Consider the following 72,089-nt stretch of genomic DNA (forward strand, 5'->3'; position numbering starts at 1 on the left):
ACCAGTTTATTATGTTTTTTATTTTTTATATTTTTCCCGTAACTGATTTGTTTGATTTTCAATGGAATTGTATCAGTTATAGGTCACATTAAAGGTGGGAAAAGTTTTGAAATTTTTTATTGTGGTCTCATTATTTTATATCACAAAAACTTGGCATTTTAACAGGAGTGTGTACACTTTTATATCCACTGTATATATATCTATATATATATATATATATATCTAAATATATATATATATATATATATATATATATATATATATATATATATATGGTTCCCTATTAGAATCCTGAAACACTATAAGCCTGAAAGTCAAAATCCTGAAAACTAATGACTGAAAATGCAAAATCTCGAAAATGCAAAATCCTGAAAACACAAAATGGACATGCTGATGTCACTGTGGCTTTGCTATTGTTAGCCATGTGGTGTTAGGTCATGCGTTGGGTCCAGGTAAGTGTGCGGTTGGTTTTATGTTAGGGTTAGGGGCGGTATAAGTGAGTTATGGTTAGGGCGCAGCTTAGGCATGTATGCAATAGTGACAAATATTGGGGTTAGGGGCGGTTTAAGTGAGTTAAGGTTAGGGCGCGGGTCAGGTGAGTGTGCGATAGTGACGGACCTTAGGGTTAGGGTTAGGGTCAGGGTCAGTTGGTAGATATTAGTGTCTTTATAGTGACATATTAGCATTATTTGTGTTTTCAGGATTTTGACTTTCAGGATTTTGCATTTTCGAGATTTTGCATTTTTAGTCATTAGTTTTCGGGATTTTGACTTTCAGGCTTATAGTGTTTCAGGATTCTAATAGGGAACCATATATATATATATATATATATATATATATATATATATATATGGGTCTGTCTGAAAAGTCCACAACGCCGACAACGAGAACACCGACACCGGAAGATCGACAACGGAGAAGACCGAAAGTTGAGAATCCCGACACTGAGAACACCGACATGTTAAGGTAAGTGTGCAACAGAGACCTACATTAGGGTCAGGGTGTGGGTAAGGTAAGTGTGTGATAGTGATGGACGTTAGGGAAGGGTGTAGGTCAGGTAAGTGTGCGATAGTGACGGACTTTGGGTTTAGGGGCGGGTTAAGTGAGTTAGGGTTAGAGTGCGGATAAGATAAGTGATCGATAGTGACGGACCTTAGGGTTAGGGTTGGGTTAAGGTTAGTGCATAGATAGTTGTGTATGTAAGGATTAGTGAAGGTTTGTAAGGTTTTTGGTGTGCTTGTTTTGTTTTGTGTTTTTCGGGAAAGGTGTTTGTTTTGTTGATTGTCAGGATTGTGGTTTGTCGGGCATGTGAAGTTTTGTGTTTTTGAACTTTCGGTTTTGTCGTGTCGGTTATTTCATTGTCGGTGTTTTGGCATTTCGGTATTATCAGGTAGACCCATATATATATATATATATATATATATATATATATATATATATATATATATATATATATATGGGTTCCCTTCATAATTTCAAAGCTCAACACTTTGTATTTCATATGATTGAAGATCATATGTTCAAAGTTTTAAAACTTAGAAATCCTGAATTGAGATCGGCATACAGCACGGACCGGGTGATTTCCCTTCTCCTTGCTGTAGTGCAATCTCGGAGTTGGTATATTTAAGTTGTGGAGGGGGGGGTGCAGGGGGGGCTTGCCCCCCCTGAATACACATGTTTTAGTGTGTTTGAGATTCTGAACTCAATATTCCAAAACTTGAGATTTTGGGATTTTGAAATTTCGTAGTGAGCCCACATATATATATATATATATATATATATATATATATATATATATATAATATATATATATATATATATATATATATACACACACACACACACACACACACACACACACACACACACACACACACACACACACACACACACACACACACACATACTTTTTTATTAAGAGCATGACTGGGAATTCCATACCATATGTCACATCTCAAAAATACCTTGGCATATAATTAGAATAAAATGTCTCCTGCAATCAATCTCAGTTCTGCACGCCAGTCAAAAAAGTGTAACATCAACTAAATTTCTCCTGTAAAGCAGTATGCCTCCTCACCATTGAAGCAATAAAGGTTGCATTGAATGTCCTATTACCCAGACTAGAGCACATAATGCTTGTCATTATCTTTCCCTTTCCACATAAACTAATTCAGTGGTTAGAAAACACAGTGAAAGGTACTTTCCTACTCAGTAGATTAACTTTTTAATTATTGAATAAACAAGACTGTTTCCTCATAAAAATATCCTAATGGACTGTAGCACAAGATCTGAACTAAGAAGTCCTCATACCAGCCTACTGGTAAAACTTAACCTTTACCTCTGCCTGTCCTTCTGTTAGAAGGACTTCTAGAAAACCAACTTTTTCAAAATTCCTCACGTGTATATCTATTCAAAGTGCACATTGCTCATGTCAAACTAAATAAGCACTGAATCAAATTTTATCTCAAAATGACTATATATATATATATATATATATATATATATATATATATATATATATATATTTATATATATATATATATATATATATATATATATATATATATATATATATATATATATATATACATTGAATATTTTGACATACTAATTCAAGAGATAAAATTTAGCCTGATATGAGTAGTATACACTTGAATTGATAATACATCTCTGAAGAGCTTTACAAAAGTTGTTCTTTTAGAAGTCCTTCTGAGTAACACACTTTCAGTTGTAATTTCCCTAAGCTTTCCTGACTGCTTTTACCTACTGGATTAATGATCAACTATATTTACATACTTAAAATATCCAGGATTCTTTCAACATTGATTCATTTTTTTAAACAAATATATGTCTTTCTTTAGAGTTGCATGTATATTTTTGAGCATGAGCAAAAATTTACTGTTGTCAGTCTACTGAAAGTCCTATGGCAAATTCTGTCATTTTTCTTTCATATACTGTGTTTTGGCCATATAGATGACAACCTTTTTTAGTTCATGCTCCATGTTTGAGTCCAAAGGACAAGGCTGCGCCAATCCTCATTCAGAGTATGCTAATGGGGACTGCCAGAGCCCTATGGCTGATTTGAAAAGAGTCAGGTTTACTTAATCAGAATAATTTAGTATTGTTCATTGCTGTGACTCTGCAATATACAAGGCCAGATCAAAGAAAAATATTTTGAAATCAATGAGATTCTTGGCAAGGAGAAAGCTTTATCTCTGTCTGGGACTAAGTACTATAGGTAATACCTGATGCAAAGTCAGGCTGTGTTTAGTGCATACTGAAGCTGTACTGATGAGTATAGTTTGAACTATCCACCAAAACAACTTTGACAAATCACTTTGCTACATGTTCTAAAAGAATTAATTATCTAGTGGGTGCCTTCCTCCCACATTGAGTCAATGCAGGCATGACAACTATGCTGAACATTGTGCCTCCAATAAATGGTCTGCCTTACAGGTGGAGCACATGTGCTGGACAGACTAATGGACATGGTGCTTCACCTTTATGTCAGACCTGATATTACAAGCAGGCATACTCCATGTCTCCTATGCCAGAGTCCAACATACACAAGAAGCTGCTGTACTTCAGAACTTTGGCTGGACTAATCAGCTGTGCATGCTTAGAACAATAATGAGATTAAGTGATGTAGACTGCTATGAATCTCCTTATCTTCTCTGGATGTAATGAGGAACTGTTGATTGCAATACCTCAGCACAGATAGTCACTGAATTAGGTGAACCCTGCCTTCCTCCCCCCAGGATGATGACATCTTTCAGGTTGGATTTCACTGTTTGGTGTAGTGAGAGTGGGGTGACAAGGCTGTTTTGTCTCACTGCACCAGTGTTATAAAATCCATTCATTATACTAAGGCCTTACATCATCAAAATATAATAATTCCTGATGGATTTTATTTAAAGATCAAAACCACCAAGACTGTGTAGGAAGAAACTAATTATCCCCAAAACTAAAAAGGACTTAGGACTAACCAATGTATTGGACTAATCAAAGCCAGCAGATGAGTGACAGATAAGGAGAGCATGAATGCAAATATAGCCAATTTGGTTCTTGCCTAAATTACCTATTAATACTATTAACCAAGTAGAAATTTGCAAGGATACCAGCCAAATATAGTGGCTATGATATTTCAATCTTGCAGCTATGAAATTCATCAATAGCCACAGATTTTTATGCTATGAATGTATCTGCTGTAATAAGTATGTGATAGTAGCTGGAGAGTAGCTTTTTTATTTGGATTCTGTTTAGAAAATCACTTATTTTCTGGAGACGTGATACTTCACCTGCAGCTTTTTTGATATGGTACTCCAATGGCTAGAAAAGACAATAAATCTCTTCATAACTGCCTCTAACTGCAACTTAACAGAAAAAAAGGGGCACACATCTAATGATTTGTATCCATACTTTTCCCACATTTAATATGGGAAGCTACTTCTACCCTAACAGTCTAACTCATTTAATCTGTTAAATAAAGCAAATAACTTGCAAATCAGAGCTTTTATAGCTTGCTTCTCCAAATGTCAGTTTTCACTACTGTAAAGCCTCAGTATAATTTTTTGTACACTTCATCACAAATGTACTTCTTCCACATCTGTCTCTAATCACATTATTATATTGTATAAGTTATTAAATCCTTCTCCTTTTGTGTGTATCCCTAACAGCAGCACCTGGTACGACCCCATTATTAAATGACAACTAAGAATCCTTCTACCATTAATAGAACTTCCATAACGGTGCCCTCATTCATCTTTTAAGCCACATGACCTTGATTTCTGCATGTCTTTTATCTCCCATCACACACCACCAAATATACTCACAATTCCCATTCCTAAAAATGAATAATTACTGAGAAAAAAAACTGTTATAATAAGGAAAAAACAGTTATAGGAGAGCATCCCCTGACCCATGTTTTTCATTTTGCAATACCTATTTATTTTCTTTGTTTTTTAAGTGCCTTTAATACTCATTGTAAAACATTATCCCTGGAGTTTAGTGCTCCCTCCAACTCAACCTCCAGTTAGAAGCAGCATGAGACCACTCACTTCTGTAACAGACAAACACTATATCAAAGCAGATATAAATAAGATGTTCTATTTGAAGAAGGGATCATCGATTGGATCATCACAGCCCCTCTTCTCTGTCCTTGTATACCCCGATATATGTCTTAACCCCAATCTTCTAAAACCATCATAACATCAACAAAGGGCAGGGAAGGCAGACTCAGCAAGAATCTGATTCCCCAAATGACAGATATTATATAAACCAACTTCACCCGATCCCTTACATCCCTTCCTGCTTACACCATTCCTTCCTTTCAATTATTTAGCCTTTATCTTACCACCCAACTTAATTTCCTACCCTACTGCCTAATTTCATACAATCCTGCCACCCCCCCCCCTACCTACTGAGGTGTCCCTGGACAATTTAGCCTGTGCCCAAACTACATTTGTCCCCACCCTACCTCCTTGCACACAAAAAAACACACTGTTTAGGATAAGATGACCATTTATTAACAACTAAACATATGATTGATTTCAAAACAATGAATTGCAATAAATTCCAACATAAATTACCATGGGCAGCGTTACCTGCTCACCTTCATCCAAATATTGACATAAAGCACTGTTAAACAATCCACTCACTTAAATTCAACCTCCTGTTAGAAGCAGAATAATTCTACTCACTTTTTTACCTATCAACTCAAACAGAAACAAGTGCGAAAGGAGACCAGAAGAGGGGATCATCACAGTCCATCTTCTCTGCCCACCAGCCCGATAATAGATTGTGTTCCTTCTCCAAAGACTAGAATGACATAACTAAATTCTTCAAAAATAGAAAAAGATGCACATTAAACAGATCCAAGCACAGACCACTTAAATATACCCTATTCTCCCAAAACCACATCTGATCTCTACCATCAAAATCACTATGATCAATAAAATAAACACCTAGCTGACCCAAAACCCTCAAAATCCATTGATTAACAAAATGGTGAGCCTACTCAATACCCATAAACTTGGTACTGTCTCTCTGACCAAACTATAATCATAGAAGGATACCTCCAATTCAAACTGGCCAAATCATCCACAGTCATAACTACTAACTGTATCTTTGGAAATGTCCATAGTTCATTACCTGCCAGATGAACGGCCAAAATATGCGGTATTCCAATCCTAAACTGCACACTTTCAAACCTGTCCATGAGCTGATGCCAGCTTAGACCTCTAAAACCTTGCCAAATCACATTCCACTCATATTGTTGTAACCACAGCTCAGCTCCATCCAGTCTAGTTGCAGCACACTTCGCCACCTAGTAGACAAAGGAATGGCCTAATATGGCAACAACCCCACCTGAAAAAAAATAATTAAAAAACATAAACTCCCATTTACCTAATATAAGACAAAAATACCCCTGATGATCACTACCCCACCCTCTTTATAACCTTCACCAGCCTTCCTTCTCTTTCCAAGTCAGATGCCATCCCTATCCAAAAGAACTGTGTAGAAAATCTGTCACCTTGAAAGCCTAAACATTGAAAAGCCTTCTGTATCAAATATATAAATTGACTGGCTTCCATCACCTTCTCAATTCAAGTACAAAAAAACAACTTCTGAGGAATACCTCCATACAATAGTTGCAATTTCTTACTCCCAGCCACTGGACAAAGTAAATACTTGATGCATGCATGCAGTACAACCTGTGTACCCCTACCCACACCTGATCTCTTTAAGATTAGGGTAATCAAACCAACACTGTGGAAGAAAAAATAAAAACATCCTTATACAACAACAAATCCAAAAGCTTCTTCACTCTAAACTCTCATCTGTACATCCACACTGTTAGTGTAACCCAAAGCTGGTTATCTGCTGAATTCCCCGATATTAAACACAAACCAGAGAGCAACACCCTATGAGCATACTTTGTTACAGGTAGTCACACATGACCTCTCGCCACCACCATGAATGCGATCTCCCCCTTTCAGCATCTAAACTATCAGCCACTGCCACCACCCTATTAAACATGCTAAGGGCTGCTAAATGTACTCTAACTGATTTAACTGTCCCTCCCTTCAACCACATGCTAGACAAGTAATTTAAAAAATAAGTTCAAAGGCCACATTTTCCTCCAGCAACCATGACACAAATTCATTAAAGGCAGCCAGTGCCCTGTAATGCGCTTTCTGTGTTGATATTGTCCACAATTTCTGAATAAGTCAACCCGCTATATTTTACCAAGATGCCAAACCTCTGCCAGCAGCAACATTGGTTCAACTTGCACCTCCAGAGCCAGTTGTCAAATCCTGTGAAACTGAAAATGAGAAAGGCTGTTAGCTATCAAATTCCTTGTATCTGCCAAATGTGAGACTGAAAAGGAATAATTAATCAATAGACTTTGCAAAATAAGCTTCCTTAAAACTAACAAGAACAACTTAGATTTAGAAGTTTTCAACTGTTTTGAATTGAAAAATGCTTTCCCATTCTGCAAGCATTCTTGACAAAACACTGAAGCTACCCATGTAGGCATCAGCTCCAAAAACACCACATTTGTTCACTATTCTTCTTCCCAGTCATCTGGCTATTGAATTGCAAACCATTTCCCATTGAAATATGCACCTATTCCTTGTCGTCCTGCAGCATCTATGAAAAACTGCAATTCCTGCTGAGAACCCACTCTTTCTGCCAACAAAAATACAATAAAAACAATCAGGAAATGTTGCCCACATGCTCAAGTCTGCTTGTAGTAGCTTATTAACTTGCACTCAATGATGTTTGCGTTCCCCCTTTTTGCAGAAATGGTACTGACCTATAGAAAGTCCTGCTTGGTCTAATTGCACAACAGGCAGTGTTCAAAAGACCTCAAATCTCTATGACTTCCTTCATTTGCACCTTATGTTTAGTCCCAAACCACCCAATCTTTCCATTCAAATGCCCTAATTTTTCTTCAGGGGAGACAAAATAAACCTCAACCTGAATCTATCATCAGACATAAAAAACATAGGGCCTTGGATGGTCCTTCCAGCTTCTTTCCATTGAGAGGAGCACCTAACTCATTGCATGTATGAATTTCCTTTCCTCTGCTCCTTCATAGTCCAAACCTACCAAAAGGAATTCATCAAGATGATGAACTTCCCTTTGACTACCTACCTTTTGCTGCCATATCCAGTAAAGAGCAGAGCTAAATTTCTCAAAAGTGGCACATGCCAGCACATGACCAATGGCCATGGTCTTATCAAAATAAAACTTGTCAACCATCATACCCAATAACGGTCATTCATCCTCCCACTCCAGCAACAAAATAAATGCTGATTCACTAGGCAAGGAGCCACAAGCTCTTTTACTACCTCCACCACATCATCCAAAGACACATACCTGACCTTAAAGTCAAAGTTGAAGTGAACTTTATTGTCATTCAGAAATCCCACAAGTGCAAAAACTGAACTAAATTCCATGTCTCCAGACTCAATGTGCAGACAACATATAGACTATTTTCACAGATATTTGCACATATAACACCTAACTATTACATCACAGACATGCAGGTAGACAGACTAATACTGCACATAATTAGAACCGCATTTTAAGAGGGTAGAGCCTAGATGGCCAACTGGTAACAGCTTTTTTCTTGAGCTCCACATCAGTTACTAAGAAACAGGAAACTAACACCCTAATATTGGGTGATTTCAACTACCCAAACATTAACTGGGAGAACTACTCAAGTACTAACTCCCTTGACAAGTATTTCTTAGAATTTATAAACTCAAACACCCTGGAACAACTGGTCAACACTCCCACCAGAGGTGACAACATATTGGACCTGGTCATCACCAACATGGGTGACCGGTGTTCCACACTGGAGGTCAACCCCTTGCTGGTTAGATCTGACCATAAACAAATCACTTTAGATATCCACATTCTGCACCACCCACGGACAAGGAAACCACTGTGAAAAACTTTTCAAAAGCAAACTTCACGCTACTTAAGATGGAGGTGGAAAGTTTCAAAGCCCCCATGCGAAAGGATAATGCTGTCCAAGCTGCAAAATCCTTTACTAATGCATTCTACGGGCACCTAGAAGAATGCATGGATCATGCTATCCCAAGCAAAACCAAGACTCACTCCTCCAAGAAAAGGAAACCAGCCTGGTGGACCCTTCCCATAAACAAGCTATACATTAGAAGGAGGAAACTAGTACAGAAAAGAGTAAAATCCCAAGAAGGGAACACATCCCTGATCAGTATCAGCAAGAAACTATGATCCCTCATAAAATCATCCAAGGCAAGCTTTGAAAGAAAACTTGCTAAGGACTCCAAGGATAACCACAAGGCATTCTTTAGCTATGTCAAGAATCTAAGTGACAATGCTCAGATCTGCTCAGAGTTATTGCAGAATGGCACAAAATACACTGAACCAACCAATATTGTCAACATCCTGGCAGACAGGTTCAGTGCATACTTCACCCCCCTCTCACCCCAAAGAGGGCCCATAACCATACCAGAAGAATGTAGAGCCCTTGAAATCACAGACACTCAGGTTAAAACAGCCCTCTCTAAAGCCGAAAACACAGCATCAATGGGACTGGACGGTGTCCCAGGCTGCGTCCTACGTGAGCTCAAAGAAAAACTAACCCCTCACCTAAACACACTGTTCAAACTCAGCCTCACCACAGCCTACATACCCATAGAGTGGTGCACAGCAATGGTTATTCCACTCCAAAAAGGTGGAGCCACAACAGACCCCGGGAACTATCGCCCTATAAGCCTGACTAGCTTGGTCTGCAAGGCTATGGAGTGCATCATCATGGAACTCATTAACAGAGACATTGGGAACCTCCAAACACTGGACCCTACCCAGTTCGTCTTTGTTAAGGGCAGATCATGCCTCCTAAACCTGGTGGACTTCTTTGAGACAGTTACCAAGGCTATAGATGAGGGAAAGGTGGTACACACAGCCTGCCAACCTTCGACACCATTCCCCATTCTGGTATTATAGACAAGCTCACCAGCCTGAACATAAAACCCTATGTCACAAGATGGGTTGCCAATTGGCTCATGGACAAAACCCACATGGTGAGAGTTGCAGGAGCTAAGTCTGACTCTAAACTGGTTACAAGTGGCATTCCCCAGGGCTCAGTCCTAGGACCCCTCCTGTTCGGGTTATACTTCGCAGAGGTACAGACAAGCACAGGACTATGGCTGACCAAGTTCGCAGACGACTGCAAACTAGGGGCTATAATTGACTCACCGGCTGACACAGACATCCTCCAAAAGGGTCTCACTGAGACGGATACCTGGTGTCAAAATCATGGCCTCAAGCTAAACGCCAAAAAGTGCATAGTTATTCCCTTTGGAAATAACAAAGTACCCACAAACTACCACATAGGTGGTAGTCCCCTAAATATGGAAAACATAATAAGGGATCTGGGAACCCAAGTAGATAGTAATCTCTCCTTTGATAATCTCATTGCAAATGTGGTTAGAAAAACCTTCTATGTGGCCCACCTAATCACAAAAGGGTTTGCATCCAGATCAAAAGAGGTCATTGTGTCCCTCTACTCATCACTCATCAAACCCATCATAGAGTACAATGCCCCATTTTGGATGTACCTTACAAGACACCTGCAGCAGTTGAAAAGACCACAGAAGTACCTCACCAAGAGGATCACTGGCCTCAAACAGATGCCCTATGCAGCTCGACTGAAGAAACTCCAGCTGTACTCAGTTGCATACCGCCTGCTCAGAGGTGATCTCTGCCTGACATACAAGGCCATGTCCAACCCAGAATCGATGGACATGGTCCACCTAAAGAAAACCTCGAGCCACATGCTCTAGGGATCTAAACCTCATCACAACAATAAATAGGATGTGCTGTCGGGACAGTTTCCTGTCCCAGAGACTTCCCATGCTTGAACAAGATTCCAATCTACATTAGGCAGAACTCCTTGCTAGCACTCTTCAAGACAAACCATGATGAGTGGATGGGAAACAGAAAGTTTACCCCTGCGATCACTTCAGAGGCTCTGCTGGACAGAGGTACAAGGAACTAATCTAAGGGGGTGGCGAAAGCCAACACATTATGGCTAGGCTTATAAATGCCTTCGGGCAGATAGCCTAGTACCTACCTATGAACCTATGAACCTAAAAAAAAATATTATTTAAAATTCTATTAGTTGCTCATTAATGTTGTATAACTTGTTTTAGAACCTGTACTCTACTAGATCTTCAACTTTGGGGCGTTTTCTTAAAGAATTTCCTATCAAAATTGATGATTATTTATCTGAACAGAGATGATCAACTCAAAATCCTTACATTCTGACTCCTCACTAAAAAAAGAAATCCAGTCTATATCTACCACTCTCCAGGAATTATGCTTAAATATGGACAGATTTAATGACAACCCTGAATACTTAAAGATAAACTGTCAACAACAAACTGATGTTTTGAAGGAGATCCTTCTGCAACAGCAATCTAAAACTCTGGACATTGAAACTTCACTGAGTGATATACATGGAAGACTTAAGGAAGATGAATCCCACTGTGAATTCATTCTGCAACAGAATAACTGGCTGATAAACAAATAGATGCTGTTGAAAACAGAGAAATGAGAACAAATATTAGAATCTTTGGTCTCCCTGAAAAAACAGAAGAAGATATCACCTCTATTCTAAATTCCTGGCTACCTGATTTTATAGACTTAAAAGAAGGTTTGTCCTATGGGATTGAAAGAGTACATAGAGCCATCAAGAAACCTATTCCTTCTTCTCCTAATGCTTCCCCAAGATCCATAGTTGTGAAGTTCCTATCCTTCTTGGACAAAGAACTTATACTAAAAATAGCCTGGAGAAAAAGTCCCTTATCATTCAAAGGATACCAAATAAGGTTTAATAATGATTACTCCACGAGAGTCTTGGAAATGAGGAAAAACTCTTGACCACTGGTAACACTGTTAAAGCAAAATAAAATCAAAGCACAACTTGTCTACCCAGCTAAAATCAAAATCTTTCATCAGAATGAAATGAGATCTTTCAATAATTTTGAAGAAGCTGTCTCTTTCATCCAAAGCAACAACATCATTACAATTCCAGAAGGTATGGACTGGTCACCATCAACAACTCTTAAAAGATCATCTGAGAGAAATAATTGGATAGATGTAAAAAAGAAGAATTTAAAGACTGGTTTTAAGAGTGCTGGACTTTCTAGTTCTTTCAAAGACCAAACTAAATCATAAAATGTCTATGAACATCTAAAGAAGTATGTATCACTACTTTATTTGTCTGTGAATACTCCCTCATTTATTTTATTAGTGATATACATAACTTAAAATTAATATTATTTCTCTCTTAATCAGATAAAATAGCTAGGAATGTTTAATATATATAGTCAGTTAGGTTCTGCACACACGTTTATCTCCTCTTCTAGACTTTAATTTCTTTCAACAAAGTTAACAAGTTTTTTGTTTATTTATGAATCTGAAATGTTTACTTTCAGAACTTAGTTCTGTGTATATCTGACAAAATATATGTTTACTTGGGTCCGTTCAACAAATTTTATGATAATACGTGATTTAAACTTGGTACAGACTTCTCTCCTCTTGTAAACATTTTTTTTTTTTGTCAGCTTAGCATTTTAGCATTCTAAGCTGATAGTTTACTGTTACTCTTCAAGGAATAATAGTCTTGAGTGTTACTTTTGAAAAGAGAAGCAGTTTCTTTCCCCTTAAACATACCCACAATTGCTTAATCTGCTAGGCTTCACTCTGTACAGGTAAGGCATGCTTTGACTGCAGACCAAGTGGTGTAGTGTAGTGAGTTTCCTTTTTTTTTTTTTTTTGTTTGTTGCTTCGTGGGACTGGCATATAGTCTACATTGGTTTGCCTGCTTTGTTGATTCAACATAGAACATTGTTTGGATGATATATGACCTATTTGATATATGATTTATTTTTGAAATTGCAATGGGCTGGAGGTAATGCTAGATTGCATCTGAGTTAAATATTTGCATAGTGCTTGGTCTCCATAGAAACTTGGGGGATGCTATGCTAATTAATGATGACATCATCACATAATTATTGAAAACTCTTCAAACATCCGAAAGGTTAGATAATTCAAATAAACAGTTTTGGTTTCCCATATCACCACCACTTGTAATCACACACACTAATACCCTGTTTCCCTGCCCATAATTGTTGTATTGTTCAGTTATTGGGAACATCTGAGCGCATAGAATCTATAAAATAGAATCTACAATGAACAGTTTGATTTCTTACAATCACAACCACTTGTAAATATACACATTAATGTCCATAAGTGTAATGTTGTTCAGTTATTGGGGAACAGTAGAGTGAATTTGAAAGTTACTTTATAGGGAAGCATTATTTAAAACATAATAATATTCTAAACATCCGAGTAGATAGAAAACACTAATTGAACAGTTTTGATTTCCCTTAATCATCACCACTTGCAATCATACATACTAATACCCTGTTCCCTTGCCCATAATTGTAGTGTTCTAGTGTTGTCTAGTTATTAGAAACAGTAGAGGGATATGGTAAATTATTCTACAGGGAAGCACCATTTAAAAAGCACTTCATAATAAGGGAAATGATCTAATTAAGTTAATTCTGCAGCCCAGTTTGGACTTATTGACATAATTTGTAGCTAACTCTTTATTTAATAGTACACAATGACTTATATACTGATGTTAAGCTGAAGAGGCATATAGGAAAATAAATTGATTCATTTGACCTAAACTGTACTCTTTTCTGAGACAGGATCTCCCTGATAGTAATGAAGCAAGTGAGATTTAGAAAGTACAATGGAATGTTACCTTGATTTCAATGTGGACACTGTAGCTTGTGTAATAGGGTAATGAATGTGGAGAGTATCAATGGTATTTCTGTTAATCCCAAATTTTACTTCAACTGCAGGTCGGTGGGTGTAGTTTATGCTTTATGTTGTTCTTGTAAAGTTGTTTTGTACATTGGGCAAACAAAAAGAATGGTTAGAATTTGTGTTTTAGAACACTTAAGAGATATTAGAAATTGTAGTGAAGTAAGTCCTGTGGCACATCATTTCCTTGGAAAACATGGAGGCTCTCCTAGTAGTTTAAAGTTCTGTGTTTTGGGTAAACCTTTTTCCATGGGAGGGAGTGATTACTCTCAAAAATTATTGGAATTAGAAACAAAAATTATTTTGAAATTTAAAACGTTAAAGCCCTTTGGACTTAATTTGGAACTGGCTATTTATTCTAATGTAATTTGATATAAGTTAATGAAATTAATTTTTGTATCTAAATTAATGTATTATTTATATTTTAGTATTTTAAATAGTTGTGTGTATTTATAATTGTTAAAAGAAATGTATTGATAATTGAAACAAAATAGATATTACTATGTGGATTTAGATAGATATATTTAAAAGTTTGGATAAAAATGTTTAAATTTAATATGTAAAATGGGGATGAAATGTTTATTGAATAATTGAATGAATTGATTAAGTTGTTTGTATTAATTGCTTTGTAAAGTGTATGTAAATGTGCTTAAAGCATACACTTTTTGTGATCCCTTGAAGGCGAAAGGCCGAGGTACCAGATCGCATTGTTAATAAAGGAAAATACTGGTAAAGTGCTTGGACTTGTGTTTTGTTACTGAATTTGAAAGTTACTTTATAGGGAAGCATTATTTAAAATACACTTTGTAGAGAGAGAGATTAACTGTTTGAGTTAGCTTTGCAGACCGGCTGGTGCATACAGAATGCTTCTCTAAGTAAAAATCAGTTTCCTTCCCTTCAAATATGCCTGCAATTGTTTAATCCACTAAGCTTCATCTCATATGGGTGAAATTTGCTTGAATGTGGATGAGTAGTTTTTTTTTTTGATGTTTCGTGAGACCTGCATGTTGTCTGTGTTGGTTTGCCTACTCTGTTAATCTAGCAAAGACTAGTATATTAGATATTGCATAACTTATGTAATAAATGATTATTAAAACTGTAACAAACTGGAAGCGATGTTAGATGTCTTAAAATTGTACATCCGTACTTGGTTTATTTGGAAACTTAAACAGTGATTTGTTAATTAATGTTGACATCACTGCATGGTCATCGAAAGCTCTCTAAACATCCGAGTAGATAGAAAACACTAATTGAACAGTTTTAATTTCTTTTAATCATCACCACTTGCAATCATGCATACTAATACCCTGTTCCCTTGCCCATAATTGTAGTGTTGTAGTGTTGTCTAGTTATTAGAAACAGTAGAGTGATATGGTAAATTATTCTACAGGGAAGCACCATTTAAAAAGCACGTCATAATAAGGGAAATGATCTAATTAAGTTAATTCTGCAGCCCAGTTTGGACTTATTGACATAATTTGTAGCTAACTCTTTATTTTATAGTACACAATGACTTTTATACTGATGTTAAGCTGAAGAGGTATATAGGAAAATAAATTGATTCATTTGACCTAAACTGTACTCTTTTCTGAGAAAGGATCTCCCTGATAGTAATGAAGCAAGTGAGATTTAGAAAGTACAATGGAATGTTACCTTGATTTATAATATTTTTAAATCTTGAAAGTCTGAAAATCTGCAACTAGCTATGCATCTAATTGATTAGCATTAATGAAATGATGACTATTTAAAGTTTTTCATATTAGAGAGGTTTATGATTACTTACTCTCTCTAAATGATCCTTTATATACTGATACTACCTCTTCTCAGCTATTAACATATATTGACTAATAAGATGCTTATTAGACTATTAGTCAACTGGATTATACTAACATAATTTTACTTTTATAATAAAAATGGAGTGAACTACAAGGTTTTTTGGAAATAGTGACAGTTTTGATTTACAATATCTCTAGCATAAAGTTGCCTTGAAAAAAAATTCCCTATTCATTGTCAGTCATGTAACTAATATTTGCTTTGTGAAGTATGCAATATATTTAAGTGACTCTTAATTCATCAATATGTTCAAACTTATTATTGTTACTATAAATTGTCTTTAAGTGCTAATCTACTGCTTTACTGATTTATTCTAACTGATGCTAACATTGTTTATTTATTTATTAATTCTAATAGAAGTGCTTACATAATAAATTGTTTATTTGAATACCTCTCTTTTGACAAACCTTTTCATACAAATCCACTGTAAAGCTATTAATTATTTGACTCTGTAAAGATTCATACAGTAATGAGCATGTGTTCTTTTTTCAATCAAATCATGCTATTCATTTGTGAAGTCTAAACTGCACTGATTATAATCAAAAATATATGCTATATCAATATATTGTTGTTCTCTTGTACCAATTAACCTATAGAATTTCCATAGAATACATATTCTGGAGCCTCAAATTGGGCAATTTTGTTCAAATCTTTGGAATGATGGTTAATCTGACTGGATACCTTTGTTCTATCAGATTAGGAATGGTTTTAATTCCATGTCAGTTAAAGGATTTACCAAAGTTTAATAACTTTTTAATTGTTTTTCCTTTTTCAGGCCTCAATCTATTTTTAAATTATATTTTTTAATGGCAATTAGCAATCTGCCATCAAACTATAACCTTTTCAAGAAAGCTGCACAAGATTTAAATAATACAAATGCTTGCTACTATATCATTCTAACATTCTTAACCATTGAGTAAATAAGATAGACTTGCCTTTATTTCTCTAAATGTTAATGGCTGAAATAACCCAAGGAAAATATTTAATTTACTAATATACTTGAAATTAAATAAAGCATAAGTAGTTTTTTTTTACAAGAAACTCACTTCAAAATAAATGATAGCTTTATTTGGAATCCAAATTAATACTTGAAACTATCTAATTCTTCACACACTAAAAAACTAGAGGAGTCTTAACACTGTGGAAGAAAAATATTATATCTCCTCAAATTATTTACAATTATGAAGATAAGGAGGGTATTTTATCAAATATAATAATACAATTTAGTAACAAAATTTGGACATTAGTTAATTCTTATTTTTTCTTAGAATTGGAGTAAAAACAATACAAAAACATGTATAACATATCATTAAAATACTAAGGGTACTCTAATCCTCGGAGGAGACTTTAACTATTTACTTAATGATTCAGAAACCTCTAATAGAAGACCTGTTTGTATTACCTCTATAGGGAAAAATCTTAAAAAAATGGATAGATAACTTACAGCTATATAATTTATTTTATCTCAAAAATGATAACTCACTAGAATTATTTCACTATGATTTTAGATAAAAGACTCAGACTAGAATTGATAAAATGTTTATATCCCAAGATCTAAAAACAAAAATATCATACTTTACAATAACCCCGTGTCCTATATCTGATCATAATGCACTCATTTTTAATCTTCAAATGGATTTTAAGAAATTGTCTTTCACTAAAAGAATTCCAGCCTACATTACTAAATTAAAACAGTTTAAACCTTGGTTAGACTCAGAAATAAAACATTTCCTAGATACAAAACTAACCAGTAAGGTAAATGTAGTAATCCTCTGGGATTCCTTGAAAGCATATTTATATGGCAATACTATTTCATGGTTTAATAATAAAACAAAGGAATGGGATTCTGAATTTTCTAACATACAAAAACAAATCACATTAATTACCAATGATAATACAAGAATTTTCTCAAATAAGAAAAAGGAAATTGAATCTTTAAATAAAAAAATATAACGACATCCTAACTCACAAAACTAATTTGGCCCTAGAAAAGTTAAAACTAAATTCTATCTCTGTGTCTCCAAAATATATGCACAACCTAGCAATGAGAGTAAAAAAGGCACTCCACTGAAAATAATATTATGAGTGTGATTCATGAAGGGAGCAATAATAAAAAAGTTTCTGATATAAGTGATATTTTAGTTGCCTTTAAATATCACTTCTCAGAACAGTACAAAAATAAAGATTTTCAACATGAAATTTCATATCATGACCTGGATGTTTCCAAATTTAAAAAAACTAGCAGAAAATTTAATAAATAATATTCAGAAACAAATTTACCTAAAGGAAATTAATGAAAAAATGAAAGAAAGAAAAATAGCAAAGCACCAGGCATAGATGGTATTATTAATGAAATATATAAGCTTCTACCATCCTCTGCTATAGCAGTCTTACACAAGGCTCTGAATGAATCATACTTACAAGGTATAATTCCACCTTCATGGAGGTATTTACTAATTACCCCTATACTAAAAGAAAATAAAGATTCTTATCTGTGTAGTTTATATAGGCCAATTTCTCTGATTAATAATGATTATAAAATTGTAATGTCTATTTTAGTTAACAGATTTAAAAAATCACTAACACATCTCATCACTAAAGATCAAATGAGCTTTATTTATAATAGACATACTCAAGACAACATTCAAAGAATCCTAACCACCATAGATATCTTAAATAGAGATAATCAAGAAGCTCTTATAATCACTCTCAATATTGAAAAAGCCTTTAACTCATTAAATTGGAATTTTCTTTTTAAAATTTTCGAATCATATAAGTTCCCTATCCAATTCATTACTTTTATAAAAAAAATATTTATAATAATAATTTAGCCTATGTAAAATTAGGACCATTTATGTCTGAAACTATTGAAATTACTAAAGGTACCAAAGAAAACTGCCCAATGTCCCCAATTTTATTTGCATTAGCAATAGAACCTCTTTCTTTGGCAATCCGTTTTAATCCCAAAATTAAAGGCATTAATATATGTAATCAATTTGACTCTAAGATAATGCTATTTGCAGATGATATCTTACTTACTTAAATAAACTCAGAAGAAGCCTTACAAGAATTAGACTTACTAGTTAAAAAACTTTTACTGTATCTCAGGATTGAAAATTAGCAGTTCAAAATCTAACCACATACTATTAAATAAAAAAAACTCAATGATAACACTAAATCGACTATAAATGAAATAATTGGGAAACATGTCTCTTCTTTAAAATATTTAGGGATTGTTCTATGTGAACATATTAATTTAACTTTAAATATGAACTATAACAATATTGTGAATGTATTAAAAACTCTTACAGGGAAATGGAATAAATTACATTTAAATTTTGAAAATAGGCTACAATTAATTAAAATGATTCTGTTACCAAAAATAAATTACATTGATTTATCTATTCATATATAATCCAGTAAAAGTATCTTAAGAGAAATAAATAAAATTCTCTTAAAATTTTTATGGCATCCAAAAAGAAAAATAGAATAGTTTTATCAAATCATATTAGACCTTGGGAGCTTGCAGGAAAACATTTTCTAGATTTAGAATCCTATATTAAAGTTTCTAACCTTAAAACAATCTTAAATTGGATTGACCCAAACTTTTCTTCAGCTTGGAAATCCCTACATGCTACTATTATCCTAAATGAAAATAAATTAATAAAAAATTACAATTAAATGAACTGAGTAACAAACTCTGGTATGCACCTTGTGTCAATTTACAATATGATATTATTAAACTCACAAATCTAAATTATGTAAACTATATTTAAAATACTTTTAGAAGTTTTGTCAACAGCAATATTGCTATTAAACTATGGATACAGTTGCTAGTCCCTTTAAAATTACAAAAAACTTTTTTAATAATAGCAGCACAGATACTCATAGTAATTGAGAAATGAAAAAATGTACATGCTGGTATCATTGCACAATGAACTTAGTTACCCTGAATGCACAAAATTTAATTTAAACATTTAATTTATCAAAATCAGATTGGTTAGCTCTCAACAGCTTACTTCCATTTACTCAAGATCTATGCAGAACAACAGAAAAATCTTCCTTTAAATCATTGCCCAAACTTATATTTCTTATACATGAAATACTACATGGAGAATTTAATTGGAAGAATTTCATTTCCAAACTTTATAAAATCATTATTAACTATAAAAGTATTCCTAATCAGAAATTTTGGAATTTTATTACTAAAGATTATACATTGTCCCTAACATCTGAGAATAAAATAAATCTTTTACATTCTATTAAATTAACCTCTAATTTACAATTTGGAGGATTTTTCCTGGAAATTCTTGCATATAGCTTTCTATACCCCTAGTAAAATTGCTAAATTTCATCTTTCTAAGGAGGTAACATGTTGGAGATGCTCTCTAAAATGCAAGGCCGATCGGTCTCATATTTTTTATGAATACTCTCTCATTAAGAAATTTTGGAAAGATATTGGTAATTTCCTTCAAGCTATCTTTACTGATTCCTTTATATTATCAAAGTCTTTAATTTTTCTGAATGTAAATGAGTCTATTACAATGAATAACAAAAATAAATATCATCTCTGGATAATTTTAGCAGTAACCAAAAAATGCATTACAAGAAGACAGAAATCATCCTCCATTCCAACCTTCGAAGACTTCATGATTTTATTGGACAAAGTAGTATCAACGGAAATAAAAGCGGAAGAACTAAGAATTTTTCCCAGAAAATGGGATTATAATCCTTGGGAGAAAGTTCTCTCTCTTATTAAGACAATGAATCCAGATATACTTTTATCTACTTAATCAAATTGGAAGCAATAATTGTTGGATATTGTATAACCTTCTTTATATGTTTATATTACTTTGTTATTCCCTTCTCCTTTGCTCTTGGGGCCTTTGTAAATGTTGTACATAGATTATCATAATTTGTCATTTAAATTGTAAAATTATTTTTTTCTCTATTATTGTTGGAAAATTAAATAAAAACGTTTGAGCTAAAAAAAAAAAAGAAACACATTTTAACACTTTTCACAGTGAACACTTACTTGCATGAGACTTAGTATTGCACACGTACTTGGTTAAAACATTGCATTGACCTTTGCACAGAAAGAGACATTTGAGTATTGCACTGTAAACATTAGAGTATTGCACTATTGACTTTAGAGTATTGCATTATGGTTCATTTATGAATTCACAATGTGTATTGCACTGAAAGAAGAGATATTTTACTGCATTGCTACTGCCCTAGATGGTCTATAAGTTATAGTCATGGTGAATATTGCACTAAATATTAGATGAGACTAGTAACCAGGTTAATGCACATTTCAGACAAGCTTCTACAGTTTCTACTGACCCATATGGCCATAATGGAGCATAGTTGTTACTAGAGTCCAGCAGCCTGATGGCATTAGGGAAGAAGCTGTTTCTGAATCTCATAGTTCTGCAACATATGCTTCGGAAGTGCTTTGCTGGTGATAGATGCAGGAACAGCCTGTAAGCATGGTGAGTGCAGTGTTTAATTATTCCTCTGTCTCTGCTGAGACATCTGAAAAAGTACAAGTCATGGATAGGTGGTAATGTGGTATTAACGATCCTCTCAGCTGTCTTCACCATTCTCTGGAGGGATAGAGCAACTTCTATACCATACTATAGGGTTGTTTGTCAGGATGCTTTCTATAGTACCTCTGTAGATGGTAATGAGAACTGTCAATGGGAGATTCACTCTCCTCAGCTTTCTTAAAAAGTGCACTTTCTGGTGTGCTTTCTTGACTATGGAATTTGTATTGGTGTTCCAAGATAAGAACTCATCAATGTGCACTCTCAGAAACTTTGTGCTTCTCACTCTTTTCACTGGTTCCCCATTAATGGTGAGGGAAGAATGTTCCTTGAGATTTTCACTGCAGTCCACAATTATATCTTTTGTCTCATTCATGTTTTGTGCTAAGTTGTTATTTCCACACCAGGAAATCAGTTGTTCCACCTCATTTCTATAGGCTGTTTTATTGTCATTACTGATGAGGCTCAACACTGGTGTGTCTTCAGCAAACTTGGTGATGTGGTTTGTATTGTAGCTGGCTGTACAAACATGTGTTAACAGGGTGACCAACAAGAGACTTAGTACACATCCTTGAGGGACTCTCGTGTTAAGAGTGATGCTATCTGAGGAGTTATTTCCGGCACACACTTTTTGAGGTCACTCTGTGAGAAAGTCAAGAATCCAGTTACAATGTGGAATGTTGATGCCTAGTTAGAGTAGCTTTATTACCAGATGAAGAGGGATGACCATGTTAAAAGCAGAGCTGAAGTTGATGAACAGTATCCTCAAATAGGTGTTTTTATTCTCAAGGTGTTCTGTGAGTTTATTTGCAAATATAGAAATTAATGGACTCACCCTGTGGAAAGACAAATGGGAAATCTTATGAAACTTACCACATGACTTCTTAGGAACCAACCCCAAAGGGATTTCCTTAAAACTAACAAAAGGAGAGGAATCAAAAGGTCCCAACAACCATCCAGCCTGCAACATTTTCCTTAGTTAGAAAATCTTTTCCTTCCACAAACAGAACACAGATTTTTACAAACCATACCATTATCTACAACACCAGATTTGATGGAAATCCCATCAAGAACTTTGAAACCAAAACCAGAGCTCCCTCAACATTCAGAAAACCTGACAACAATCACCACAATACATGCACTTTAACAGGTGAATAGGAATGCCAAATGCCCCATGACCTCAAAAGGAAACAACACCTCTCTCCACAAAAATTACCATGCCCTCTAAGCCATTGCTAACATTGCAACAAGGGTGTCCCCCCATCACTCAATGGAAAAACCATTTGCACCTGCTCCCCTTCCCGACTCCAATAGTTTGAAGCCAAATGCAACCCAGCACAAACTGAACAAGTGCACAAAAATTTGCATGCAGGCAAAACATATCTACCAGAATTAAATGCCTTAAAAATGCTGCCCTTCTCCCCATCCCTATTTTTCTGTGCTGCCCACTCATCCCACCCACCACTGTATCCAGCCAAATATCCAGACACCTTACCTCCTACTTCAAAGTCTGATCAACAGCCTTCTGTTTGCAGAATTGCTGATTGTACCATAAACACACATTTCTGTAATCCAACCCCTGTGCCTTATGGATTGCTGAAAAGTAAGCTAACAATGGAAGACCCTGTGCACAGCCCTTCTCCAAAGAGACCACCATATAATAAACAAAAAAATAGCACCCAATTCTCCCAAGTCCTGGCTCTAAACCTGCATGTCCTCCTCTGACCCAATGCTGTTATTGCTGCTAACAAGTCATTATTCCCCACTGTGTCCCCCTCAAGCAGACACTGCATCCCATCAGCATCGATCAGTTTAAATATGTCAACATACTCACTTTTCCACATCTTATCTTTTATGGAAATAGGAAACTGTGGGGTAAGAACCCACCCTTTACATGTAGACAATGCCTGAGTAGCCAACCAATTTCTTGAGTGAACTCCAAAATCAGATCCCACCTCCTGCTAAAGCTGACCCAAATGCTACATGGCTGACCCTAACCTTCAAGACATCACGGGGCTCTCCTCATCTTCCAGTGCCTCAAAGCCAGTCATATTGTCCTATACCTGCTCTTCCCATCCAAGTGACTCCCTACTACTGACAGAGCCATCTGCCTACTTCTTGGCATGTTTATCTGTGGTGGCCAATGTCCACTTTGCTTTCCACACACCTCTTTTGCCTCTGGCCACAATGGACACTTTGGGTGAGGTGGATCGCCTGGAGGTGTTTCCTTAAATAATTCTTTCATTTAACCCATAACAGCTGTCCATATCTCCTTTAAACTATGAGTTGTTGCAATCTGAAAATGAGAATGAAAACAGTGAACAGAGAGAAAAAAAAAACTGCACCCTGCTAGACTGACCAACAGCTGACACACAGCAAATAGCACCATGAAATTGATCTAGTTTCTACCAACATACAGAAACATGTAGTCCATAAAAAAAGCAGTGCCTGGGGCAAGCCCTCCTGGCAAACCAAATAAAATGTTGCCTACCTAAACACCCTTCGATAAGGACTTCACACACCTTTCAACCTCTGAGCACACAAAATTATTTTGCACCTTTCACTCAAAAGCACCTCCCTTACCTTATTCAAGGACATCTTTAGAGAGTTGTAACTGAAATGGTAAAACACTATGTAGGGCAAATCTACTTCAAAATGATTCAAGTGGCATAAAATAGCCGATTGGGAAATATACCCCTGGATTCACTACCCTTAAGTACAGGACTAGCTTAGTCCTCATGGAAGTGGCCATTTAAGAGCAGGACAGCAGTGTGCCATGCATATGAATGAAGGCGCACTGCCTGAGCTACTAAACAGATACGGAGCATGTACGAGTGCAGGGTGTGTGTCTGAGAGCAGAGCTCTCAGAATATACATGCCCCTGCAATGAAGAACAGCAGTTTAGGAGTAAGAATGAGTGAGACTGCTCATAGGTGTTACCATACCCACAGCAACATCCCCCCAAGTGTCGAAGAGCAATAGTTAAAACATTTAAATATAAAGAATTTTTTTTTATGAAACAGATCAAATTTAACCATAGGTGCGTGGGTTTGCCCATCACTTAGCTACTGTTACTGCAGCTTAAATGGCACAAGAGGATAAAAACCAAGATATATGCAAATGAAGCAATACAGCAATAGTGGAATAGGCAGAGCATTCACCTTATGAGCAGTCATTCTCGGTTCGAGTCCCACTCCAGTACAATCCATTTTCCATGTCAAATTATTTTATAATAAATGTATTTTGTTGCATAACCTATGACATAACATATATTTGTGAACTGGAGTACTGCATTATAGCAGATGTGAGGTGTCATTGTCATAAGTTGCAAAGTCCACAGATAATCACAAGTGCCCCATACAGTATATGTGCACAGGAATCAGGGATACAAATGGAAGGTAAAATGTGTAATGAATGATAAACCATACAGTTGCCAAATCCACCACCTGCCCAAGAACCATTAGACATTACTGTCTAAATTAGTGCGGTGGTAAGCGGGTGTAAACACTAGTAAGCAACAGTAAGCATAGTTACACAGTAAGTCTGATTAAGCATATTTGAGCAGTAGTAAGTGGGTTTAAGCCTGTTTGCGTGGGGAAAAGTAATGCGCACACAGGTTAAGCAATATTGAAGCTAACACTGTGTAAGCATATTTAACCAGCGGTTAGCATTGCTTACCTTCATGCAAACCCAGACAAACCTGCTTACAATTGCTTAAAAGTGCCTTAATCAATCTGTATGCATCAGCCGCTGTTCTGGCCAGAAACAAAATAAACAGCCTTTGCAGGTTTTGAGCCAAGGACCCTGTACACTTTAGTCACAGTAGTTAATCACTAAGCCATCACAGCAGTGCATAAAATTGAAGTATTACCAAACAGATCCTCACTATAGGAAATACAAACTGAACATGTATAAGGAATCTATATACAGTTTTATATTGTATAACCTACTACAGGACATAAATATGTGAACTGGAGTACTGCATTAAGCCAGATGTGAGGTGTAATTGTAATAAAGTGTTGAAATCCCCTAATAAACACAAGGACCCCATACATTGTACGTACACATGAATCATGGATACCAAACACATATATAACATGTAATTAATAATAAGTCAATCCCACAATGCAAATATAATGCAACTTAAATATTAAACAGCGCTAAGCATTGTACAGCCCAGCTTAGTAGGTGTAAGCAATGTGTAGGCCAGCTAACTCAGTCTGGCCATTGGTATACCCCTTTAAGCAATGCCATCCTTAGGTAAGTAGATTTGCCCATAGCTTAGCCTTTTTAAAACCATCCAATCATAGCAAAGTGTGGGAAACCTGCCCTATTTAAACCCAACAGGTGGGACTACATCTCATAACTGGTTGTAGCTTCCCCTTGCAGGCACTATGTCTGGAATGCAAGAGGGTGTGTGCTCTCGGGTGCAGCGCTGTGGCATCCAGGAGTCCAAAGTCATGGCAGGACTCCTTGTGAAAGACCATGATATGAGACTGCTGCAGGGCCAATATCAAGGTTTCCAATACAAAATGGAAGCCTGGGACCATCTCGCCCGTGAACTCACCAGTGCCATTGGCATACCCCAAACTCGTGAACAGGTCAGGCATCACTATGCCGACCTGAAGCGGAGAAAGGAGGATCTCTTGGATCAGTGGATCCAAGAGGCTAGGAGGACAGGGGAAGTCCCAGCCATGTGTATCAGTCCACTACCTGTTTAATAATTGCCAGCTCATGTGTATTATGGATAGGTATGGCTAAATATTCCTCTTATGTCTTTCACAGTGGCAGCTGAGTGGGCTATGAACCAGGAAGCCCATGGCTATAGATTGCAGCGGTTGCGATGTGAGTCAGGTTAGTAATACTCTTGCATGTACTGTCATAGGAAATAAATCTAAAAGTAGTAGTAAGTTAATTTCCATTATAAAGCCTATATTGTTTAAAGCATGTACTGCATGCACCAGAGAATAGGGCAGGAAGAATCTCATATAGGTGGTATGTAAATAAAAGCATAATAGCCTGACAATTAAGGTCTAACTGCTGGACTGCATGTGTTCACGCTGGTATCATATGGTAATGTAGAGTTGCAATCATTTAATAGTACTGTTGTAGTAATCACTGTTACCCACAATGTGCTACATAAATAAATTGTGTAGGAGTGTCTGTATATGACTGTTGTAATCCAAAGAGGTCAAATAGTACAACTGAGAGAGATTTAGATAGAAAACACTGAAAAAAACAGACAAAAAATCCAAATAGCACACTCAACTGCGATGTGAACTGTTGCATTTTTTGCACACACAGCCATGGTTCGAATCCTGGGAGTGTTAATAGGCTGTATGCAGAATCATATTCCACAAGTGTACAGAAATGTCCAGAATGTCCAATAAATCGGCTCATAGATGCTGCCTGTCACCCTGTCCCTTTGGAAAACCAGTGAGATGATCCCAGACGTTTAGGCAGCAAACAAGACATACAACTGATTGTCAGACATCTATAACAACAAGCCTGTCACTCTGGAAACCCCCCCAAAATGTTATGAGAGTAAGTAGCCAAGTATGTCCCATCTCCACCCCGATGTTGTCAAGCTGTGACCAGAGTGTGTACAGTAACAGGGTGAGACGTATGTGCATAATACTAATGTGGAAACTGGTAATGTGTGTGGCAACATGCAGGTAGTGCTAGCAAACATTGCTCCCACAGATCTGTCAGATACAAACACTGTGCCTATAAATAAAAGATTGATATCCTGTGCTGGTACTGTTTACTCTGGTATTGTATGGCATTGTTAGTGTTGCAGTTGCTCAGAATAATAAGGTATTACTCATCACACTCACCCACACTGTACTACATAATACAACTGTCTAAGAAATCCTGTATAAGAGTGGTGTAATTACAAGGTCAGAATGTAAAACCACAGGAGAATTTTTGACCGAAATCAGACAAGAGATGCACAGCAATACCTTTATAGCACATTCAACTGTGATGGACAGTGTCTTATTTTTAGCAGACACAGCCATGGTTTGAATCCTGGGAGTGGTAGTAAGCTGTATGCAGCATCATACCCCACAAGTGTACAGAAATGTCCAGAATGTCCAGTTATTTGGCCCATATCTGCTGGCTGTTACCTTGCCCCCTGCCATATCAGTGTGCTAATTTCTGACATGTAGGCAGCATGTCATGTCATTTAACTAACTGTCAGACCTGTACATATTTGGAATATGCCAAATAAAACAAAACTGTCATTGTACAAGTCACTAAAGGTTTAAGAGGGCAACAGTGGAAATATGTCCCAGTTCACCTGCATGTGGTGAAGATATGCCCAGAGTGTGTGCAAAAAGAGATGGACAGGTATGTGCATAACATCAACCTGGAATCCGGGAGTATGTGTAGAAACAGTTAGGTAGTGTTAACAAACAATACCTCCACAGGTATACCAGGTAAGAGGTGTATACTGCAGGTAAAACCAGTTCATGTATATAGTTGTCGACAGCCATACCACTGTCCATACTAAGGCAATAGGTTAGTGTACTAATACTTGTAAGGTAAAGATCACAGCACTGACTAGGAAAGTAATGCAAACTACAGGAATATACTAGTTGTTAATTGACATCTTTCTCTCCCCCCACCATATCTGCAACAATAAACTAAGTACACAACTCAGTTTGGTATGTGCTGACTTTACTGTTGGGACATATGTCCTATTGTTTGATAATTATTTAAATCTGTTTCTATGCATGTGCTATGTTGAAATACTCCCACATTGGTGGCATGATGCCATAAATGTACCTGTATGCTGTTGTAATGACCACTGTGGTCCCATATATGCATGTGTTCTGTTTGCTATGCAACTGTTCCATATTTGGTGGTTGGGTTAATAGGAATATCTATGCATGCTGTTATACCTAATCTTGGAATGTGTTGACTATTACTAACCCACATGTTGATAAAACGTAAACACCATAGCACATTTGGGAAGGCCAGTCCTGGCAGATCCACCTGTCCCACCTCAGCTGGCCATGGCTCCAGGCACCAGCACATCCAGGGCCCAACCCAGAACCTCCTTGTCAGTTGGTTCTGCACCACCTTTGGGTGGAACCACCTCAGGGGATGGGGCTTGCCCCCTCCTGGGAGCGGACATGGACAGGAACCTGTCACTCATCACCAGGTCCGTGTCCTGGTGCATAGCAAGCTCAGCAGAGAGGTCAGAGATCTGCTACGCCAGCTTGTGGGCTGTGTGTCACGATTAGAGGGTCAGCCTGGCTCTCCTACTCATCCCCCAGCACAACCACCTTTGGGGCTGTGAAGGTGCAGTGGTGACTGCCCATGGGTGGGGACCTCATTCCCACTGTTTCCATTAGGGGGCTCATGAGCTTCCGATTTCCCAACACCCCTCCACATCAAGGTGTTTACCCCCCAGATGTGTCATATACTACCTCTGTATGTGTCTTGTTTATCTTGTCTGTTAACCTACCCAAACTACCTCCCCAAATATACCTACTATTCCTCCCCAACATCCCACTCTCACCTGAAAAAAAGGGCAATCTGTTCCCAAAAAAAAAATCTTGCCCCATACATAGCTGTCCATTTCCCACATGTGTACACATGTCATCTGGTCTAATTAGCTTAACAACATATTATTGTTGTCCTCACCTTTCTCTCAGGTGTATGAGTGTCTAAATCTATCTCCAAATTCAATGGATATGCACAGCTGTTGCTGCAGAAGAAATGGGCAGCTATAGACCTTCCCTACACCCTTCCTGCACATCCCTAGCTATTTTCCTTACTGTCTTTCCCTCTTTGTGCCCTTTTTCACAACTTTCCTATCAACCATTTCTCATTTCTTTTAAAGAAAGTAGCACGGGGGTAAGTGGGAGTAAGCACTTTTAAGCAGCAGTAAGTGGGTTTAACCTAGTTTGCGTGGGGGTAAGCAATGCCTACACTGATTAAGCAAATTAGAAGCTGAGTATAAGAAACTGTAACCGGATGTTAGCAGTGCTTACCTCCGCGAAAACCCACTTACAACTGCTTAAAAGTGCCTTAATCACTCTGTATCCAATGGCCCTTGTTCTGCCAGCAACAAAATAAATAGCCTCTGCAAGAGTCAAACCCAGGACTCTCCACACCATAGCCAAAGTGATTTACCATTAAGCCATGTCAGATATACATAACCCTGATATTTTCCCAAACATATCATCCAGCACAGGCATTCAACAGTACAGGAAATGTATTTAAACATGTAGATGTATGTGTGTATGGGTGTGTGTGTGTGTGTGTGTGTGTGTGTGTGTGTGTGTGTGTGTGTGTGTGTGTGTGTGTGTGTGTGTGTGTGTGTGTGTGTGTGTGTGTGTGTGTGTGTGTGTGTGTGTGTGTGTGTGTGTGTGTGTGTGTGTGTGTGTGTGTGTGTGTGTGTGTGTTTATATCTAAATATACATATATATATATATATATATATATATATATATATATATATATATACACATATGCATACATCTATAGATATATATGTCTACACACACACACACACACACACACACACATATATATATATATATATATATATATATATATATATATATATATATATATATATATATATATATATATATACACAAATATATATAGGGGCCCAAGCTACATACATCTTGTACATATTGATATTACCCCCCCGCAGCCAAACAGGTCTGCCCTGCAATACAATACCAACTGTTGCATGTCCCATAACCAGGACCCAACGCAACATGGGCACAAGATGTTAACAGTAATCCATCCCACCTGTATCAATAACATATCATGCAGTACAGTCTGACTACCATAGCAAATGTACAATGTGGAAGCAATAAACATTCCTAAAAAAACATATATACACACACACATATATGCAGATACACACACACACACACACACAAACACACACACACACACACACACACACACACATATATATATATATATATATATATATATATATATATATATATATATATATTTATATATATATATATATATATATACACAACTACACATACACACACTGAGATATGCATAAGAAGATAAATATTTAGAGGGTGCACACCATACGGAACAGCCAGTATTCTTACAGTTGCCACCTTACCAACTGGACACTGTATGAGTCATGCATACAAAAAACAATTGTTGCCTGAATCATATACCCACAGAGAGTTCAAAGGATATAACATCACACACGGGTTTGCATACATGAGAAAGCTTTATTTGTGTACTATTACAGTTGTATATGCCATGTCATACAGCTGTTTAGACTTTGAAATACATATAAACAGACTAATGCATCTCTCATAGAGATCAATTAATAAAGTATTCCAGAAAGCATAACATATGTTGCTGTCCAAGCCAAGGCCTTCAAGTAGTACAACAGTAAAGACAGACTCGGCCAGAGGATAACAATCAATCAACAGTAAGTAATGCAGATGTATTGTCCAGCAGCCTCTATCTACACTCTGTACACAATCCCTAGGGGGCAAAGACTTCAACTGACACAATGGGATGTATCTGTTACATAACACGGCATAACTGAAACCATCACAATCACACTGACAAACAGAACGGCCTGTATGGCAGGAAGCATTAGGCCTGCATTTACCCAAGGTGAATTGCATGGTAATGTACATCCAGATACCTTAAGGCAGCTTACCCTTGATATCCCTCACATGCTGTAACAGCCTAGGTTAGTTATGCTGCACCTCCCCCATAGACTGACATACAGGGGCATATACCTCTGTTACATACACTTACATTTGGACTGTAGAAGGGCACACATGTACTGTGCAGATGAAGCCAACACATATATGGACCCAACCCCATAATATGTGTGGAGGCCACAACAGTAGTGGAATGATGGCAGGAATGGCAGTATGACATACTCACAGGCCATTACATAGCAACACCTGACAGCATGTCATATGGACAAAGCCAGGTATGTAGGTGGAGCACAGAAGTCGGAACACAGGCCCATATGTGAAATAATGTTGTCATACACAAAAGTTGCTGGTATTACAGGATAGTCTGCAACATACCCTTAGTCAGGAATATGAAGTCATGTACTGATAGCACTCAACACACACACTGCCAGTGATACATCTGACAAAAGAACTTTGTGATGGACAAGCAAAACATAACAGCCACACCTCTGGCCATCAAGTGGATAGGCACACACTTGAAAGCTATGCAGACAGACTGCAGTCCATGTTAAACTAGTGTGTACACACAAACCCTGTAAAACTGGTCCTATACAATGCATACGACAACACTACACACACTCTGTTTGTAGTTCTGGAACCTCATACAAATATGTAGCTGGCCTGAGTTTGCAAGTTCTTTTGTAAGAGGTATTGCTACCTGTTGTCTGTAACACTGCTGCCCACACACAGGAAGGATGCCCACCATACAAGAAAGGTAAAGGGACCACACCCACATGATGTAGGGATTTATAGTAGTGGGTTGCCATGACAGTGGTAATTGGAAGTACTACACAGCATGCTGTATGCAGGTGGCAAGGGGAGGACACTGATTGGTGCAGAGGCCATCACCTGATCATGTGCATCACCCACAAAAGCCATGCTGCAATCTATTTCAAGCAGCTCAATCCATTTACTGGAGAGAGACACAGAGAGAGAGAGAGAGAGAGAGAGAGAGAAAACAGATCCACAACCAAAACCACAACCAAAACAAAAACAGAAACAAAGGGAGCAGGCTAAGGCCGTAGCCAAGGAGAAAATAAAACTCCTAAATGGACACCATCCACAAAAGACCTCATTTCCGCAACAGGTATGTGAAGAATATATATGCATGTAATTGACTGCAGTACTTTGTTCATAATCCTGGGGTAGATAATGTGGAATGATATATATGTGCCATCAGGTGTTGCTGTTGTAATGATGTTCAGCTGAACAACTGCTATGGAAAATAGGGTCTGTCCCTGTGGATAGTGGGCCATACCCATCAAATGTGCAGAGCAGCACCGACTGAGAAGATGTAAGTCAACACAGTGTGTGTTTTATAATGGAAAGGATGTATATTACTGTGGCCAATAGCTGATGGTGGAAGAAATGCAATAATGATGGACACATGGGTTCCAGAGCCCACCACTTGCAGGACACTCAGGTTAACATGTATTGTGGCATGCTGAAATGCCATAGGTGTATAATAGGCTAACCTGCAATATGGCCCTATATATAACCACGTAATGTTAGGCTGTGTCCATATGTGGCACCTGTCTGTGTTGTAGCAAGGCAGAACAGTGCAGCTGTACAGGAAAGAGAGTTATAGATTGTGCACCTGATGTCTAAATGTACCCCATATATAGGTATGTATATGCTTAGACACACACACACACATACACACACACACACACACACACACATATATATATATATATATATATATATATATATATATATGTCTACATATATGTCTACAGATATACAGATACCCATATGTAGACATATATATATATATATATATATATATATATATATATATATATATATATATATATATATATATAAACACATATATACAACATAATATATATCTACACACACACACACACACACACACACACACACACACACACACACACACACACACACACACACACATATATATATATATATATGCATTTGCATGTCTACATACACACACACATACACACACACACACACACACACACACACACACACACACACACACACACATATATATATATATATATGCATTTGCATGTCTACATACACACACACACACACACACACACACACACACACACACACACACACACACACACACACTCACACACACACACATACATGTCCCCTATATTAGCACCACAGTGCGTGCTGCATGCTATGTGTGAGGGAACAGCACACATAGCAATGCACACAGATATATACAGCTGTAAATGTGTGCAAAATGGATGGGTATGTCACATGCGAACCCTTTGTTGGGACCACATTGTCCTTGTCGGTGAAGTAGGGAATGGGAATATGGGGAAGGATAACAGGTATATTTGTGGAGGTGGTTCAGGTTGCTAGATATAGAGGACAGCCTACAGGGGTGGTATATGACAGATGTGGTGGGTAAACACCCTGGATGGTGTGTGTCGCCTGCAATGTGAAACTCCCATGAGCCCCCATATGGAAACAATGGGAACAAGGCCCCCACCCATTGCTAGTCACAACAGCAGGCCATGGACCAGAAGGTGCCTGGCTTTGAGGCTGAGCAGGAGGTCCCTGTGATTGTGTACTGGGTGCCTCAAGGTGCTGTAGCACATCTCACAAGTTTCTGTGGAGCCCCCTATGGAACAGACCCTGGACCTGACCTCAGGTGACAGGATCATGTCTGTGTGTGCCCCCGGGAGGGGGACAACATCCCCTGAGGTGGTTCCACCTGAAGGCAGTGCTGGACCAGTAAATTAGGAGGCCCCAGGGTGGGTCCCACATGTGATGTGGCCTGGTAACATGGCCAGATGAGGTGGGAGAGGTGGTTCTGCTGGCAACTATTCCCTAAACATGCTATTGTGTCACTGTTGTAGAACATATGTAGGTAGTAATAGCCCACAGAATCCCAGAACATGTCCAACAGCATGCATAGATATCCCCAATAACACAGAATGATAGATGTGCAGCAATCATATAGCAAGCATACCACATGTATATATGCATCCATAGTGGCCCTGACAATGGCATGCAGGTGAAATACTCTGTAACAGGCCAGCAATGATAGTGTCCACACAGGGAGCATGGCTACAAACACATAGCACAAAGAGTGGTACAATACAATATATGTCCCAATGGTAGGTAAGCTGTAGCCATACCTATTGAGTTGTTTAAACAGTTTGTCACTGATATGGTGGGGGGTGACAGAGATGTGTATTAAGAACTATGGTAACCTTGATGTATGAGTTGCTCAGACCCATTTCCATCTTTATGTCTTTCAGGCAAGATGTCCCACGGTCATTTATCCGGATATTCAGTGGTGGAAAATGAGGTCATCTTGAACCACCTAATACAGCACTATCCGGTTCTGTTCGACAGGGTCGCCCATGAGAAGCTGGAGCAGACCACCCTGCGGAATGATCTAGTCCACAGGGTCAATGATGTCAGCCTGCATAACTGCAGTTATGAGCAGGTTAAGCATCTTTGTTCTGACCTGCTTTGCAAATGCCCATCGGCATGCTGCTGCAGTCCAGGGGGATCACCTTTCAACAGGGGGGATTATGCCATCCACCCCCCAAACACATGTTGAGGAGCTTCTTGACAGCCTCATGGCACCTGCCCACCTGCACACCCAACAACTGGCAGACACCATTGTGGAGGTGGGTGCTACCAACATACCAGTTGAGGAGCATGCAGGTAAGGCCACAAGGTACATCAGTAGACCACTTTTGTGTATGCATCCACATCTGTACAGGTAGGTAATGCATATGTGAGATATCATATATATAGTCTGTTGCTGCATAGTAGTAATAAACAGATGTGCATAAGTGGTAGTATTGTGGACTTGTACTGTTGATGTACTGTATTGCTGCACCCACCCTGTGGCAATGCTACAGTTGTTGCCACTGACATTGCATCTCTCACACACTTATGTAGGTCCCTCTGGTATACCACCAAGGCAGCAACCTATAGCTGGTGAGTATGGTTTATGTTCATGCTTGCCAATACACTGGCTCTATACGCATGTCACAGCTATGGTATATTCCATGCACACATCTAACACACCTACCCATAATACATGCCATACATGTTCACATACTGTCGCTGTTAAATGTACTGCATCACAGTGTTGACCATGATGGGGTATCTGAAGGGTATGTCATACACCTGCAAGATAACTAACATCCTGTCATTGTGAAATGTGTCCACAGGGATGAACAGAATGGTGGGACACATGGCCGATAGTAGAGACATGTGTGAAACATCACCCTTATACAGTGCAACAACAGTGTATATACCAGTATTACAATGGCAACTGTTACAGATCTACACTATGGCATAACATAATACTGTGGTCCACATTATTAGCTGGGACTAGGCTGTTACATGTGGTGTTTAATGTATGGGACACTGCAAACTGACACACATGTGTAGGCCATACTTGTCAAGCATCTGCAAAAAGGCTGAAGGTGGGGAGTGTGTGTCAGCATGACACACCAGTGCAATGCAGCAGGGATCCTAAGGATGCTAAGAATGGCTGTATCTGCACACAGTCAGGTTCCGGAACTGTGGCAGACATAACCCTAACCCCATAGCAATAGTGATGGCAGTATGTGAACACCAAGAGATGTGCACATGAGTAGACCTTGCAATCATGCAGAGTTGGTGGACATGTGTAGGGCAGACAGACCATATACTGGCAAATGCAGATGGCCCATGCTAGTATACCCCTGCCAGGAATAGTGACTGCTGTAATACACATAAGAATAGGTGCAACAAACCATCATGATAAGGGCATGCACACATATGCACCCACGGAGTGTATGCATCGCGTTCAACATCTTCAAACCTAACACATTTCTTAGACACTGCATGTGAATGTACAGTCACATATCAGGCTCATGTACTGTTAGTATATGCGGTGATGTGGTCCCATGGCAGATCAAGGACGAGTGTGTCATATCAATAAGGGTGTGTACACTCCCCTTAGCCATGAAACGGTCTGACAGTTGTCAGTGTAATAGTATTGGATTGGTCATACATGCACCGCTGATGTTGAGATCTGTAAACCAGACCTCAAGCATTCACAAATGACATATGTCCACATATCATCCCAGGTATGTGTCGCTGAAACACATAGGGGCTGTGAGCATTAGAGCAGACATAACTGACACTGTAATGCACATTCAGCAATGGTTTGCACACCTGTAAGGTTTGGGGCACAGTGCATGGCAGGGTGCAGAACAGGTGCAAGCAATACTGTGTATATGGGTGCAGTGTTTTCCAGGGGAAGGGGCATCACCTACTAACACAGCCTATGCATCACACACATGTATAATGTTGCTAGCATGGGTTGAATATAGCTGCACTGCATGCTGTTGAGTACCATATGTTATGCATGTTGACAGATGGGTAATGGGAGGACTGTGTGTACTATCCTTCTACAAACTCACCTGTGTGTGTGTGTGTGTGTGTGTGTGTGTGTGTGTGTGTGTGTGTGTGTGTGTGTGTGTGTGTGTGTGTGTGTGTGTGTGTGTGTGTATAGAGGGGGTAATTTTGTCTGTAAGTGCAATCTGGTGGAGTGGAGGGGGGTTGATGCATGTAGGATGTGTGTGTGTGCATGTGTGTGTGCTTGTGTGGGTGTCCATCTATGCACTTGTGTGATTGTGGGGTTGTTCATATGGCAGTACTTCCCTTTAGGATTGTGCAGTACATTGACATGGACTGACACATGAGACACCAGGAATAGTTGTCTGATATGTAATCACAGGACAACTGATAGTATAATAAGGTCTGTAGCATGGAACATGCATTGGGAGGGAAAGTAGACACCAGGTATACCCTTAATATTGCAATCAGCAGAAAAGTGAACGACTACCTATATATGCAGCACTACAGATTCATTTGGGAATTACTAGGGAACACCAGGGAGTCTATCCATATATTACTGTTGTCCACATGATAGGGTGATTGAGCAGCAGATCTGGCATGTACTGAGCAATACTTACACATGACGCTCCAGTGCATGACATTATGGAGTGAACGTGGCAGCCCCTAACATATAGGGGCCATGCTCACGATGTCCAGACATACACAGGTTGAACACTGGATGACAGCTGTGAGGCCATGTAAAACCTATTCCACTCAAGTCAAGGAGGTAATGGAGTAAGAGGTTTTCTGTTGTGATCACTCGCGTCTAGGCATTTAGAGGAATGATACGTTAATGAGTGGTATTAATGAGTGTATGTTACCAAGTGTCATGCAGGATGGGGAACTTATGTGAATAAATGTGGGACTATCTGTAAAATCAGGGAAAGGTAGATATTAAGGAGGATTGTGTGTGTGTGTGTGTGTGTGTGTGTGTGTGTGTGTGTGTGTGTGTGTGTGTGTGTGTGTGTGTGGGTGTGTACTGTTATGCAATGCTGTACAGGTTTTAAAATGCATTTCTTCTTTTCCCCCACAGGTGGCGAGGTGGGTCAGGATCCCTCCTGCATGCAGTCTGATGTTGGTGCCCAAACAGACACCGAAGATGATGATAGTACTGTTGAGGTACAGGTGGGGTTGTCAGGGGCCGAAACTGTGCCATCGTCTGGCATACTCCTAAATAGCAACCCTAACCCCGCACACAGTTACAGTGCCTATACACACCATCACAAGTGGCCACAGCAAAGAGACAGTTGGCAGTTAGTGGCAGTGCACAGGAGAGTGTCGTATCTATGCCTACTGTTTCTGGTCACAGCAGGCATAGCCAGAAGTCTGGCAGTGCACCACATAGGCAGATGTACTTGGGTGCTCGTGGTAGGGCCGCTGATCATCATGCACCTGGCAGAAGCTCCACAACTGTTACCACCAGGCGCATGTTTCAGACTGTCATGAGGGCACAGGCACCTATGGAACTGTACACCAAACAGGGCCTGAGGCTGCAGAGTGCTGCTCCCACATCTGCAAGCAACAACTTCCATTAACTGTCTGGTGCCCTCCGTGATTATACCGAGGTCATGGATAGATGGTTGGGTAAGATGGTGGACCTCATTGACATGGTTTGTCTATGCTTGAACACGTGGTGGGAATGTGGCGACAGCCGTGTGGATGTAGGCCAGCAACACCAACAGCTGGCAGTCGATGTGGAAGTGCTAGGACACCAAGCTGCTCCTATAGTGGCAATACCAGTACCAAGCCACTCTTGTAGTGGCAGTACCAGCCCTACACCACAGCAGGCCATGTGCACATGTCCCCGGCCAGTCCCAGGAGGGACCTGGTTCCAGCGAATATCTGTCATCATCAGGGGAGAGTAGCACATTGATGCCTGTACCTTGACGTGCCCATGGAAGCCCTGGCAGGCACAGTCCATGTGTCCATGGCCGAAGGCAGTGAACTGCACACCCTTCCAGGTATGGTCTGCAGCTGTCCAAGAAACACCTGTATAGGGCAGCCACATGGCAGATCTGTGTGCATGCATACCCACACACTATACGAAAACACCTAGGGCAACCCCATACCTACACACACCAAATCACCATGCCCAAACCAACTAATTACACCCCTCACCCACACACATGATGTCAAATGTATGGCCCACCCTCAGTCTCTGGCAAACCAACAACACACCCTGTGCATATGATGATACCTGTGCCACATCCCTGTCATCCATAACATCGATGCAGGGACAGGTTAATATGGTTCTGATAAACATGGTGACTGTACTACAGTGTACCAATGTACTGCAGTGTAACATGTTGTCAGGAGTAATGTTTAATGCATACATGTCAGGTAGTGTAGCTGCCCAGCCATGATGCATTATAGCTGTTAGTAACACTGAGTGATTGTGGTCTCCCTAATGTTATCCATTTATGTCTTAGGTGTACATGTGTCAGCAGGAGGATTGTCTGCAGTCATATTCCACAAGGGAACTGGCACTGTGGTAACATCATGGCTGTGACATATCCTGGGTATAGTTGAACACTTGTTACAGGTTTGTATAACAGTTATTGCCTGTGTCACATGGACAGGTGACCGTGACCCACTGGGACATGTATAATCAGCAACATCATGTAGACCCATCCACATACACGTGCACTCTTACTTGGCAACACTGGGACTAGATCCCTACCTAGGTATGTAGTGCTACTGAAGTGTGTGGCTTTCATTGCTCACACCACACGGCATTTAGGGTGAGGTGTATTCCAGGTTACATGCTGCATGCAGAACATCCCCAGGCATGTACAGTATGGTAATGGGGGATGTAATAATTTTATATGGACAATACATAGTGTGACATACCATGATATATACATTAACAGACACATAACAGGCAGACACACATCCATGAGACCTGGACCTATCGGTGCTAACTAACTTGTCAGTGTGCCCAGTGTGTTACAGATAGGCTGCACACAGGACATACATAACTGGGCTGGATTGTGGTATCAGTTACCTGTATGGTTGATGGTGACAGTGGTCACCATACAGTGGTACATGGGACATATACCGGGTGTACCATGGTGTAATGACAGTGTACACAGCACCCACATCCCACAGTGGATATTGTACTCACTGGAACCCATAATGAGAATCTGACATACCCACCATCACACATTGCCCACGACTGCGATACAACCCATTGTATATCCCAACAGTGGTACTGCAGGGATATGCATCTAATGCACATGCCACAGGCATAGTAGGGTGTTGCATTGTCATGCCTCACCTATGGGCAGCAACAACACTATCCATACTACTGTGTGGCAATGTGTATTGTAATAGGAGTATGTGGCCTTGGAATACTGTACCCTACAGATATGCAGACATGCACACATACACACACTTGCCAGAACTCAATGGGTATCCCATGCCTATCGACCCAGTTGTACAACACTGTTGTGCTGGTACTGCAAGGCTCATTTAGCCATTAGGGAGAGGAGCGTAACATGGTACATGTAATGTCCAGTACAGCAGCAGCCATATCTTACTATGGCAATAGGTGTTGCAATGGTTGTGAAGGCCCTCATGGTATTCCCTACTACAGGTGTACTAACACACATACACTGCTATCCACAGTAATGCACATGTACACATGTGTCAGTACTGGGGTGCATTGCTGCAGGTGGTCATAGGTGTGTACCTGGCTATTATCCATGGAGAGATGGGTAGTGTAGGGGATGTGTGTACAGTGGTATCATGCCACCTGCTATGTACCAGCAGGCAATCTATTGACAGACACCACTGTGGTGACCCTCAACATGAGAGTGACATATATCAGCCAATCCTCTGGTTGCCTCCTGCAAATGGCCACTGAGGTGCTCCAGTTGACATGTATGCAACATGTATTACAACACATGGTTAGTGTCTGGAATGGAGACCTGTACTCAAGCATGTTCTGTTGACTGTGGTAGTGTAGTGCAGGTACCTGTGGCATGTGGTGCATACAGGGTGTTGTCTCCTATATGTGCCAGTTATAACACAGCTGGGCAGACATGTCAGTGTCAGTCAAACAAAGGTTGCCTGTACGTATCCAAGCTGGATACCTGCCATCTGCACATCTGTACAGGGACTGACAGACATCAGCTTGGCAAGTAGCTATGCAGTAGGATGACTGTGTCGACAGATAGATGTCTGACAACAATATGTATGCCATTACTACATGTTGGAAGCCCTCACTGGCATGTGCTGTACATACGGTCATCTACAGTTACTTTCCACAGGTCAGATCATTATCCAGTAGAGGATATATACTGTGACACAGCTCACACACCAGGAACATGACAGTGAGGCCTCAGAGGCCAGCTATGCCTGCAGGTGTGCTTGCTGTCAGCAGTACATTTAGCACTCTGCTTTTGCCTGGGAAAGCACTGTCAACAGTAGTACCGCCATGATACACTGCATGCCATTGTGACAGCACGTAACCTGGGTTATTACCCTTGTATGTCACATATTCACATGGATAATAGTGCTGTACAGGTCTTATAAACATGTGTGTCCCAGACATGACACTCACACCCCTTGCTACTGTAATGACAGCACATAGATGCATGCATTATACATGGCATTACATACACTTATTACAGATGCCATTACCCTGATATGTTATCAGACTGGGATATGAGCACTGGTTACCAGGCCTGAGCAATGCTTAGCAGGTGTCAGCATTGCTGCAATATAACAGCTAAGCAGATTTGCACACTGGCAAGGGAAGCCTCCATGGTGTAAGCGCCCATACGTTTAACCATAGCTTAGCTTCATGCAAACCCACGCAAACACACTTAAAGCTGCTCAAAACTGCCTTAACTACTCTGTATCCAACAGCCTTTGTTCTGCTAGCAACAAAATGCACAGCCCTTGAACCCAGCACCCTGTACACTATAGTCACAACAGTTAACCACTACGCCATGACAGCTGTGAAGACAGTTGTTGTTTTTCCAATACATCTGTCACTGCACATATTGAATAGTATTGAACAATTCATAGGTTCATAGGTTCATAGGTTCATACTAGGCTATCTGCCCTAGGGCATCTATAAGCCTAGCCAGAGTGTGTTTGGCTTTCGCCAACCATTTTAAATGAATTTTGCTATGCCCTTTTTCGAGGTTAGCATACTGTGTCTCTGTCTAACAGTGACACAGAAGTGATTCCCAGGGTAAACCTACTATCTTCCATCCACTCATCAAGATTCCTCTTGAAGAGAGTCAATGAGGGACTCTGCCTAACCTGGACTGGGATTTTATTCCAGAGTGAAGGGAGCCTCTGGGTTATGAATCTGTCCCTCCAGCATGTCCTATTTGTTTCAGTGCTGAGGTTCAAGTCTCTCGAGCATGTAGCTCGATGGGATTTGGATTTTCTGAGGTGCAGCATGTCCATTAATTCTGGGTTGGACATGGCTTTATACGTCAGGCACAGATCTCCTCTGAGCAGGCAGTATGCCACTGAGTAGAGCTGGAGTTTCTTTAACCGGGCAGCATAAGGCATCTGTTTGAGCCCTTTGATCCTCTTGGTGAGGTACTTTTGGGGTCTTTCCAGTTGCTGCAGGTGTCTGGTAAGGTACATCCCAAAAGGGGCATTGTATTCAATTATGGGCCTGATGAGGGATGAGTAAAGAGGCACGATGACCTCCCCTGATCTAGATGTGAATCCCTTCATGATTAGGTGGGCTATATAAAATGTTTTTTAACCACTTTGGCCACGTGATTGTCAAATGAGAGATTGCTAGAAACTTGGGTCCCCAGGTCCCTAATTACTTCTTCCGTACTTAATGGATTACCACCTATGTGGTAATTTGTGGGCACTTTGCTTTTGCCAAAGGGGATGAATATACACTTTTTGGCATTTAGCTTGAGGCCATGGCTCTGGCACCAGTTGTCTGTTTCTATGAGGCCCTTTTGTAGGATGCTTGTGTCGGCTGGAGAGTCTATTATGGTGCCCAGTTTGCAGTCATCTGCGAACTTGGTCAGCCACAGTCCTTCCATGTTAGCCTGTACCTCCGAGAAATATATACCGAACAAGAGATGTCCCAGGACTGAGCCTTGTGGGACACCACTTGTAACTGGTTTGGAGCCTGACATGGCTCCAGCAATTCTAACCATGTGGGTTCTGTCCTTGAGCCAGTTTGCAACCCATCTAGTGACATAGGGGTTTATATTTAAGCTGGTGAGCTTATCTATAATGCCCGAGTGGGGTATTGTATCGAAGGCTTTTGCAAGGTCCAGGTAGGCTGTGTGGACCACCTTCCTCTCATCAATGGCCTTGGTGACTGTTTCAAAGAAATCAACCAGGTTTAAGAGGCAGGAACTGCCCTTAACAAAGCCGAACTGGGTAGGATCTAGTGTCTGTAGGTCCCCAATATCTTTATTTATGAGGTCCATGATGATCCTTTCCATAGCTTTGCAGACCAAGCTAGTCAAGCTTATGGGGCGATAGTTTCCAGGATCTGTTGAGGCACCACCTTTGTGGAGAGGGACCACTGTTGCTGTACACCACTCTTTGGGTACATATCCTGTAGTAAGGCTGAGATTGAACAGTAGTCTTATGTTTGGGTTTAGTTCTTCTTGGAGTTCATGTAGGACGCAGCCCGGGACACCGTCTGGTCCCACTGATGCTGTGTTTTTTGCTTTGGAGAGGGCGGCTCTTACCTGAGCATCTGAGATGTCAGGGGGGCAGCACTCTGCTGGGATAGATATTTGCCCTTTTGGTGGAGAAGGGGGGGAGTTTGCGCTGAACCTGTCATCTAGGATGTTGGCAATGTCTGTGGATTCGGTGTATTTTTTTTTCATTTTGGACTAATTTTGAGCATATCTGGGAATTCCCACCCAGGTTCCTAACATAACTAAAGAAAGCCTTCGGATTATCCTTAGTATCCTGTGCAATTTTTCTCTCGAAGCTGGCCTTAGATGATTTTATGAGTGCCCGTAGTTTTTTGCTAATACTGATCAGAGATGCCTTCCCTTTTTGGGATTTTGGTCTATCATGTAGTAGCTTCCTCCTTCTATTGTATAGTTTGTTTATGGCTGCGGTCCACCAGACAGGACGCCTAACTTTGGAGGATTGGGTCTTGGTTTTATTTGGGATTGCATGATCCATGCATTCCTGAAGGTGTTCATAGAATGCGTTTATAAAGGATTCTGCGGTCTGGGCCGTATTTTCCACAGGGGGCTTTGAAGGATTCCACCTCGATTTTGAGGAGTGTGAAATTTGCTTTAGAGAAGTTTTTCACTGTGGTTTTCTGGACAGGGGCTGGGGTCGGGATGTGAATATCTAGTGAGATTAGTTTATGGTCTGATCTTACCAGTGAGGGATACACTTCTGGTCTGGAGCATAGAGTCCTCATGTTGGTGATGACCAGATCCAGTATGTTTTCCCCTCTTGTGGGAGTGGCAACAAGTTGTTCCATAGCATTTGAATTTATAAATTCTAGGAACCTTTGGGCTAGGGTGTTGGAGCTAGAGTAATGCTCCCAGTCTATGTTAGGGTAGTTGAAGTCACCCAATATAATGGTGTTTGGAGAAGCCTTCATATTTTCCAGTGTTCTCAGGAAGGCCGAGTGGGGTTCCTGGGTTTGGGAGGGTGGTCTGTAGCAGGCTATAAACTGGAAGGCAGTTTTACCCACTGTTAGTTGCACATGGATAGTTTCTGATGCTTCGTGCTGTGCCACCAACCTGGAGGTGTGGGTATCTTTGACGAATATTGATACTCCCCCTCCTTTTGTGGTTCGGTCCAAGTTTTGGGGCCGAAAAACATGGTATGAGGTATAACCTGGTAGTGCTGGGGTGCTCTCGGGAGCCTTGAACCAGGTTTCTATTACTGCACAGATATCGATGTTCTCCATGCTAAGGATAGGTTTGAGTGCGTGCATCTTGAGGTTTAGACTTCTGGCATTGAGTAGCATTACTCTTAGTTTCTTATCCCTTGTGATACCTATGGAGGTGGGTTTGTCTTTTCAGCCTTGCCTAAAAAAGGCACTATGGGGGTAGCAACAGCCTTTACCAATATCCAAAAGCCCAGGGGTGACAGGTGCAAGCCATCCCTAGCGAAGCATCGTGGCTTGTTGAGCATGTCATCCCAGGCAGACAGGCATTGGATCCCCTATAGTTATGGATATCTACATATATATCAGCATAAATAGGTATATCTGTACACATAGGATGTGCAAACATATATATATATATATATATATATATATATATATATATATATATATATATATATAGATATATACATGATGCTTTGACTTCCACAATTGTGTAGTACTTGTTTTTGATATTACTGTTGCATCCCATATGTTGTTATATCTAAATATACACATATCAGATACATACGGTGAGATACATCTGGGAAGGTATACAAAACTGTGATGTTTACACATGACAGGAATATGGATATATACATATACATATGTAGATATAGGTCTACATGTACATACACATATATATTCATACATATGTATGTCTACATATCTGTATAATGCATCATATATATGGCCATTTGCAGATCTGTGTGAGTGTGTGTGTGTGTGTGTGTGTGTGTGTGTGTGTGTGTGTGTGTGTGTGTGTGTGTGTGTGTGTGTGTGTGTGTGTGTATAATATATATTTGCACATCCTATGTGTACAGATATACCTATTTATGTTGATATATATGTAGATATCCATAACTATATGTGCATATAAATCTATATATCTGTATATGTGTGCACATATATATCTGTGTATATGTATATATTTGAATGTTTATAAGTATATATATATATCCATATATGTATGTAGATAAGTATATGTGTATATATCTATATAGATATAGGGATATATATATATATATATATATATATATATATATATATATATATATATATATATATCCATATACATATGTGTTTACCATATGACCAGAACATGGAGTGGAGTCCTACCTCAGCACCAATAGTCCCAATCACTTTGTGCAAGGGGATGTCATGTATGTATTGCAGGTATATATGTAGACTGTTGCTACTGTAACAGGGGTTGTCTTAACAGACATGTTGTGTGTAGGAGGTCACATCTGCTTTTGACATGTGCACCACTGGCTACTGACAGACATCCTAAGGACATCATAGTACAGTACCACTGCTAGCACAGTAATGACCCTGTCGACTACAGCAGAGCTATGACCAATATATGTGGACAGTCTGGCACTCTGTTTTCAGTCCAGAGGTGTACACAAATCTCCTTCATGCGAGACATGTGGACCACACCTCACGATGTGGATGTTAATAGCCATGTACATGGGTATATCATGTAAATACTGGACTACATATGCCCACACAGTTTATGCATTCACACACTGCCAGTCTATCCTGACACATAATACCTGGTGGTGCGAGATCACATGGCCACATACTACCCAGTAGTTAGTGACATTCAGCTGTACAGAATCCCACTGCTTTGTCAGAAATACACAACAGTTATGGTGGCCTGGCAGCAGTATGTCTTACAAATAACCGGACATAACAGCACACTGGGTAATTACACTAGGCTGCTAGGCATGTCATAAAGCACTGTGAAAACTACAGGCAGACTGCAACAACACTGGACTACATATTGTATGGGGGCATACATATGTACCTGCAAATATAGCAGGCTCTACACGCATGTCACAGCACAGAGTAACAGACACCTGTGAGAAAGTGCATACCCACAACCAATGTGAACACAGCCACAGCCACATATGGTATGCAAGCTTAATATGACACTATATGGACTGTCTGATAAACACCATCCTCATATGTGCCACTTACACACTAACCCTACATACACTGGGTCATGACAAAGTGTGGTCCGATGCCTGTCTGTCTCATGGGACATGTGTGTGTCTGGCCCTACAGACATGTGAGCCAATAGGGTACCATGCACTGGAGCAGCATGTAACTTCAGATAGAACAGGACCAAAAACAATGGCATCTACCACAGTCTGTGCACAGCCCAGGGTACGTATGCGCAATACACATACTGTCGACAGTCACCATAAGTACACAGACCCCAGTACTGTACACACAACCCCAGAATGCCCAGGTTATGTCCTCAGAAATAATCCCTACTATACATAACATGTCTAGCAGTCTGATATCTGACTGGTTTGTTATCAGGTATGATGTCAATAGATAATGGTGTACAGAACACATGCACCTCTTACTGCATGACATCTTTCAATTAACTGTCCCTGTCGTGGAGTATAAGTCCAGTTGCTTGTTTGTGCCTTCACAAAATTAATACAGTCTGTTTTTTCTTTTTTTTTTTTCTAGTACAGTAGAAAATCTCAGATTTTCCCTATGTGCCCTGTTCCTCTAATTCTGCCATTTTTGGAAACATCTTTTAGTCAGCAGTCTCATATTCAGCCAGCCTGTTCTTCGTTTTGACCTTTGTTATTTGTAGTGTTATCAGCTCATCTGAATATCTGTTTAATGCTTCTTCCTTATTTCCAGACTTTTTATTAGAGTTGATATATAATGTTGCTCTGAGCACCTTTGACTCAGTTTTCCTCTAGATTACTGGAAGCCTTGTCTTGCACCAAAGCTGGAGTTTGAACTGCTTGTTGCTGAACATCAGGATGCTTCCCAGTCAGTGTTTTCTTTTTGCCTTTTGTGGTTGATTTTCTTTCAGGGTCTCTTAGTTCTTTCTTTGCTGGCATCCAGGCAGTGTAGTAGCCAGTAACTGAATTTATTAGAACTGACACAGTTCCTGGCTCATGTCCGTTTCTTTTTTTACACTGAGAGAGTTGAAGTTAAGCTGTTAATTAGTGTGCAGCCATTTTGGAAAGTTAGAATTTCAAATTATTGTTAATTGTGTACAGTGTATTCCACTACAACCCCTGCACCTACTTGCTCACCAAGCATTGACACTTTGATTCTGTACATCTGTCTGACTATGATCAAATAGATATATAAATAAGGAAATAATGGGCAAGTGAGTGTGTTTCATCTTTCTGCTGTCAGAGGCATGCAGTTTAATGCATTGCAGATCCCCACACACACACTTGCATGCCCAGAAATTACTGCCATTGTATTGATTTACATACCAGGCAGGTTGACCGTGCTTGACTAAATAAATAAGTAAATAATGTTCACATTTATGTGTTTCAGTCTCTGCTCACTGTTGTCAGGTGCATAGAGTGCAACTCAATACAACCCTCCCCCCCAGATGTGTGCACCAGCTATATTTCTCAGATGTCTGATTTGGATTGAGTGAATGAATAACTAATGACTAGATTAATGCATTTCAGTTTCTTGCTGTCAGATGCATAAGGAACATCCCATTACAATCCTCACACACTCATGCAGATATAAGCGCCATAATGAATTGTAGAGTATTTCTGTCAGATTCACTGCAACCTCCCGCACACAAGCAGATAAGGCTGTAATAATGAATTTCAGGTCATTGCAGTTAAATGCATACAGTGCAACATAATGCAGTTCTCTGCTGCCACTTAAACATTCAGATGTGTCCACCAGTTACTGCTAATTTATTGACTCTGTATACATCAGTTGTCGGAGTCTGATCACCTATCTTTTTTAATGCTTAACATCTTGTTTGCTTTGGCAGAGGAAACAGTCTCTCCCTATATGACAACCCAGAGTACTTTCGATCCGGTACTGTCCACTCTCTGTTAGGCATTCTTCAGTCTTACTAATATCGGCAGTGGATATTAAAAATGTATGCAGTGTAGTAGAGCTTTTTCTTTACTGCCTTTGTTAGAGAGAGAGAGAGAGAGAGAGAGATAGAGAGAAACAGTAATGGTACATATAGGTACATTTTTGGATAGTGATATACTTTGAAGTAATCTTTTCTGTAACTGCAATGTCTTTATAATCAGCAGTGCTTTAGTCTTGCATACAGCACAGAAAATGACTTCTAATTTGTCATGCTCAAGGTTTTTTATTCTGATGAAATGTTAGTATGTTACAATATACAAGTAATCTCTGTGGTATCCCTGAAGTCTCAAACAACCCACTAAACAAGTATATTGGGTCCAAAAACAAAGCAGTGTAAGAACCTTCTGTGTGTGGAAGGTCTGTGTACTTAATAAAGGATTTTTGACTGGAAACAGACTGCCTACACACCTTCAATTACTTTGGAATACATAGTAATACTGTATAATATTTCAAATTATATATTTATTATTTTTTTGACTTGGGACGAGTTTAAGTTTACTACTTCTGCTACCATTATCTGGTCTGATTAATGTACAGTGATTAACTAGATGTATAGTGATCGAAAATCTTCCACACAGAGAAGTTTCTTACACAGTTTTATGTTAAAATATACCATATAAGTGTGAAAGTAAAGTCCTTTTGAACAAATATAATGCATTTCTCAAACATTCAGGATTAAAAAAAATCTCTCTCTTTAACAAGCTGTTCTGTCGGTTACAGCTCCTGCTTTACTACAACAGCTCAGGCACTTCTTGAAAAGTGCAGGTGGATTTTCTCAGTACTTGAAGGGCTACATATTGACAGCCTTAGAAAACCTGTAGTTTTAACTACTTCAGAACTTGTAGTTTCAAGTACAGCATTTTGTTGATGATTTCCAGCTATTATAAAGATGTTAGAGCAGCTCTGAGAACAATGCAAATCAGGAAATAAATAATAATCCGGCTACAGAGACTGTGTTACGAGCACTGTGACCAGAACTGCTGGCGGTCTGTTTACATGGAAGTGAAAAAAATACCTCATTTTCTTATGTCTAGCATGACTTTTATAAATGGAATTTCAAACTATTTATGGGACCAGAGTACAACGTAGTAAAATGAGTTCACGATAATATGATAAGCTCCATGGCAGCCATTTTGTTGTTAGACAAATGACAATACAAAAAGTACTTGGTCATTTTGATGCATTAGAATGGCTCAGAATTCAAAGCTACAATGTAAATATATTTTTTACTTCCATTGTGGAGTTTTCCTTTTAATTGTCCATAAGCTTTGCTACCCATAACCAGTACCATGGCCATTCTTGCTTATCTGATCGTTTGTGAATTCACTAAGTGTTTTATCCCTATTCTTGGAACCAAGTCATTTTTTTCAATGTGAACTTCAGGCTTCAGTGTTGATTCATCTTGGCATCACTCCTGATCATGATTTTCATGGACTTGATTTTATGTTGCATCTAAGGGTGAGGGTGTGTAATTATTTATTTATTTATTTATTTATTTATTTTTTGAGATGTGGAGGCTGTGTCTGTGTTCGACGATAATGGTATCTTTTTGACCTTATCTCAAATTGATCTCCATGTGGCATTCAAACGGTTCCCTTTTGAATAGGAAGTGCTTGGGATGAGACTCTGCACCTCGAGATAGAAGCCATGCATAGCACAGTTCTTGAACAAAGTGGATTGTCCTGCTGCTGTGATTGAGGGGGGTGTTTTTATATGAACAGTTTAAGTACTGTGGTATTTTGCTTATAAATAATCACAAGAAGGATTGTGAAATTAACCAGTATATTAGACCTGAACTGATATGTGTTTTTTGGAAGTGAGAACTGAGATCTCAGATATAGGTCTTGGTTGACTGTTCAGTCTACATTCCCATTTTTACTTGAGCTTTTAAACATGGGGTAATGATAAAAAAAAGAGGTTTCAGACTCAAGCATTGAAATGAAGTTTTTTCTGAAAGACTGGACCTTGACCTTAATCTTGTTTTCTGGTGAGAAGTTTAGTGCTTGGGAAGAGTGCTAGAGCCGAGCTTTTGCACTTATGGTCAGGCAGAAACAGGTGAATGTGCTTCATGCATTTTATAAAGCTGTAACTCTGCAGTTTATATTAGAATTGTTCTGATCACAGGTGGGTGGGAGGAGGCCCTGGGGCAGACCTCAAGGATATTTGAGTTGTTTGCCTTAGCTGACCTGCTAGGATAATTCAGGAGCCCCCAGATTGAGATTGAGCCTGTCTCTGGGGAAAATATAGGTTTACTCTTCCCTCATTAGCCCAATCATCTAGTACAATGCCCCATTTGGCATGTACCTCAGTAGACACCTACAATAACTGGAGAGGTCACAAAAATACCTCACAAAGAGGATCTTAGGCCTTAAACATTTGTCCTATATGGACAGACTCAAAAAAACTCCAACTATTCTCTGTCGCATATCGCCTACTTGGAGGCGATCTCTGCTTGACTTACAAAGCCTTGTCTGACCCAGCTCTGTAAGAAATGCTGCATCTAAAGAAATCCCAATCCCTCCGCACTACAAGCTCCAGAGACCTCAACCTCATTACCACAATCAACAGAACAAGCTGGAGGGACAGGTTCATAACCCAGAGACTGCCCATGCTATGGAATAGACTTCCCATACATGTCAAGCGGAGCACCTCACTGGCCCTCTTCAAGAGAAATATTGGTGAGTGGATGGGAAATAGAAAATTCATCCTGGGAATCTCTCCAGTGGCTCTACTAGACAGAGGCACTGGGAACTAAGGTCGGGTGGCACAATGCCAGGGTAATCCTATGGGCTAGGCTTGGCTCCAGTGTCATTAGCCTAGTACACACCTATGAACCTATGTACAAAAGATGACAGACTTGTGGCTGGAGCTACAAACACTGGGCCAATATTGGCATGTTGCTGTGATAACCTCATACATTTACTATTGTACCAGGGCTTGTTGTGACATATGTCCTATGAGGGATATGATGTCATTAACTCTCATGGCTGTCACCATGTACTGACTGCAATCCTCACACTATGCTTTTGCAATTCTCAGATAGGTGTCCTGTGAGTAACACAAGAAACAGAAGGCTCCATACACTGCCCAAAAATATGAGAATGCCCCAATAGTATGAAAATGCGACAAAAAGGCCAGTAAAAAATATAAAAATCACCAGCTTGCACTTTATTAACAAGAACATCTCAATTCTCAACACACTGCCCAGGCTGCAGATAACCCTACAGATGGGTGTTTCCTCAAACACATAACACTGTCATGACAGGTATTAAATCATGTAGACCAGCCATATCCACACACACCCTGTTAAACCGACATTACTCCAAATGCAGAAGAGCAACACTTACATTCTGTAGTCATGTCTGGCACATCACCCTCCTGTCTGTTGGCCTGTTTCCACAGTGTATGTTGTTAGAGGTATATTCCAATACCATCTGTGATGCTGTTTGCCAAACACCAAATTGAGATCCTGCTCACAGTGAATGAAAAGGCCCAACACCAACAAGATGTTCCTAGATATTGGAGTGTGTTTCCATGCAACTGGCTATGGGAATGTTACCACAGATGGTTCACAGGAAATCAGTTAGAGGGGGACTGCAATTCATGCAGAGACCATCAGCTGATCATGAGCATCACTTACAAAACACAAGCTACTGCCTAAGCAAAGCAGGTGTACTTCTCCACATCCACCAGAGAGAGAGTGAGAGAGACAGACAGAGACAAAGCAAGTCAGGGAGGGGGTGGGAGAGTAAAACCTAAGCATGTTTGTGTCACACACCTACCAGTACAGGGTTTCAAACCCCTGACTCACTATGTATTACTATCACATGTCTATTCAGTTATTGCATGCACCACATAGCTTACATGCTGGGGAGCTGTCCAAAGGTATATCTGATGATGAGTGACGTCTGCAACAATGATATAGTAGCAATAAGGTAGGTGTAGTAAATGTGCCTGTCCACATGAACAGGTGTCAATGTAAACACAGCCATACTCTCTCAGGGACTCACACTCTTTGACACAGTTGGCAGGGTCAGGAATAGGCTTTCTAACTAGCTAGTTTGCCACAATACAGTAATGTGCAGGTATCACATGCACCACAGGGGTTATCTGGATGATATATGGGCAAAGGGTATGTGAAGGTGTCTGACATCAGATAGCATGCTTCAGCAGGTCAATGGGAGTTGTAGCAAGTGTGAATGTGGTTGAAAGCATCATACTCCACACACAGAAACAGGTGCCAGTACTGACATGCATGGTTGCATTGCTTCACAGGTGTGTAGTGGTTGACTGTGCCAGAAGGTTGTACAAGGCTAGGTGAAGGGTATACCTTGGCATCAGCCCACATGACAATGGTCTGCAGTGTGACTCAGGGGTGTAGTGTCTGGATTGGCCCACACAGGTGGGTACTGTATTCACCATCCAGTCACCTGGGTTATTATTGTGTGTGGTCAGTGCTGTGCAATGCTTGCCATGTATGTGTTCCATAGTCCATGACATGGACAGTGTCTGGGATGTGCACATGTCCCACATGCATGTTCAGTGACATGTAGAACTGTCCCTGGGGTGTCTAGCCCATGTTGTGTACACATATTATCATCAGATGTGCTAGTCCTGGCCTCATGTGGCAGGAACTGGTAATGGACATCAGGTTGACCCTGCATCTACATTGTTAGCATAATACAGGTATTCCCTGGTGTCAGTGGCATCTGTCCATACAATGTCTTTAAGGCATGGTATGTCCTTTGTTGGTCACATTTCATGGCACCACAGTTGTTGCAGGCATCCAGTGGGGAACATAGTGAAGGCGCACGGTCTGCAATTATGTGTCTATTGTAGTGATGGGGCAGGGTGCCATGCCCTCTGTAGTCCACTGCATTCACACCATGGTTACTATCTGTGGGCAATATGCAGAGTACTACTAACAAAGTGGTTGTTGCCTAGGCAAGTGTGTTTGTGTATGAGACATGGGTTAAGAGTGTTTTCTGGGTAATACAAGGGTTGCTTACTTTGTTTGCCAGGCCCTGATGTCACATGTAGGGGTATGGATTGGCACCCCAACCTCTCGGTTATTTGACATCTGTTATCCTTGTAAGGTGGACATTGTGACATATAATAGGCCCACATATATAAGAAATTTGCAAAACTCACTCCACAATGAGTCCAGTAGGCAAGGTTGAAATGACAAATTCACCACCGTAACAGGTACAAGCAAGCAAAAGCTGAGGGTAATGCTACTAAATGCTAGAAGTCTAAACCTCAAAATGCACTCATTCGAGGCACTCCTTAAAATGGAGAACATCGGCATCTGTGCAGTGACAGAGACCTGGTTCAAGGCTCCAGAGAGCACCTCTGCATAACCAGGCTATAATTCATACCACACCTTTCGGCCACCTAACCTGGACCAAAACACTAAAAGCGGAGGCATGTCCATATTCATTAAGGATATCCACACCTCCAGACTAGCTGTTCAGCATAATGCATCCAAGATTATCCAAGTGCAGCTAACTCTGGGCAAGACCGCAATCCAAATTGTAGCTTACTACAGATCCCCCACCATGCCCCAGGATTCCCACTCCTCATTTCTTTATACACAGGAAAATATTAGGTTACAACCTCACACCCTAATAATGGGTGATTTCAACTACACCACCATTAACTGGGAAAACTACTCATGTACCAACTCTTGTGCTCAACATTTTCTGGAATTCATAAATTCCAACACCTTGGATCAACTTATCCACACCCCCACCAGGGGCAGCAATATCCTAGACCTGGTCATTACCAACATGGGCGACCGGTGTTCCACACCAGAGGTCAGTTCCTCGTTGGTCTGATCTGACCACAAGCTAATCACCCGAGACATCCGCATCCCACCCCCATCCCCATTTGATTTCTTCAAAGCCAACTTCTCGCTTCTTAAGACAGAAGTGGCAAACTTTACGACACCCATGCTGATGGACAATAGAGGTACCACTGCTGAATCCTATGCAAATGCACTTTATAAGCACTTACATGAGTGCATGGATCATGCAATCCCTAATAGAACCAAGATGCTATCCTCCAAAAAAAAGAAGCCAATCTGGAGGTCCCCTGCCATAAACAAACTCTACAAGAGAAGGAAGAAACTGTTGCAAAAGAGAGTAAAATCCCATGAGTGGAGGAGAGCCCTGATCAGCCTCAGTAAGAAGCTGAGATCCCTTATAAGATCCTCCAAAGGTAGCTATGAAAACAAAATTGCCACTGATTCTAAAGACAATCACAAAGCATTGTATAGCTATGTCAAGAATCTCAATGGCAACACTCAGATCTGCTCTGAGTTACAGCACAATGGCACTAAATATACAGAACCAACTGATATTGCCAACATTCGGGCAGATAGGTTCAGTGCTAACTTTACCCCTCTCTCACCCCCTAAAGGGCCCATCTCTATACCGGAAGAATGTAAAGTTCCTGTAATCACGGCTGCACAGGTAAAAAACACACTCTCCAAAGTCAAGAACACAGCATCCATGGGACCTGACAACATCTCAGGCTGTGTTCTACATGAACTACAGAACAAACTGGTACCCCACCAAAATACCATGTTCAATCATAGCCTCACCTCAGGCTTTGTGCCCACTGAATGGCGCACAGCAATGGTTATCCCACTCCAAAAAGGGGGAGCCACCACAGACCTTGGGAACTACCGCCCCATGAGTCTGACGAGCCTGGTCTGCAAGGTTATGGAATGTATCACCATGGAAATTATAAACAATGACATCGGTAATCTCCAAACTCTGGACCCTACCCAGTTCAGGTTTGTAAAAGGCAGATCATGTCTCTTAAACCTGATAGACTTCTTTGACATGGTCATCAAAGCTGTAGATGAGGGTAAGGTAGTTCACACAGCCTATTTAGATCTCGACAAGGCTTTCAACACCATCCCCCACTCTGGAATTATAGATAAACTCACTAAACTTGGTATAAATCCCTATGTCACAAGATGGGTTTCCAACTGGCTCACTGGCAGAACCCACACTGTGAAATCCAACTTCAGACCAGTGGCAATTGGAGTACCACAGGGTTCAGTCCTGGGTCCTCTCCTGTTTGGTATCTACTTCTCTGAAGTACAGGCTAACACAGAAGGTCTTTGGCTAACAAAGTTCTCAGATAACTGCAAACGAGGAACCATAATCAAAACTCCTAACAATGTGGACATCCTACAAACGGGCCTCACTGAGACAGATGCCTGGTGTCAAAGCCATGGCCTCAAGCTCAATACCAAAAAGTGTATTATCATCCCTTTTGGAAAAAACTCTTTACCCATGAACTACCACATAGACTATAGTCTACTTAACTCTGAATATGTGATAAGAGACCTTGGGATAAAGGTGAACAGTAGTCTCTCCTTTGATAATCACATCACCACAGTAGTCAGGATATCCTTCTACATGGCACACTTCATCACAAAAGGTTTCTCATCCAGGAAAAAAGAGGTCATTGTTCCCCTCTACTCATCAATCATTAGACCCATTATAGAGTACAACGCCACTTTTGGTATGTACTTTACAAGACATCTACAACAACTAGAAAGGTCACAGAAATACCTCACAAAGAGGATTACTGGCCTCAAACAGATGCTCTATGCAGACCGTCTCAAACAACTCCATCACATATTGCCTACTCAGAGGCGATATCTGCCTAACATAAAAAACTATGTCAAACCCAGAGCTGTTGGACATGCTCCACTTAAGGAAATCCCAATTCTCCGAGCTACATGCTCTAGGGACCTAAACCTTGCCATTACAATAAACAGAACATGCTGGGGGGATAGATTCCTGTCACAGAGACTTCCCATAATCTGGAACAAACTACCTATCTATATCAAACAAAGCTCCTCATTAGCACTCTTCAAGAAAAATCTTGATGATTGGATGGGAACTAGGAAATTCACCCGGGGGATCATTTCTGTGCCTCTGCTTGACAGGGTGACAGGAAAATAATTTTCTTCAGTGGCAAAAGCCAGCGTACCATTTAGCCAGGCTTATATAGGCCCTAGGGCCAATAACCTAGTACCTACCTATGAACACTCACAACCACCTCCACACAGGATATGAATGACAAACACACACATTTGCTATGTCTGTGATTAGAACTTCTACCTCACTAGTTTATCACACTACAGCATTACACAGTTATAGAATGCACCATGGAGATTACTGAACTACTCGTTCCCCAAAGGTGTATTTCAAGGTGAATGACATCAGCAAGCTTGCCAAAGAAGGGCACTGGAGGTTGTATTGACTGTGAATGGCCTCAAAAGCATTGCTCTCTACACAGACAAACACTCATCCTCACTTGCCATGTCTGGGAATAGAACCCCTACCAAACTACTATATCACACTACAACATTATGCTGTTATAGGATGCACCATGGAGATTACTGGACTACTCTTTCCCCAAAGGTGTATTTCTCTGGGTATGACATCAGCAGGCTTGCCAAAGAAGGGCAATGGAGATTGTATTGACAGTGAATGGCCTGAAAAGCATTGCTCCCTACACAGACAAACAAACACAAACATCTACACTTGCCATGTGTGGGACTAGAACTCCTACTTAACTAGTTCATCAAACTACAACCTTACATAGTTATAGTACATGCTACAAAGATTACTGGGCTATTTCATTTCCACAGGTGTATTTCAAAGTGAATGACATCAGCAGGCTTGCCAAAGAAGGGCATTTGCATTGTAGTGAGTGTGACTAGCCTAAAAAGCATTAATCCCTACACAGACAAACAGACACATGCATGCTGTTGCCATGTCTGGTATTGGAACTTCTACCTAACTAGTTTATCACACTACAGCATTACGCAGTTATAAGATGCATCACAGAGATTACTGGGCTATCTCTTCCCCAAAGGTGTATTTTACAGTGACTGACCTCAGCAGGCTTGCCATAGTAGGGCTATGGGGAGGGCAGTGTGTGTGCATGGGCCATAACCCATTCATCTAGAGGTAGACACACCACACTCAGGCACACACAGGTTTCTATTCCGCAGGTATGTGTATACAACTGCAAGATGACTACTGCCTTGTACAGTCATGTTGCACAGTTAGCACTAGCACCACAGAGTCTATAATTCTGAGGGATTCCAGAGGCTAATTTCTACAGTGAGTGACATTTACACATCATGCAGTTGTAGCCATTTTGCTGTGTGCTGGGTGGGACAGGCCTCATGATGGAAGACTCTTTGTCACTGTTACTCTCTTTCACACATCTATGTATGTGTACTTTTGGCATATTATAGTGTATTGTCCTTGGATCTATGTGTGTATTCCTATCCAATGTGTGTGCAAAGCATGCCTGGTGCATACTGAGGAGTGTATGCACTAACATTTGCAACTGTCTGATATGTATGGTCCACTGTTGTTGCCAGACATGGGCTTCATTTCTTTAAGTATGGGAGCATGCCCAGTATGCCCTTCTGTATTGAATGTGTGGATCCATTCCAGGTAGATTTTACTCCGGTGCAGACTTTTGTGTTCTACACCTACATATAGCAAACTGTTTCTGCAGGATATCTGTAGATCAGTTGGTAATATGGGGTCAAACTGGGCAAGGAATAGTGGGTACAATAGGTAATTGTGTCTGTGCTGCTTCTGCTACATGGTCCTGGTGTTAGCAGAGATATTCAGACATGTGTAGTGTTATACACTGTGCTGTTTTATGTCCTCAACTACTGTCAGGTAGACATTTTTGTTCACAGTGATGTCCTGGGGAATACAGGGTGAATGCAGATGTCCCCAGTATTGTGGTCACTACTTGCATCTGACTCACAGATATGCATGGGGCATTCCACCTATGCTGGCTTGTGCAGGGACATCAATTGTTTTTCAATACATCATTCCTATGACCTTTGTGATCTGCGAGTGTTTGGCCAGATGACATCAGTATTCCCTACTACAAGCCCAGATAATGTGCTGCAAACCTGTATGTACAATTCCAAGGGTGTGTCCATTTCATGGTTACACATTATACACTGTCTGTCTGGGGTACTTTCCCCTGTGTATTGCTTGTATATCTGCCCCTACAGTCATGCCATGTCCAATTTCAGATGGTGACACACATTACCTCCATACATTTACAATGGCTTACTAATAGAATGTGTTATACTGGGGAGCATTGTGTTTGGCATTGCAGTTCTGAGGACTTTGTCCTGTCATCGGCAGTACTGGGCAGTGGCCACCAGGTCAAACCTCACCATGCATACATACTGACCACTCTCACACAATATGAAACACACACCAACCTAACACACGCATACTTGCATATTGTACAAATGCTACAATCTATCCTGCTACCTTGGCCACCTCAGGTAATCTGTGCTCCACTGGTGTTATACCTACACATACATGTTACTATATTTCTACATCGGATGGGGGCACACCAGACTGTTACTACATTTCTACATAGGATTGGGGGGGACACCTGACTGTTTCTACATTTTTACATAGGATTTGGGGGGGCACACCTGACTGTTTCTACATTTCTACATAGGACTCGGGGGCACACCTGACTGTTTCTACATTTCTACATAGGATTAGGGGGGCACACCTGACTGTTTCTACATAGGATTGGGGGGCACACCTGACTTTTTCTACATTTCTACATAGGATTGGGGGGGCACATCTGACTATTACTACCTTTCTACATAGGATTGGTGGGGCACACCTGACACTTATACACATTTGCTAAGACTTTACTGGCATGTCAGGTACTCCATTTCATTCTGTATTCTAACCTTTCATGTTGACTAGAGGCATATCAGTGTACTAAAGATCTTAGGTTTGATTGACCTACATATCAGTTTCTGACTTCTTACCCTTCAGAACTAACATCCCACTGCCTGACCTGATGTAGTCTGTCTGGGTAGGCCTGGAGGAGGGGGAGGTTACCCATTTCCATCATTCAGAGGTCTTAGCATAGCCTTTGTTTGTGTTTGTCTACAGCTGTCTTGCTGGTTGAGACTGTTGATGGGTATGTGAGCCTCCCTGACTGGCATGTGTCATATGGACACACATGTGGCCCAGCACATTTCCTACAGTGGGTTTTGTCACCATGTGTAGAACTGGCTACTATGGTGACACCAATATTTTTTACAGATCTCATGCTGCCACTATAGATGTCTACTACCTGCTGCCATCCCATTCAGCCACCCGATTCCCTTGCATGCTCGCATCCATACCATAGATACAAGTAACAACACATACTACTCCATTTGGCAATTGGTAAGAAGAGTAACTTACCTTGTGGGTGTGCCAGTATTGAGGATGGTGCTGGAGGGCTGCCTATGTTGGATACACATAGTAAACTCCCTATATATGGTTGAGCACAGGTAGTGTCATGTTTGGCATCCCTTTTACTGTACTTGCGAGTCAGAAAGAGGTGTCATTCCCTGGGTCCCTACTCTGTCAGTGTATATGCTATGTGTTGCCTCTTTGCCAAGGCCAGTGCATACTGGGCACACCTCCTTTTGCCTACTGGGACTGGCTCAGGTTGTTCCTCTTCCGAGTCACTCTGTGCCTGTGCAGGCCTTGGCAATGGTGGGGGGGGGGGCTTTGTGGCCTTGCCCCATGCTGTTCCTGCTGCAGCTGTTTCCACAGGATCATATTGTGTACCACGGCACATACAATGACAATTTGTGTACATGTAGCTGGTGAGTACTGCAAGGCTCCACCAGATTTGTCCAGGCATTGGAACCATGACTTCAGCATCCCAAACACATGCTCTATTATAACTCTGGTCTGTGTGTGTGCCTCATTATGGAGTTCTTGCTCGGGTGTGTGTGCATTTCTGATGGGTGTCATCAGCCACGGCTCCAGTGCGTAACCAGCATCCCCCACTAGGTGACCGTAAGGGATGTCCCCATTGGTAAATCCCTGGCACAGCTGCATCAGATCCCAAATGTGGGAATTGTGATAGCTTCCAGGGCAGCCAGCACACAAATTCATTATAATGCCCTGGGCATCGCACATGACATGGCAGTTGATGGAGGGAAAGTCCTTGCAGCTGATGTAGACCCTACCCTGCTCACCGAGTGGTGCTTTGATGCATATGTGCGTGCAGTCCATAGCACCTACTACCTCAGGGTATTCTGCTATTTGGTGGAAGAGATGCATATTGCTGGCCAACTCCTCACGGGTGTTGGGGAAATATACGTGCTCACCAGCATGTGCTGACATGGCATCCAAGAACTGGTGGAGTACCCTAGATGCTGATGCCTGTGAGATCCCCATGACATCCCCAGTTGGCCTTTGCAAGGTACCTGTGGCTAGTATTTTTAGGCCTACACATACTTTGGTATCAACTGGGATGGGTTCCCCTCTTTTAGTTCTATGTGTCAGGTGTGGCCAGCACAGTTCAACAATTTGCTGTAGCCCCTGGTAGGTTACCCTGGGTCTGTACAGTCTTCTCCATCTCCTCACTGTGAGTTGGTCGACAGCATTCTCATCCTCACCACCCTCAGCCTCTTCCACATGTTGATGTATGATAGCTACTGCAGCCCCTATCATTTTGTTGTTTTTGTTTGTTAAAATGTCCACGCTTGTATACACCGGTGGTGTAGAGTATGTGGAAAAAAACAGAGGGAAAGGTGTTTGCATTGTTTGTAGTAGTGTTCTGGGCTGGGCTGGGCTGGTCTTCTGCCTGTGTAATTGGCTGATTCTGATACATTTCACCTGCCAGCTATGCTACTTCTATTTGATTATCTTCCTATTGCTGTATTCCCCTTCCCATTGCTTTCCTGCTTAAGCCTGGGGGTGCACCACACATACACAGTTCTCAAATGTGCACAGAGCTGCTACTTCCAGGTTTACTTTTTTTATTTCTTTTAAAACCTGGTGCATGGTGCACACACCCCCTTAGGCAATGTAAAGACTGCTAGGCAGCCTCAGACACCCCCCCCGGTAAGCTCTGCTAAGCTAAGGGCAAACCAGAGCCACAGGGCTCCAATCCACTTACAGTATGCCTGACCCCCCCCCCCATGATGTCAGCTAACTCTTAGGCTTGCACCAAACTATTCCTGTACTTGCATTGTTGGGTGCTGACTAGCACTGAGGGGAAATCTGTGATTCAGTATCATTCCCCTAATTTGCATAGGAGTGCCTGCTAATGCATAGTTACAGGCCCCAAACTGATCCTCCCCCCTTAGCAACTACTATTCACTGGCCATATTGTCTTCTGCCTGCCATTGAGTATAATGGCAAAATAGTGATTTTGGTTAGAATGCTTATTTCAGGTTATTTATTTGATTTTTGGCCCAATCCATTTGCGCGCCGCTGCCCTACGCTTAAACAGTTGATATCGGCTAAAAAAAGTTATTTTTTTATTTATTTAAACTGTTTTCCATGCCAGTGGCCATATATTTGGCCATTGGCATGCTTTACACATTATATACACCCTTTATTTGGAGCTGTCATGGCTCCATTTTGTAGTTTTCAGAAATGTACTTGGTTACTAACCGAGTACCTTTCTGCAGATTGCACTAGTCTCGCACGGCAGGCTGCCAGCTTCTTGGATAGCAAATTCACCTCATTTGCATATTTTTCACCTGCAAATGGGGTAATTTGCATACAGGAGCTGCGTCCATGCAGGAATATTGCAGGAGCGCTCATGCACGTCCCTGTAGCTTATTCCTGGATCGCACAGCGGACATATTGCCTCCTGGAGCTCCTGCACTATTCCTGCACACCGTGAAGGGCTTGTTGAATCCAGGAGATAATGTCACATTCATGCTTTGTCACTGAATAAGCTGTCACCAATCTTTAAGACTGCCTTGAAGCTTTATACAGTAGTAATCGTTTCTAGACATAGCTCTATAAAGTTAGAAAGCTGATAGCATAAAACGTTTTCTTTCCTTTTTTCCCCTGCATCTTAAGAAGTTATGAAGTCTTGAGCTCAAACATCTGTCATTATTTAATAAATTCATCCCTCTCCATTTTTGCCAAAATTTTAGCATATGCATTTTTAGAAGGATATGAGGTTCTTAACTCAATCTGTTGCCCTTAACTTGCTCACAGAGCCATTCAACCATTAGACCTCTTATTTGTGACATGCTTTGTGAAACAGATGCAGTCTGGGCAAACACTAATTTGCTGAGAGACACTGCAGTCGGGAGAAACCACATAGTCCAGCCCTTAACATGCAAGCACAACAAGCTACCACCATGTGATCTACCTAAACAAAGCATACAACTTCCCCTTTCCTTTTTTCTGTTGATTTTCTTTTCTTTTTTTTTTGCCATGCATCTTCTGAAGGATATGAAGTCTTGAACAAAAATGGCTGTAGTAGCTATTGAACACCATCCTCTCCAATTATCCAAACATACTACTTTAACAAAAGTAGCAGATGCATCCACAGAAGGATGTGAAGTGTTAAACTGAAATGGCTGGCATTATTAAGCAATTCCAACCAGCTCATGGATCTGTACGACATGTGGATTTGCGTAGACCAACGAATGACCCAGCATGCATGCACTATTACCTACCAAACACGTGAACCACTTAACAAATGCAAAAGAAGCTGTTCACCACCCAGAAAAGCCAACCTTCCAACAGCATCAACTCTCAATCCACTAAACAAGCTGCTGCCACACACCCAGTCTGCCAATGTCTGCCAAACATGTGAACTTGCACAAAAAAAAAAAAACGGGAGACAATTCATGCAAACTGCTTCCTGTGCAACACAAACCCAACCAATGAACCAAGATAAGTTGCAGGGAAGTAGAAAGTCCTGTGGGGGCAGGCCTCTATACCCCATAACTCAAAGCATGCTGCCAAAAAAAAAAACAAATCCAACTATTTAGCCATTAACATGGGGCACACTTGGAACACACTCTGAAAAAATTCAATTCCTTATTCTTCTTTGCTGTTTTTTTTTTTTTTTTTTTAATGCTCCACAAATGCTAAACTAAAGGAGCAGCCAGGTCAAAACTCCAGACAAACTGCTACCAAAGCACAACCCTCCTCCCCACAAACATACTGTGCCCACCAACCTTCAAGGCCCCCCAACCAGACAAAAATGCAACAAACTACCAAGATGCAGCAAACTAGAGAAGACAGAGAAAAAAATTGGGGCTCTCCTTACATAACACACTTTATGTCTCACTCACTGCTAAGTAATCCAAGGCCTACCTGTACCACAATACCTACTACAGTTTGTCTTGAACATAAGGTTGTTATTCTCTGCAAGCCCACACCAGAATCTGATTCCCCAATGGACAGATACTATATAAACCAACTAACCCCTCCATATACCTTGCTTCAGTTCCTGCATACAACCTTCCTTCCTTTCAGTCATTTAACCCTTGTCTTCCCATCACCCAACCTAACTCCCTATTCCATTGCCTGATTTCAGACAATCCAGCCATTCCCCAAACCTTACCCTACTGTGGTGTCTCTGGTCAAATTAGTCTGTACCTAAACTACATTTGTATCATAAAACACATCACAAATAAAAGAAATTAGTGCAACAGATGACTGCATTTTATTCTGAATGTCCAGATGCCCAGTCCTGGCCACTGGCACCAGTTTTTCACATTGCTAGAGGTACTCAAAGCAGCTCTTAAAACATCACATGACATCACATACCATGCCCCTTAGCTGCAGCTGTCTCTCAGGCAGACCTTCTATACAAGTCACCTACAGCATTGGGTAAGGCATATAGCTTTATCACAATTTTTAAAATTAAGCAATTCATTTATCATATCCCCCAAAAGCATGTGACTAACCACAGGATAGCTTCAGCAGTAGTCTGAAACATTTGGCGTAGCTTATGCACCATAAGATCATTTAAAAATGTGTTCTCAATTTATAAAACATGAACCTACTAAGTTCCCAAATGTTCTGCAAACTCTCTCACATGGAATCAATAATCTAAAAACTGCCCTGAAGCATGGTGAAACAACCTGACCACTACCCCAGGCATCCAGACAGACATTACCACAGAGAGATGTTCTTATTATAGCACCTACAGATAAACCCACTGGTTTTATGTGCTTGAAGAGAGGCAGGACCAGAGTATCAGGCAATATGTACCATTGTCTGAAGATAGTGTTCAGAAATGCACACACATCTGAAAGCACATTGCACAAGTTACAATGCCCATTGAAATGCATACACTACAGGACAAAGTACCACAGCTGTCTTCTGTCATCTACTTCAAAACAAGGCACAGGTAATAACTTGTTATTTCCACACAGACATGTTATTTTGCCACCAATACCCCTCCAATTCTTTTATTCTCATATAAAGTCTTTTGTCATCTTCCTGCTTCAACATATGAGTTTCCTTTTCTGTTTAATTTATTTTCTACACACACCACTGTATAGATAAATCCAATAAATAACACCAACGCTGAGCAAAAAACGACCTTTATAACAACACAAAGCTTTCAAGACAAAAAAGAGCATGTTATACTATAAAGACTTCAGAGTAGAAGTAGATTCTGGTTGTACTTTAAGGAAGAAAGGTACCTTTGTATGTGGTAACTGTACTTGTGATGACATTTCATGTGGGACATTTGATAACAGCATGTTTTTGCATCCAGTAACACATAAAGAATTTACATTTGATGTGTCGGCCACATGTAATACTAATAGTGTGGTCTATTTAGCAACCTGTACTGCCTGTTGTTCATTTTATTTTGGAAAAAACGACTAGGAAATTAAAAGAACGCATAATAGAACACAAGTCTGAGATTAGAAGGGCTTGTGAAAATAATGCATTATTTAAGCATATTAATATATATGGTTCAGGTCATAAATTTAAGTTTAGAGTGATTGATGCTGTACGATCATCTATTAGAGGAGGTGACATGGGAAATTTATTAGAGATTAGGGAGTTTGAATGGATCATCAGATTTTCAGCAGATAGTCAACCAGGTTTGAATTTTGCTGTTTCTCTAAAGCCTGTTTTAACTAAGATACAGCGTACAAAATTAAGGTAAGGCTTTGAATGTAAAATTTTTTAATATATTAATACTTTTATGTATGTATTTTTTGCTTATTAGATATTATTATGTATTTTGTATTGTATTATTGCTTTAATTTGTTCACATGATGTTTGGGCTGTGTGTCATGTGATTTTTATGACTCCTATTTAAATTCTGTTTTTAAATGAACCTGTATTAAGCATTGAGAAAGGGTGTAATACCTAAAAGTTTGTGTTGTTATAAAGGTCGTTTTTTGCTCAGCGTTGGTGTAATTTATTTTCTAGTCAGCAAACATCATGCACACTTTCAGGTCAGATGTACTTAAAATGGCGTCATCAAGGCCTTTCTATATGTAAAGCACCTCCATTTTAACAAAAAGCAGAAAATTGTTTAAGCTGTGTACTTCATCTAATAATTTTTCATACATATGAGAAACAGCAATACTTTTTTTAAAAAATCATTTTGCCAGGGGTGGTGTCTATCCACAATTTTGAGACCAGAATTCCCAACAGTCCTTTTTTGAAAGGAGACAGAGGTAATCCAGAAAGCTCAACTCAGGTCTGATTTTCCACTTGTGACCCAGAGGGTGGCAGGACTACAAGAAACAGAGAACAAAGGATTAGTCCAGATAAAATCACTTTAGCTAGCAGATCTAGGAGACAGTTTCTGGGATGTCTTCCCTGTGGAAGGATTAAAGACGCCTTGTTGAAGTTTCAAGTAGTTTATTCAGTTAAGTAGGTAGATAGACAAGTACGCTTGTACAGAACAAGAACACTTGTACATCTAAGTTCTTTTCTGAATAAACCTACCTATTTAACAATTATATGAAAAAAATTAACATAAACTTTGACTTAATTATTGCTTCTGAGAACAATTTGTTCTGTACACTTACGTCTGCACTCTACAATTCAAATACATGCAGGAAGTGAAAAATTATATAAAGTGTAAGCAAAAAGGCATTAGAATGCAAACACTTTACCTAGCTGGATGATAATAGTTAAGACTTCTAATATTTCTTAGTGCATGCAAGATAATGTCATGAAAAAAAATGACTATCAAATCTGGAGTCTCAAAAAAAAAATCTGTTTCATTCTGTGCTACCAGAGGCCTTGAGGGAAATGACCTGTACACTAGATAAGTTGACAGACACAGTAGGGAATTTCTTTATAGTGTTTTATCTGACTAGCAAAACCAGCTTCCCTTGGCTTTCAGTAACCTATGGCAGTGCTCAGAATTGAATCTGTAAATGTTAATCAATATTTCAGGCCTATTAAATAAAGAAAAGCAAGCTGAAAATCAAAGCACTAATGACTGTTGCAGTGGAATGGACTTGCTATAAAGTGGTAACAATGTAGATAGAACATAAATGAAAAACATGACTGATATTTAAACCATAAAATGTTCTTACACATTAAAGTGTACCTTTAAAAAAATTTCAGCACACTTACACTAATTAGTTAAGCTTAGTAATAGCTTTTAATGTGAATTCATGCCATTAACTGATTTTTTATAGAATGAACACAGTTCTTTATCAAACAGCCTTTCAAGGCCTTTAAATACTTGTCTCACTGGAGCATGTGAATGTATTTATTAGCCATTTTTATAATCTGGTCATCCATAACACTGCTAAAATCTGCTCAAATACATATACAATGAGTTGAAAAAAAATATGACAGTTGACAAATTTTATACATTTCAGAGAAATGTTTTTTATGCTAATAAACTTAAAATACTTCTTCATGAACTAAAGCTTCATTTCTTTCTAAGAAATAAAGCAGAATGGCTTCACCTTTTTGATAATGTTGGAAATGTTTTGACAGCTTAGTGAAAAAAAGTGTTTTGCAGTTTTCTTTTCTATGATTTTTATGTAAAATACTAAACATTTCTGGGATAGTGGCTAATGTAAGAAGACCCATTATCATGTGTAATATCAGTAGGACATTATAGCACAACATACTGTGACTATACAGATAAACAGTACATGAAAACAAATAATTGCATCCTCTAAATTGTGTTTTTGTTTTTATATGGTTTGAGAAGATAGCTATGTATACATCATTCCACAAATAAATTAATTGCCTCGTCACATGATGCACCTTGTCATGAAACAGACAACCTCATTCTTGCAGTTTATAATTTATGTGCCCTTGTGACTGTCACAGGTGCAGATATCTAAACAGGGCAAGCTAGACTTCCTTATCCACAACAATAGTTATTAGCTGAAATACTGGATCCACAGGGGATTACAGGAAAGCTGTGAAATCTAGCTATCTGACTTTCAACTATCTGTCTCCACTACTGTCTCTATTTCCCTTTTAACTGCATTGCCTCAATACTCCTTCATAATTTCTAACCATCTTCATCCTATAATTATTTCACTGTCTCCTACTCAATATCTATTTTCAGCTGTTTCCATTTGAAAGCAACTGGACTCTTTAAACTTGATATTAGGTAGTATTTTTACTGTATTCTTCCTTTAACTGGAATGTTTTCATTAACTGTAGTATCATAACAATTCTATGTATGTTCATATACTATTATATGTATGTACACTTACTATTGTATGTATGTACATCTATTATTTGTTTGTGAACTGTCATATTGTTTCTATTATATGTATGTATGTACATTTATTATACAGATCTTGTATAACTGTCTCCTACTTATTCTGTAAAATGGAGCATTTCTCCAGAGCCTCTGCTGAAAATGGGACTTATGCCCAGATGGACTTTCCCAGTAAACAAAAGCAATAAATAAATAGTTTCTTGAGTGTGTCATAGGTTTTCTATATACCTTTATCAGAGTGAGCTAAACATGGTACACAAGCCCTGGGATTCAGGAAGCAGCCATGCAGGAATAAGTTATTCCTGCACAGCAGGGGCCATTCCTGTTCAGCACGGCAGTGCCCCATGCATATTTATGAAGGTGCTCTGCCATGCTCTAAAATGGATATGGTTCCATGTATGAGAACAGGGGGTGTCTCTGAGAGAAGAGGTCTCGCAATACACATGCCCCCCTGTACTCCAGAACTGCCTTTCGGCAAATAAAATGAGCGAGAACACTCATAACACTCACAACCAGTCAGGATAACAAATCTGGTCAAAGGCATAAGGGACAATCGTCCCTACCAAGCCAAAAGTTGTTAGGATAAAACAGGTAGCATAAGCACACAGCGCACACCTCCCAACCCTTCAGAGTAAAGAATGTGAACAAAGCCAAAAGGAACAATTGTCCCACAAAGCAGAAAGTTGATAAAATAACAGGTTCAGCATTAGCAGGGATATTCTAAAGGGTATAGATAAAATAATACAACAAAAATTATTCTTTTTTTTTATAAATGTGATAAAGTTTAAGTGTAGCTGCACGGGTGTACCCGTTGCTTAGCTATGCTTAGTCCAACATAAACAGCACAAGAAGTTAAATAGCAAGAGACATCTGACATAAGCTGTATTGCAATAGTGTAATGGGTTGCACGTACAATTTGCAAACAGCTATTGCCGGTTTGATCCCCACTGTAACCAATTGGCATTCTACATGTGAAAACAGTACATAAACATTTTTTTTTTTGTTATTAGCTACTAAATAACATATATTTGTTAACTGGAGTACTGCATATTGCCAGGCTGTTGAAATAAAAGGGGGCCTAGGATAGAGCCTTGAGGAACTCCCAATGAGATGGGGCTAAATATTTCTCTATTTCTCTTACAGCTGCAGTTAAGCGGGCTGTGAATCAGGAAGTCCATGCTAGTAGGCTGCAAAGGCTGCATCGTGAGGCTGATGAGTAACAATCCTGCTTGTAGTAGTCGTACCAAATAAAGTAGTAGAAAGTCACCCGGCAGTATAAAAACTGTGTATGGGTTGTACTGAATAAACCAGACAATATGATAGTAATAGTCCAATATAGGTCATATTTAAATAAAACTGTAATTGCCTGGCAATAAAGCTCTAAATCCTGGACTGGTTGTGTTTACTCTGGTATTGTATGGCATTTATTGTTGCATTCTCTGAATAGTAATGTTGTGTTAACCACTGTTATCCACACTGTGCTACATACAAAAATGTATAGGAATGTCTGTATAAGACTGTTGTAAGTACAAGATCAGATTGTAGAACCAAGAGTGACTTAGATAGAAAATACTGAAGAGATAGACAGCAATATCCAAATAGCACAAGCTGTATTTTTAGCAGACACAGGCATGGTTCAAATCCTGGGAGCAGTAGTAACCTGTATGCATAATCATACCTCTCAACTGTACAGATTTTTCAGAATGTCCAGATAATTGGCTCATATTTTCTGCCTGTTCCTCTGTCCCCCTAGCAAATCAGTGGGATGATCTCAAAATTGTAGTCACAAAATAATGACATACATTTGACTTTCAGACCTCAAAGCCTTCACCACTGTAACAGGTACAAGGAAGCAAAATCTGAGGGTAATGCTACCCAATGCTAGAAGTCTAAACCTCAAAATGCACTCACTCGAGGCACTCCTTAAAATGGAGAACATTGACATCTGTGCATTTGCAGAGACCTGGTTCAAAGCTCCAGAGAGCATCCCTGCATTACCAGGCTATAATTCATACCACACCTTTCGGCCACCTACCCAGAACGAAGCACTAAAGGTGGAGGCGTGTCCATATTCATTAAGGATATCCACACCTCCAGGTTAGTTGCACAGCATAATGCATCCGAGATTATCCAAGTGCAACTAACTCTGGGAAAGACCACAATCCAAATTGTAGCTTGCTACAGACCCCCCCATAATGCCCCAGAATTCCCACTCCTCATTTCTTGATACACTGTAAAGTATTGGGATACAACCCAACACCCTAATAATGGGTGATTTCAACTACCCCAACATTAACTGGGAAAACTACTCATGTACCAACTCTTTTGCTCAATGTTTTCTGGAATTCATAAATTCCAACGCCTTGGATCAACTTATTCACACCCTCACCAGAGGCAGTAATATCCTGGACCTGGTCATTACCAACACGGGCAACCGGTGTTCCACACCAGAGGTCAATTCCTCATTGGTCAGGTCCGACCACAAGCTAATCACCCTAGACATCCACATCCCGCCCCCATCCCCAATTAGATAAAGCACCATAAAAAACTTCTCCAAAGCCAACTTCACACTTCTTAAGACAGAAGTGGCAAACTTCATGACACCCATGCAGACGGACAATAGAGGTACGACTGCTGAATCCTACACGAATGCACTTTATAAGCACTTACACGAGTGCATGGATCATGCTATCCGTAAAAAATCAAAATGCTATCCTCCAAAAAAAGGAAGCCAATCTGGTGGTCCTCTGCCATAAACAAACTCTAAAACAGAAGAAAGAAACTGCTGCAAAAAAGAGTAAAATCCCATGACTTGAGTAACTCCCTGGTCAACCTCAGTAAGAAGCTGAGATCCCTCATAAAATCCTCCAAAGCTAGTTACGAAAACAAAATTGCCACTGACTCTAAAGACAAACACAAAGCATTCTATAGCTATGTTAAGAATCTCAATGGCAACACTCAGATCTGCTCTAAGTTACAGCACAATGGCACAAAATATACTGAACCAACTGATATTGCCAACAGCCTGGCGGATAGGTTCAGTGCTAACGTTACCCCCCCTCACCCCCTAGAGGGCCCATCTCTATACCAGAAGAATGCAAAGTTCTTGTAATCATGGCTGCTCAGGTAAAAAACACACTCTCCAAAGCCAAGAACACAGCATCCATGGGACCTGACAATATCCCAGGCTGCGTTCTACATGAACTACAGAATGAACTGGCACCCTACCTAAGTACCATTCCATCATAGCCTCACCTCAGTCTTTGTGCCCACTGAATGGCGCACTGCGACAGTTATTCCACTCCACAAAGTGGGGGCCATGACGGACCCGGGAACTACTGCCCCATTAGCCTGATGAGCCTGGTCTGCAAGGCTATGGAACTTATCATCATGGAACTCATAAACAAAGACATTGGCAATCTCCAAACTCTTAACCCTACCCAGTTCGGATTTGTAAAAGGCAGAGCATGTCTCCTAAACCTGATTGACTTCTTTGAAGCAGTCACCAAAGCCATAGATGAGGGTAAGGTGGTTCACACAGCTTATCTAGATCTTGCCAAGGCTTTTGATACCATCCCCCACTCTGGAATTATAGATAAGCTCACTAAACTAGGTATAAATCCCTATGTCACAAGATGGGTTGCCAACTGGCTCATGGACAGAACCCACACTGTGAAAGTAGCAGACTCCAAATCTGACTTCAGACCAGTGACAAGTGGAGTACTACAGGGTTCAATCCTGGGTCCTCTCCTGCTTGGTATCTACTTCTCTGAAGTACAGGCTAACACAGAAGGTCTTTGGCTAACAAAGTTTGCAAATTCTGCAAAGTAGGAGTCATAATCGAAACTCCTAATGATGTGGTCATACTACAAAAGGGCCTCAATGAGACCGATGCCTGGTGAGAATGCCATGGCCTGAAGCTCAATGCCAAAAAGTGTATTGTCATCCCCTTTGGTAAAAACTCTGTACCCATGAACTACCACATAGCTGGTAGTCTACATAATGCTGAAAATGTGATAACACATCTTGGGACACAGGTTGACAGTAGTCTCTCCTTTGATAATGACATCGCCACAGTGGTCAGGAAATCCTTCTACATGGCTCACCTCATCACAAAAGGTTTCTCATCCAGAAAAAAAGAGGCTATTGTTCCCCTCTACTCATCACTCATTAGACCCATTATAGAGTACAACGCCCCTTTTGGTATGTACCTCACAAGACATCTACAACAACTGGAAAGGCCACATAAATACCTCACAAAGAGGATTACTGGCCTCAAACAGATGCCCTACGCAGACCGTCTCAAAAAACTCCAGCTTTATTCCGTCGCATATCGCCTAGTCAGAGGCAATCTCTGCCTAACATACAAAGCTATGTCAAACCCAGAGCTGTTGGACATGCTCCACTTAA

This window comes from Protopterus annectens, chromosome 9.part0, assembly GCF_019279795.1.
Source record: "Protopterus annectens isolate FY-2018-M chromosome 9.part0, PAN1.0, whole genome shotgun sequence".
NCBI classification, from domain to species: Eukaryota; Metazoa; Chordata; order Ceratodontiformes; family Protopteridae; genus Protopterus; species Protopterus annectens.